This window comes from Gopherus flavomarginatus, chromosome 1, assembly GCF_025201925.1.
Source record: "Gopherus flavomarginatus isolate rGopFla2 chromosome 1, rGopFla2.mat.asm, whole genome shotgun sequence".
NCBI lineage: Eukaryota > Metazoa > Chordata > Testudines > Testudinidae > Gopherus > Gopherus flavomarginatus.
In genome coordinates, this window is record NC_066617.1 from 243,908,140 (window position 1) to 243,968,248 (window position 60,109).

Below are 60,109 nucleotides of genomic sequence, written 5' to 3' on the forward strand. Positions count from 1 at the left end.
GTGTGCAGAGGTGAAAGTAAGCTGGTATGCGCCGCTATGGAGGACCGGTAAGAAAAGGAGACTGACTGAGGGAGGAAAAGAGAAGCCTGCTCCCTGCATTAGAATAGTTTAAACTCAGCTATTCCCTGATGGTTCAGCCCCCAGGGCTAAGTTTCTGGCCTTCTTGTTAATTTCACTCTCAGTAGCTGGGGGGAGGGGGTCGAGGGGAGGGTGTGTTTGACCATGGCAGGGTCAGTCCCTGTCTGCCCTTGGGGATAAGGAGATCTCTCCTACTAATATACACAACAAATACAAGCATTTGGCTGCACAGCTTAAATCCTGAGCTAATAAAAGCAGGTGGAAGGGGAAAACTCACTGTCACATTGGTTTCTCGTCTCCTCCAGCCAGGCTGCAGACAAGGCTCTGAATTCCTCCCCATTCCCCCCAGCAGGAGTTTTCCTCTAGGCTCTAGCTTGCAGTAGACTGGCTGAGATGCCTGCTATTGCTGCCTGCAAAAGAACAGTTTAAACTCAGCTGTTCCCTGTGCAGTTCAGTGCCCAGAGTTAGGAGCCATTTCTGGCATCCTTGTTAATTTCACTCCCAGTTGTTGTTGGGTGTGTGTGACCATGACAGGGGCAGTTCTTTTCTGCCCCCAGGATGAGGGAATCTCCTAAACACAATCAAAATCAGGAACCATTTCCAATTTCAAATCTATCCCATTCCCTCCCCAGCAGAGAATCATGATTGTGATGTCCAAACTGCTTGCAGATCCTCTTTGAAATGTTACTGTTTAAAAAAAAAAACACCAAAAACATGGAGAACATGGTGGAAAGATGTGTCAGGATGATTAGGGTTTATTTTAGGCAAAGCAATTTTGCTAAAGCAACTAAAGATTTACAGGGAAAGCAAATAGCCCCCATAGACAAAACCACAAAGGGATTGGAGGGGAAAACTGAATATTCAATGAAATTATTGTGCCTCTTTTGAAAGAAATAGTAGTTTTCATTCCAATCCACCCTCTTTCTATATTGATTTAAACACTTGAAATGTCCTTAGGACAGCGGGTGCAATCTCAGATCTCTTTTTGTTTTGTGCTGCCTGCAGAGTGCAGAGGCTGAAATTGATAAAACTTTCTTTAAATATCTTGTATATTTCATGAAGGCTATTCCAGTTGTCCTTCATTCACCCCTGACTTTCCCTTCCTCTCCTCCACCCCACCCCCCGCCCCCCAGCTCCCTTCCTGGCTGGCTGTGGTTTTTGCCTTGGTTACTTACTCACTGGCAGACCCAGCCCAGCGGCACCTGCTAGCTCTCTGCAGGCAGCAGCCCACAGGGGCCGGTTGCTGGGGTCGCTGCTGGTCAGTGGCAGGCTGCAGCTGCATTGTTTGTGACACATTCATACACATACACATACATACAGTATGTATGGGTACATATGAATGTGTGTGTCACAAACAATGCAGCTGCAGCCTGCCGCCGACTGCCCTGGCCCCAGCAACCAGCCCCTACTATTGTATTTTAGTAGCATTGGAGATCCCCTCATCCAGGGATCAGAAAAGAACTGCCCCTGCCATGGTCACACACAGCTTCCCCCCCACCAACAACTGGGAGTGAAATTAACAAAGATGCCAGAAACCTCTCTTAACCCTGGGGGCTGAACCATCAGGGAACAACTGAGTTTAAACTGTTCTTATGCATCAGAGGGGTAGCCGTGTTAGTCTGGATCTGTAAAAGCAGCAAAGAATCCTGTGGCACCTTATAGACTAACAGACGTTTTGGAGCATGAGCTTTCGTGGGTGAATACCCACTTCCTCAGATGCATGTAATGGAAATTTCCAGGGGCAGGTATATATATGCTAGCAAGCAAGCTAGAGATAACGAGGTCAGTTCAATCAGGGAGGATGAGGCCCTGTTCTAGCAGTTGAGGTGTGAAAACCAAGAGAGGAGAAACTGGTTCTATAATTGGCAAGCCATTCACAGTCTTTGTTCAATCCTGAGCTGATGATGTCAAATTTGCAGATGAACTGAAGCTCAGCAATTTCTCTTTGAAGTCTGGTCCTGAAGTTTTTTTGCTGCAGGATGGCCACCTTAAGGTCTGCTATAGTGTGGCCAGGGAGGTTGAAGTGCTCTCCTACAGGTTTTTGTATATTGCCATTCCTAATGTCTGATTTGTGTCCATTTATCCTTTTCCGTAGAGACTGTCCAGTCTGGCCGATGTACATAGCAGAGGGGCATTGCTGGCATATGATGGCGTATATTACATTGGTGGATGTGCAGGTGAATGAACCGGTGATGGTGTGGCTGATCTGGTTAGGTCCTGTGATGGTGTCGCTGGTGTAGATATGTGGGCAGAGTTGGCATCGAGGTTTGTTGCATGGATTGGTTCCTGAGCTAGAGTTATTATGGTGCGGTGTGCAGTTACTGGTGAGAATATGTTTCAGGTTGGCAGGTTGTCTGTGGGCAAGGACTGGCCTGCCACCCAAGGCCTGTGAAAGTGTGGGATCATTGTCCAGGATGGGTTGTAGATCCTTGATGATGCGTTGGAGGGGTTTTAGCTGGGGGCTGTATGTGATGGCCAGTGGAGTCCTGTTGATTTCTTTCTTGGGTTTGTCTTGCAGTAGGAGGCTTCTGGGTACACGTCTGGCTCTGTTGATCTGTTTCCTTATTTCCTCGTGCGGGTATTGTAGTTTTGAGAATGCTTGGTGGAGATTTTGTAGGTGTTGGTCTCTGTCTGAGGGGTTAGAGCAGATGCGGTTGTACCTCAGTGCTTGGCTGTAGACAATGGATCGTGTGATGTGCCCGGGATGGAAGCTGGAGGCATGAAGGTAGGCGTAGCGGTCGGTAGGTTTTCGATATAGGGTGGTGTTAATGTGACCATCACTTATTTGCACCGTGGTGTCAAGAAAGTGGACCTCCCGTGGAGATTGGTCCAGGCTGAGGTTGGTGGTGAGGTGGAAGCTGTTGAAATCGTGGTGGAATTTTTCCAGAGTCTCCTTCCCATGGGTCCAGATGATGAAGATGTCATCAATGTAGCGTAGGTAGAGAAGGGGCGTGAGTGGACGAGAGCTGAGGAAGCGTTGTTCCAGGTCGGCCATAAAGATATTGGCATATTGTGGGGCCATGCGGGTGCCCATAGCAGTGCCACTGATCTGGAGATATATATTGTCATCAAATTTGAAATAGTTGTATGTAAGTATAAAGGCACAGAGCTCAGCAGCCAGTTGTGCTGTGGCATCATCAGGGATAGTGTTCCTGACAGCTTGTATTCCATCTGTGTGTGGGATGTTCATGTAGAGAGCCTCTACATCCGTGGTGGCTAGGATGGTGTTTTCTGGGAGGTCACCAACGTATTGTAGTTTCCTCAGGAAATCAGTGGTGTCACGGAGATAGCTGGGAGTACTGGTGGCATAGGGTCTGAGTAGAGAGTACATATATCCAGACAGTCCTTCTTATGCAGGAGACAGTCCCCCTGCTGCAAGCTAGAGGGAAGCCTGAGTGCCAGGCAGGGAAGAAGCACAGACCCTAGCATCGGCAGCCTGGCTGGAGGAGGAGGGAAGACACAGAGAAAAATGTGACAGCGAGTTTTCACTTTTTCAGGCTTATTCCAATAGTAAAGTTTTATTACAGACAGTACTGGTAGTGGTAATAGTAGCTTTATTTTGTCTATGTCATGCAATGTGAGGGATCCATGAAGTACGTAAAAGAGGTGAGTGGGTTGCTTGCGATTGGACCATATGGGTAAGAAATGTAAATTACTTTCACCCCTGCCCAAACCCCAGGGCTCCCAGTCGCCTCTGCAGCTGGTAGCTCCGGGGTTAATTTAAAAGGCCTGGCTCCTAGCTTCAGCCGAATCTCTGAGCCCTTTAAATCCTGAATTAAAAGCCTCAGGATTTAAAGGCCCCACCTCTTCCGATAGAGGCCACGCCTCTTCCAGTTGAGGCCCCTTCCTGTCCGCAGAACTCTGGGGTACCGGTAAGTCCTTTAAATTACTTTCACCCCTGACTGTGTGGCACTTGAGATTAGCTGTATGTGCCAAACAATGGAAATTTCCTTAAAACTGTGGTGCTGATAGCTGAGTTTGATGCTGTACTCCAGGAGCATCTAAGAAGAGTCACCACCCAAGAAATGTAGACACACCACTACCTTGGAAAAACAATTCAAAATGAGATCATACAGTTACTGGCAACAAAAGTCAAACAGAAGATTGTGGCAGATCTGAAGACAACAAGATATTACTCTGTTATTCTGGACTGCTCACCTGACATCAGCCATATGGAACAAATGACTTTAATGGTGCATTTTGTAACAACAACAGAACCTAGTGAAAATGTTGCTGCAATGGTGACTGTTAGAGAGCATTTTCTAGAATTTATTGACATTGATGATACGACAAGAGCTGGTAGGACAAATGTGCTTCTTAAAAAGCTGGAAGATATGGGAATTGTGATAGCTGACATGAGAGGTCAGGGCTACAATAATGGTACCAACATGAGAGGAAAGAATAGAGGAGTGCAGACACGGATCCGAGAGTTAAACCTTTGAGCTTTTTTTGTCCCATGCAGTTCTCATTCATTGAACTTGGTGGTCAGTGATGCAGCATTAGCTTCTAGTGAGGCTACTAATTTTTTAATGTAACTCCAAGCATCTATGTATTTTTCTCTGCATCAACTCATCAATGGCAAATTTTGAAGCAACATCTGGGAACATCCTCTCTGACACTGAAACCACTTAGTGCCACATGATAGGAAAGTTGAGTGGAGGCAGTAAAGCCTATCAAACACCAAACACCAAATGCTATAGTTGCCATTATGAAGGATAATGCTATGACAGGAACTATTTGTGAGAGAACAGTGGCAGAGGGAAATGGAATCACCAGAAACACACATAACTTCAAATTTCCATGTGGCTTAGTGTTGTGGCATGACATTCTGTTTGAAATAAATGTTGTAAGCAAGAGACGTCAAGGTGTTAACCTTGATATATCTGGAGCAATGGAACAACTGGATAAAGCAAAGTCATACCTACAGTCTTACCAGTCAGCTGAGGGATTTCAAAATGTTCTGAAGAGTGCACAGAAGTTGGCAGAGGAACTTCACACTGAAGCCATTTTCCCACCCATTCAAAAATACAAGAGTCACCGAAGAAGAAGATATTTTGATTACGAGGCATGAGATAATCCCATAAGAGACCCCAAAAAACAATTCAAAGTTGAAATCTTCAATCAGGTGCTAGATTGTGCAATACAGTCAGTTGAAGAATGTTTCATGCAGCTCAAGGAACACAGCAGTATATTTGGGATGTTGTATATTATTCCAAAACTCCTCACTATACCGGAAGAAGACCTACACCAGCAATGCAGGGCACTAGCAACAGTGTTGACACATGATGACATGTGTGCTATTGATGCGATTTATTTGCTGAACTGAAAGCCCTTTCAAGATACATTTCAGCAGGATCAACTCCAAAGGCTGTTCTGGAATATATGTGCACAAATACGATGACCAGCCTTTTTCCAAATGCTTTTGTTGCTCTGCGCATACCTCTAACATTTCCTGTAACAGTTGCCAGTGGAGAACGCAGCTTCTCCAAGCTGAAGTTAATAAAAACACATCTACACTCCACAATGACATAGGAGAGGCTGGTCGGCCTTGCAACCATCTCAACAGAGCATGAGCTGGCCCAGACTGTGGACCTTCAGGAAGCAGTTTAAATCTTTGCAGCCAAGAAAGCACCACTTTGATTATTCAAACAGATAAAAATGCCAGTGTTTTCTATGCAGAGAAGAAAAGTTACATTTGCTGTTCAGGTATTTGAAAGCTGAGTGTTACTTAAAATTTTTGAACAAGGCATTTTAAGTTGTTAATTCTCCTTTTTTGGGGTATGTAGCAGAGCAGTACCATGAAAGGAGTAGAACAGGAAGAAGGCAGAATTGAGACCTTTCAGTGTTTTGGCCCAAGCGAGGGGGCATGGTGGCGTCTTTTGAGCGCCCCACCTCAGGTGACAAAATGTTGTGGGCCAGACCTGTTGCTATTGTCTGCAAACTTTGTAAGTTTGCTCTCTATACCAGTCATTATCCCAGGGGTCGGCAACCTCTGGCCCGTGGCTCGCCAGGGTAAGCACTCTGGTGGGCTGGGCCAGTTTATTTACTTGCCGCCTCCGCAGATTCAGCTGACTGCAGCTCCCACTGACCACGGTTTGCCACTCCAGGCCAATGGGGGTGGCGGGAAGTGGCGCGGGCTGAGGGATGTGCTGGCCGCTGCTTCCCGACACCCCCATTGGCCTGGAGCAGTGAACCGTGGCCAGTGGGAGCCACGATCAGCCCAACCTGTGGAGGCGGCAGGCAAACAAACTGGTCTGGCCCGCCAGGGTCTTACTCTGGTGAGCCACATGCCAGAGGTTGCCGACCCCTGCATTATCCAGTCATTTATGAAGATATTGACTACAACCAGACCCCGATACAACATTTGCTGCCCCCAATTCTCCAGTATAGTAGCTGATTTCAGTGAGACTTTTTTTCCCTATTTCCAGTTCATTTAGTTCTTCCACACACACCGAGAAAAGAAACTGATTGACAAAATAATTTGCCATGCCAGTCTATTTTATGTGGAAGGTGCTCAGATACTAAAGAAGTATTCAACAGTACAAAATTCTAAAATACATAGATTTCACTACAACAGAAATTTGAGTTGCAAATTGGTTTTCACCTAGCTCCACAGATGGTTTCTGCTAACGAACTGAAACCAGAGTTCTAAAGTAGGCATCTGTAGGTAGGAATATGCAAAGTGGAATACAGTTTATTTCCTATGGGCTATTTTGCTTTTTGGCAACGAGAAGTTTTATTTGTTTTCATCAGGCCTTTTATTAACATTCTGATAGATAAATATATCTAATTGCACATTCTGTGTCAGTGAATAGAGCAGGTACAATGGGAAATTATGGATATGCAGGAAGATCTATTGGCAGGAGTAAGGGCATGGCCAGTGTAAGTGCAAATTTCACTTTATTGGCTGCACTCTGTGAGGCAGATCCCTAGCGAGTGTAAATTGTTGTAACTCTGTGGAGTAAATGGAATTATGACAGTTTAGACAAGCTGCGGATCTCCCCCTGTCTGTAATCCATTCTTAAATCTGTGGGTTCAGCTTGTTAGCACAACCTGCTATGTGTCCTTGGGTATGCCCCAGGCACAAAGGGCCATTACTAATAAAGGTATCATACTCCACACACCATGCTTTTTGCCACCTGCAATACATTGTCCATTAGTTACCCACTTCTGCTTTCTGCTTGTTGGGACGAATATATCTTTCTTACCACTTGCAGCTGAATATAGTTATGAACTGTCTGGCTGAAGTATATAGTACGCTTCATCCTATAAAACATTAGAATTAAGTACAAGCAGTCACTGTGTTAGTCTCTTTAGCAAAATTTGTCTTTTCAAAAATTCTACTATTAGGGAGTCAAACAGATCATAGAGTAATTATCTTAATTCTTACACAAAGAGTGAATTAAAATATTTCAACATACTATTACTTCAGACTTCTGTGGCTGTAGCTTCAATTATATGGCTCTATTCATTTAGTGGAATATAGTCAGTTATGGATCACAGCAAGTGTTTTCTTTTCTACTAAATATTACATATTCTTTCAGTTAATAAAAAATGTTATATTTATGTAGCACTTTTTATCCCAGAGGGTTTTTTTTTAAGCATTTTATAAACTAATATGCAGGAATCATTTATACATCCTGAAATGCAGCCACTTCTGGAGTGGAATATGACAATTTAACAGCTCATTGTAACACTGCACAACAATTCAGAAAAGGAAGAGGATAATATAATAATAATAATTAATATATTCAGTAATACCACAACCAGCTGAAATGATGAATGTGTTATGCAGGAGGTCAGAATAGATTATCATAATAGTCCCTTCTGAACTTAAAAATCTTTGAATCTGCAAGAGAGTTTTAGGTAGGCAAAATTCCCACTAGAAATTTGGCCAGGACACTAAGGTAAATATCCCTTCTCTTTTATGTAATCTATAATAATCACAAACAGTTCAGTGGATCTAAATGGCCAGGACATCAGTTTCATGTTGCAGCAAAAACACACACCCTCCAGCAGCACAGTTTCCTAACACTGTGCAAGAACATTGGTTCAATACAGACTTTCAGGAAAGAGGACTACCAAGTGAATCAACAATACTTCCTGTAGAATGCTATTTTCCTTCCGATGGTCCCTGTCCTTCCACATTTCCCAGAGGTCCACATCAGCTTAGCTTGTGAAATCTGGTAAGATAGTGAAACTATCCCTCTGAAGTCTATGTGACACTTTATTTACGAACATAGGTGAGGCTTTTAAGGAAACTTTATAGCTTTAGCATTGTGAAGAGCAGCAGCTAACGAGTTTCAGAGGGCATTGTTGCAGAGTCTGCAGACTCTGTGCTTGGAGATAGCTGGACTTGGTGAGTGGTGCATTTGATCTGTCTGTGGGTTGCTTGTTTAAATGTTTGTTCTCTATGTATGGGCAGAAGATGGGCAGTGGTTCCCAGAGTAAGCAGCTGAGACAGGTCTATTTGTTGGTGCCTTGGTAGGGGCCTCAAGACTCTGACCCTTGGAACTTTGATCTGCTCTGCCATTTGAAGCCTCTGAACGGTTAATTGCTCTCTGGTGGTGAGGTTTGAACCAGACAAAGGGTATGGGTGTCAAAGCCCAGACTCCAGTCTAAATGGGAACGTCTATACTGCCTGGTTTTAGCCTCCTAGTGTGAGCCCTGCAATCTTGAGTCAGTTGACCCAGGCTCTGAGACTTGCTGCTATGGGGGTTTTATTGCAGTGTAGATATTCCCTCAGAAAACTTTCCACCAGTTATGTCTATGAAAAGGAAATGCTTTTCTGTCTGATCATTGCCAGCTTTCCATTGCCTTTATTCTGAACTACCCATTTCAGCTAATATTGAGCTGGAGGAATATTATATAAGAGAGGATACAATAATGGAGAAAGCAACAGCAGACAGTAGGGGAACGGATATCAAGAAGAAAGATAGTGCCAATATCAATTACATTAACAGGTAGGCAACACTGTCACTAGAATGACTGTACCCAATCGGGTGAGGAATCTGGGTGTAGACAAGCAGAAACAGCTAAGATGTTTGTATACCAATGCAAGAAGCCTGGGTAACAAAATGGAGGTATTAGAACTAGTGGTGCAGGAAGTGAAACCAGATATAGGGATAATAGAAACATGGCTGAATTGTTGTCATGACGGGAGTACAGGGACTGAAGGGAATGTGCTGTTTAGCAGAGACAGAAATAAAGAAGGGTGGTGAAGTAGCATTGTATATTATGAATGAGATAAACTGAAAAGAAATTAGAAGTGATGGAATGGATAAGACAGAGTCTGTGGCATAATCACTTCGGGGAAGAAAGCTACCAGACACTCCCTTGGGATAGCACTAGGGATATGTTACACATTCCCAGGATCTGATGTGGATGAATAGAGACCTCTAACATTTTTAATGAAATAAATATTACTGAGAATTCTGTGATTATGGGAGACTTTAATTTAATGGAGAATAAATGCTACTAATAATGATAGGGCCCAGATTTTCCTGGATGTGATAGCTGACAGATTGCTTCACCAAAGAGTCACCAAACAAACAAGAGGTGATATCATTTTAGTTTTAGTGTTGGCAAGAAGCAAGGACCTCACAGAAGAACTGGTTGTAGGGGACTACCTTGGTTCGAGTGATCGTGAGCTAATTCAATTTAAACTAAATGGATGGATTAACAAAAATGGGTCCGCAGCTAGGGTCCTTGATTTCAAAAGGGCAGACTTCAAAAAAAATTAAGTGAATTAGTTAGGGAAATGCACTGGACAGAACTCAAGGATCTGAATGTGGAGGAGGCTTGGAAATACTTTAAATCAGAATTGCAGAAGCTACCTGAAGCCTGCATCCCAAGCAAGGGGGTGGGAAATTGTAGGGAAGAGTTGCAGCCCAAACTGGATGAGCAAGCATCTCCAAGGGGTTATTAAGTAAAAGCAGGAAGACTACAAGGAATAGAAGATGAGATGGTTCAGGAAGGAAAGCTACTTCCTGAAGGTCAGAAAATGTAGGCGGAAAGTGAGAACTGCCAAAATTCAAGCAGAGTTGGACATTGCAAAGGAAATTAAAACCCATAGTAAAATGTTCTACAGCCATATACATAAAAACAAGGGAAAAAGAAGTGGGACCACTAAGCACTGAGGGTGGGGGAGATTAAAGATAATCTAGGCATTTCCCAACACCTAATGGTTTTTAATAAGGCTAATGAAGAGCTTAGTGGCAGTGAATGTGTGGTTCATGGAAATGAGGACCTGGAAGTAGAACTTACCACAGTCGAGATGGAAGTCAAACTCAACAGATTAATGGGACCAAACTGAGGGGTCCAGAAAATCTCTGTCCAAGAATATTAAAGGAACTGGCACATGAAATTGCAAGACCAATAGCAAGGATTTTTAATGAATCCATAAATTCAGAGGTCCTACCCTATGACTGGAGCATTGTCAGGAAACTACAGGCCTGTTAGTTTGACCTCAATTGTATGAAAGATCTTGGAACAAATTTTGAAAGAGAAAGTAGTTGAAGACATAGAGGTGAACGGTAACTGGGATAAAAAACATGATTTTACAGGCCAACTTAATTTCTTTCTTAACTGATTTTTTAGACAAAGGAAACAATGTCGATCTAATTTACCTGGATTTCAGTAATCCGTTTGATAGAGTTCCACATGGGAAATTATTAGTTAAACTGGATAAGATGGAGATTAATAAAATGACTGAAATATGGATAAGAAACTGGTTAAATAGGAGACTACAAAGGGTCATAATGAAAAGCAAACTATCAGACTGGAGGGAGGTTACTAATGGAGTTCCTCAGGGATCGGTCTTGGGGCTACCTTATTTAACATTTTTATTACTGACCTTGGCACAAAAAGTAGGAGTGGGAGTGTGCTAATAACATTTGTAGCTGACACAAAGTTGGGAGGTATTGCCAATAGAGAGGGGACCAGAATATCATATAAGAAGATCTGGATGACCTTGTAAACTGGAGTAATGGAAATGGGATGAAATTAAATAGTGTAAAGTGCAAGGTCATGTATTTAGGGACTAAGAATAAATTTTTTTACCATTACCTGGGGATTTATCAGTTGGAAGCTACAGAGCAGGAGAAAGACCTGGGTGTATTAGTTGATCCCAGGATGATTATGAGCTGCCAATGTGATGCAGCTGTGAAAAAAGGCTAATGCAATCCTAAGATGCATCAGGCGAGGTATTTCCAGTAGAGATAGAGAAGTGTTAGTACCATTATACAAAGCACTGGTGAGACCTGATCTGGAATGCTGTGTGTAATTCTGGTCTCCCGTGTTTAAGAAAGATGAATTCAAACTGGAACAAGGGCAAAGAAGGGCTACTAAATGATCAGAGGAACAGAAAACCTACCTTATGAGAAGAGACTCAAAGAGCTTGGCTTGTTTAGCCTAACCAAATGAAAGCTGAAGGGAGATATGATTGTTCTCTATAAATACATCAGAGGGATAAATACCAGAGAGGGAGCGGAGTTATTTAAGTTAAGCACCAATGTTAACACAAGAACAAATGGATATAAACTGGCCATCAACAAGTTTAGGTTTGAAATTAGGTGAAGATTTCTAACCATTAGAGGAGTGAAGTTCTGAAATAGCCTTCCAAGGGAACCAGTGTGGGGGGGGAATCTAACTGTCTTTAAGACTGATCTTGATAAGTTTACACTGGAGATGGTATGACTAGACTGCGTACAATGGCATGTAACCAATCTGCAACTGCTAGCAGCAAATATGTCCAACAATTAGAGATGGGACACTAGGTGAGGAGGGCTCTGACTTACTACAGAGAATTCTTTCCCAGGTATCTGGGTGGTGGGTCTTGCCTATATGTTCAGGGTTCACCTGGATCGCCATATTTGGGTCAGGAAGGAATTGCTCCCCAGGTCAGACTGACAAAGATGCTGGGGGTTTTCAACTTCCTCTGCAGCATAAGGCATAGGTCACTTGAATATTTAAACCAGTGTAAATGGTGGATTATGTTGAAGTCTTTAAATCATGATTTGACGACTTCAGTAACTCAGCCAGAGGTTAGGAGTTTATTACAGGAGTGCAATGTGCAGGAGGTCAAACTAGATGATCATGATGGTCCCTTCTGGCTTAAAAGTCTATAAGTCAGTGAGCTAAAAAATTTCAGTCTTTCCCTCATCCCTGTACAAGTGCAACTGGCTGTTATTTTGACTTCTCGCTCACCAGGCAGGACTCTGTGTTCTCTCATCCTATAGAAATGAGATATTGAAAAGGCCTAATTCACATTTTCCCCTGCTCAGAAGCCTTTCTTAAATATGTCAAATTATTAGAATCACTACCTGAATTGTTTTCTGAATGCTTTTTGCACCATCTCTCATTGAAGGCTGCATTCCTAGTGTTGATCACATCAACTCAGATATGTTATAATGTTCCATAGTGTAGTGAGACGATGACTCACTGGCATGGTGCCTCCTGCTGGTCGTCCTGGGAATTAACTCTTCCAGCCCAGAGCACCCTCTGCAGGCCAGTGTCTTGCCTGCAGCTGGCCCCCAGGTCACTCCCGGACCCCAGTGCTCCTTTACCTTGAGTGCTGCCCCCTGGCAGTACCCTCACTCTCTGGGTCTCCCCACCCAGGGGAACCCTCAGCCCTCTACCACCATCTCGCCTCAGTGGCTAATGCCAGTCACCATCTAGCCCCAACTCACTGGGGCAGACTGCAGTCTATACCACTCGTCATCAGCAAGGGGAGTTTGGATCTGCTGCCTTTGCATACCCTGGGCTGCACCTCTGCAATCCCAAGGCCTGCAGCCCTGGGGGTTTTCCAGCCTGGAGCTCCCCAGCTCCTCTGGCCTTTCCTCAACCCTGCTTCACTCTAGGTACCCTGCTGATCTCCCACGCAGCCAGGCCCATCTCTCTCCACAGCTAGAGAAAGACTGCCTGAGCTCCTAGCCCACAGCCTTTTATAGGGCAAGCTGTGGCCTGATTGGAGCATGGCCTCACCTGTGGCTGCTTCCCCAATCAGCTTGCTTCTGGCTCCCTGGGGCAGCCCTTTCCCAGGGCCGTTTTAACCCCTTCAGGGCTGGAGAGAGTGACAACCCCGCTACACATAGCAATAAGATGATTCTCACTGTGATGGATTGTATCCACTGGGATGCAGTCTGGGAGCCGCTGGAACCACTGTGCTGCCTAACAATTCTGCTAGGTTAGCTGGGTTGGCCTGTCTCATACTGCTTTGATGATGACTTACAGCTAGGCTTTCCATGCCCTATTATCACCCAACACGATAGCAGGTAGCACCACACACCCAACTGAGTTACCTGAATGCTTTACCTAAGCCACTCAAGGATCAACTATGCAAGCACCAGTCAGTTTCCCAGCTCCCCAGCCTTGCACTCCTACTGGAATATAAGCCCAGAACTGTTATACCATCTTGTACTGCACAGGGATCTGTATGGTGCAAGCCCATTAATTAATTCACTCCCCTCTCGATGTGGGAAAACTATGCAACAAGCCTATGTTAACCAAGCTGAGATTTTCCCAAACACTTCATTAAAAAACACAATGGTTAAGATAAAACATAAAATGAGTTTATTAACTACAGAAAGATAGATTTTAAGTGATTATAAGTGATAGCAAACAGCTCAAACCAGATTACCTAGCAAATAAACAAAACCACAAACTAAGCTTAATATACTAGATAGATAAGATCTGAATTAGCAATATCTCACCCATACACAAGCTAGAAATAATTCCCTTTAGCCCGGGACCAGTACTTCCCCCAGTTCAGTCTTTGTTCCTCAGGTGTTTCCAGGTTTTCTCTTGTGTGGGGAATAAGGCCAAGAGTTTATGTCACTCCCCACATAATATAGTTTCTCCAGATGTCGGAAACCCTTTGTTCTAAGCTAAGTTCGTAGCCCAGTTTGTGGAAAAATACAGGTATCAAAATGGAGTTCAGTGTCATGTGGTCTGGTCACATGCCCTTGCATGCCTTGCTGAGTCATAGCAGCCATTATTCATAGTCTGGCTGAAGCATTCCCAGGTGGGGGGATAAGCTTCTCCTAAGGCCTATTATTTCCCTTAATGGCCCTTTACCTTGAATAAGTCCTTCAAAATAAGCTGTCTAGACTGGAAGCATCTTGCCTAGTGGGTGTCACCCAGGTGCAACCACAAATACAGATACATAGTCAATATTCATAACTCCAGATACAAATATGATACATGCATACAAACAGGATAATCGTATCCAGCAAATCATAACTTTTCCGATGACACCTCAGATGACACATTCTGTACAAAGTGCATCATAATTATGTCATAATTACATTATAATAATACTACTATGGTGAATATGGGGTACAGAGTATCAGAGGGGTAGCCGTGTTAGTCTGGATCTGTAAAAAGCAACAAAGAGTCCTGTGGCACCTGATAGACTAACAGATATATTGGAGCATAAGCTTTTGTGGGTGAATACCTACTTCATCGGATGCATGCAGAGTGTCACACTTACCCCAGATTCTTATTAAAGGTGATCTCTGGTTTACATCTAAATCAACCAATCCACTTACCAATGTTTCCCCTGCTGTCTCCCAAGAGCTATTCACTGCTTGACAGACTAGCCTGCATCATTTAGATGTGAAAAAGGCACTTAGTTGCTATCTAAGCAAAATTAAGATGTTTTCTAACTCATCTAGGTTGTTCATTGCACATGGGGATAATATTAGGGGGATAGTCAATTTCCATCCAGAGCTTATCCAGATGAATTAGACTCTCATACTAGGCATCATTGAAGATTTCAATACCATCACTGGAGCACATTCCACAAGATACAAAGCAACCTTTACTGCCTGTCTCAGAAATAGCAGCAGAGAATCCTGTGGCACCTTGTAGACTAACAGACGTTTTGGAGCATGAGCTTTCGTGGGTGAATACCCACTTCTTCAGATGCATGTGGTGGAAATTTCCAGGGGCAGGTATATATATGCTAGCAAGCAAGCTAGAGATAACGAGGTCAGTTTAATCAGGGAGGATGAGGCCCTGTTCTAGCAGTTGAGGTGTGAAAAACCCCCCTGCAGTCACTGTCCTTTGTTCCAGTTTCTTTCAGGTATCTTTGGAGGTGGAGAGGCTCCCTCTTTATCCATTTGATCTTTATCCATTTATCCCTCTTTATCCATTTGGTCTTCAGCTGGATAAAGAGGGAGCCTCTCCACCTCCAAAGATACCTGAAAGAAACTGGACTGCAGGGGGGGTGAGTGATTGCTGGACCCAGGACAGCAGGAGACTAGTCTGTATAAGGGAGCATTCTGGAACTGACAACCTGCCAACCTGAAACATATTCTCACCAGTAACTGCACACCGCACCATAATAACTCTAGCTCAGGAACCAATCCATGCAACAAACCTCGATGCCAACTCTGCCCACATATCTACACCAGCGACACCATCACAGGACCTAACCAGATCAGCCACACCATCACTGGTTCATTCACCTGCACATCCACCAATGTAATATACGCCATCATATGCCAGCAATGCCCCTCTGCTATGTACATCGGCCAAACTGGACAGTCTCTACGGAAAAGGATAAATGGACACAAATCAGACATTAGGAATGGCAATATACAAAAACCTGTAGGAGAGTACTTCAACCTCCCTGGCCACACTATAGCAGACCTTAAGGTGGCCATCCTGCAGCAAAAAAACTTCAGGACCAGACTTCAAAGAGAAACTGCTGAGCTTCAGTTCATCTGCAAATTTGACACCATCAGCTCAGGATTGAACAAAGACTGTGAATGGCTTGCCAACTACAGAACCAGTTTCTCCTCTCTTGGTTTTCACACCTCAACTGCTAGAACAGGGCCTCATCCTCCCTGATTGAACTGACCTCGTTATCTCTAGCTTGCTTGCTAGCATATATATACCTGCCCCTGGAAATTTCCACCACATGCATCTGAAGAAGTGGGTATTCACCCACGAAAGCTCATGCTCCAAAACGTCTGTTAGTCTATAAGGTGCCACAGGATTCTCTGCTGCTTTTACAGATCCAGACTAACACGGCTACCCCTCTGATACTTGTCTCAGAAATGTTTCCATCACAGCAATACGTGCAGGGTGCAAGCTAGAGTTCTCGCTATACTTCATCATGCAGCATTATTCCCTGGATTTAGCTTCTTGAACAGTCACTCAGTTCAGGAGAGCAATCCAGCAATGACTGTTCAATTCAGACTCCTAGAGCCTACCTCCTTTGGTTTCAGAGACTGCCGTCACATGCTGGCCAATTTGACCCTAGGAGTGTGGGTCTATGAAGGCAATATGCAAAGAAGTAAGGATAATAAATCTGCTACTAGGCAGTGATTGCCTTCCCAAATATTTTTGAGTTTTTATGTTAGATTAGTGGAAGGAACTGAGTGGCCTCTGGGGCCTTGTGCCCATATATATTTTCAGAGTAGGGCACAGAGAGATAACTAGAGCGTGCATATCCTCCCATTTGACATCACTAGCAAGAAAATTCCAAGCTCATGTGCTGAGAGTGTGCATGTCACCTAAACTTTAATCATGTAACATTGACATCAATGGCAACACTCCCCCTGGCTTCACTGATAAAGGATCAGGCCCCTAAAGCATGGGTCCAATGCAGGGAATTATCCATTAGTATGGTAAGTAAGATTTTTTTTCCCTTTATTAAGAGTATCTTTTAATACAGGTCACAACAGTCAGTGTAAACTGACTCTCTGCTGATAAGGAAAGTGACTAATGCTATGCCCCGGAAGTCTTCTTGCATATTTTTTATGTTTATAGTGGGTGTATTTCTTCACGTGAACTTGTCAGCATTTCCCTTTGTCAATTAAAAATATGGCCAATGTTGCGATGAAGGCTTTGAATAAAAGTGTTGCAACTTTGGTCTTCAAGCTCTTACACAAGAACTCAGCAAATTATGAAAATAATTCATAGCATGGCCATAACCAGCTCTTTCTGAAATTTCTCAATATTGGCCCATATTTCTTCTTATTCGGAAACAAAAGCAATAAATTATTGTTTCACTAAAAAGAGTGGAATAATGCAAAACTAACAGCAGACTATTATATTGGAACATCATATCAGCCACTGGAAAGTGGCGCAGGCCAAGGGATGTGCTGGTCGCGCTTCCTGCAGTCCCTATTGACCTGGAGTGGCAAACTGCGGCCAGTGGGAGCCATGATCGGCTGAACCTGCGGAAGCAGCAGGTAAACAAACTGGCCTGGCCCGTCAGGGGCTTTTCCTGAACAAGTGGCAGCCCTAGTTTGAGAACCACTGATCTAACCAGTCTGTTCCTCCGTTGTCCTGTTTGCAAACAAGTCAGGTAATGCTTGGTTTTTTCTCAGGAATGTGGCAAAGTATTATTTTTTAAAGTAGTTAGAGAGCCTCAGAAAAAAGGCACTATATATAATGCAAAGAATTGATTTTATAAAAAGTCCTAAAAATGAAGTTAATGTTATATTTGGGTCATACAATCTGAATATTCACCTAACATCTCAAGAGCTCAGTGTACAGAGTTTTCTTTTCACTTATGATCTTTAGCTTGCTGTAGAGTCAAATTCTGTTTCCAGCCATTCTTTGTCTCCTTGCAAAACCTAATAAAACAACAAAGGAGCAAAAATTAATTTAGTTCTTCTCCATACTCAAACAAACATGTGCTTTATTATCTTGCATTACATTCCGTTGATATAACTAAAATTCCTTTGATGGTAAAGTCATTGCAAGTACTTCACCTGGATTCTGGGTTTATACCTTGTGTAAATCATTTCAGTCAGCAATAACTAAGATTAATTCAGCTTCACCAGCAAAGACTCATTGGGCCAATATCTACTGCTTTTCTATGAACCAAAGGCATTTAATGGTACAGCTGGAAACTAAGGCAAAGAACTAAGTACGTTAGTATTTGTGTAGCGTGAGATGGGAGATACTTGCAGGTTAGTGGAGGCTACTCTCTGCAGATAAAGCAATTTGCTCCCCAGCCTCATTTGTGTGGAGGCACTGCAAAGTAGTAGTAGGCATAGGTGTATGGTTTATTTAAAAACAAATAAAATTTATTGTCCATATCCTGAGGAGAAAGCAAAGCAAATCCAGATGGCAGAGTGAGATCTAGCCTGTTCAGCGCAGAATCACACTCGATGAAGTATAAAGGAAAGCAATGGCTGTGCATAACAATACTTATTTCTGCAGCAGAGAGGAACCTTCTGAAAACCACAGAAGCAGTGACTTTATTAGATCTGATATGAGCCAGGAAGAGAGACAAGATTGTGCTGTGAGAATGAGCCTGAATGAAGAATAACACATTGCTGTGGGCATGTGACGGAAAAGACAGAGCCATGGGAAAACAAGGGTAATAATTAACTTGCACCAGGGGAAAAAGCTGACCTTTTGCTGAATTCAGATCTCCCCTCTGAGCCAATCCCAGGGCACATTTTCCCTGCTACCACATGGAGGCCCACATAAGCCCTGGCCCTTAGTGATATTCATGCTGAAAAACCTGTAGCATCACTGGAAAATCTGATTTTTCCTAGTCAAAGGTTTCAATTGTCTGAAGTTGCATGTTTGGAATGGAACTTATCCACAGTTTTTATTTTAAAACTATGCTGACCTATTTCTATCATGACAATGCCCTGAACATGTAATACATCCCTTATGCCAAGGAATGAAAATAATAATTTAAGTTGGTACAAGGGAGCATAACTATGAGCAATGGACATAATTCAGAAAGGGAGAAAACTGGGATGAGTATCAGAAAAAAACTTCACGTCAGCAGGATCCTTTCGACTGGAACAATCTCTTTCCAGGGAAGTAATGGATACCACATTGCTTGAACCAGTTAAAGCTAGATTGGATGAAACAATAACCAAAATGTATTGTGGGGACCAAAGCTGAACTGGCAGGGGAATCCTAAGTAAAGCTGGTTTGGAATGTCTTGACAAAATGCTTTCTCATCAGAAGAGTTTCTCAGTTCCAGGTTAGAACTTCTGGTGAGGTGAAAGAGAAGAGAGATACCAGAATAGCCAATGCTCCAAAGATTAAGGCATTCTGCCTGAGTCAGAACAGAAACCCTACAGCCTATGTAAGCACCTTAACTACCAGGCTATTGGCTACTCTAGAGCAGGTCACTCACTCACTCTGCCTCGTGGCTTTTTTTTCCCCACAAAATATTTCTAGAACCTCAAAATGTTTCCAAACATAATTCTTGGTTTCTGGCCAGCCCTGCTTATTAGGTCTATTCTGTCTGTGATTTCTATTGTTCCATGAGAGCTTATGCAGATAAATTGAGATGGTATGTAACATGTTGAAAAGTTAGCCCTTAATATCTCTGTAAGCTTTTGGTGAGCTCCCCTTGGCTTCACATACACAGTAGGCTTTATATCTCTTTTTTTTAAAAGGTGCTTGTGCGCTAAGAAGATTCATTTTTTTGTATTTACTTCATTGTGATAATTTATTGAAGTCTTCAGGAGTATAGCTCCAGAGTAGCTCCAGATACTTTTGTCTGTATAGTGGAACTGCTGCATAGTTTGAGGCAAGACAACTGAGGTGATACAACTCTTCACATATAGTTATAATTGCGCTCTCTGACTCACCTCCTGAAGGTTCTATGGTCTGCTAGTTCTTTTCTGGAAGACTGACATTATTCCAATGGATTCACTAAAATATTGGAGAGCATGTTGTCTGGCTTGCAGGCAATCATTGTAGTGCCCCTGAACATCAGTCAGATCATTGAATACCAGGGCTGGAAGGGACCTCAGGAGGTCATGTAGCCCAACCCCCTGCTCAAAGCAAGGCTAATACCCTGACAGATTTTTACCCAGTTCCCTAAATAGCCCCTCAAGGATTGAACTCACAACCCTGGGTTTAGCAGGCTAATGCTCAAAACACTGAGCTATCCCCAGCATGAAGGTTGCCCCAGTAGTGACTCTCAGGAGCCATTCCGGTAACTGGGGATTCCTATGTCATTGGGCTGCCCTGGCCATACCTGTTTTCCCCTAGATATACTTGGAGGCCAGGAGGGGAGAGGGTGCAGGAGCTACTACAATGGTTCATTGCTACCAAAGAACTCCTCTGTGTCGAGAAAATGCTCCACTGACTGCAACTGCAGTCTTTGGGGATGCTTTGTTTGGGAGACCAGCACAAAGCTGCCTTAACAGCTCAGAAAATCTGATCCCTGATATATTGTAGATAGCGGACATTGCAAAATAATTTGCTTATGGTGAAAAAAGAGATGGTAGGTTTCTTCTCAATCCTTACTTTAAAATCCTATGTACTGAAGCTTTCAACTTTTTTGACTCAATCAATGGGTTTTACCCTGTAATACACTCAGAGAAACCACCACTAAACTTTTCTATTCATTTAGTGACCACCTCCAGTTACAAGTCAATCCATGCATATGTGTCATTACCATGCCTAGTGAATACGCCCACTCATCACATAAAGATCAATGGAGTTCAGCCTAAAACAGAAGTTACAGTATGGCCCATTGTATCCACTGCCTCGGTTTTGCATAGCAAAGACTGGAACATATGCACAGAGATCCTTTCATCAATGTAAATCAGCTACACTAGATCGTTTATCCAGGCACTAGATATATTCATTGATAAAATAATTATGGATAAAGAAAGTAATATATCTCTCCCTAAAGGATACATTTAAATAGGCACTCAAATACCAACATGATAAGTGCCATAGAATAACCTAGATCGATAGAAAGAAAATTGAACTTGTGTGAGCTCAGAGTTGTTATACATGCAGCATTCAAAGTTCAGATGAGCAAAAACAGCATGTGTTAGGGGCCTCTTTAACACCTCCTGTCTGTGTGAATTATTTTCTTATTAAATTTAGCTTGTGGTGTACCTTGTAGCCAAAAGTTACTTAGATAAACAGGTGATGAACACAGTATATATGAGCCAGACAACTTTATTTTGGTAACGTTAGTTTGTAACTGGAAAGTGTGGCCTTTTATGCTATTGCAGGCAAAGTGAGAAAAAGGAAAAAAAACACATAAAAACTTATTAAACTAAATGAACTGCTTATATTCTTGGCTCACCTATAAAAAATCCTTCACAGCTGTTGGACCACCTAAGCTCTGTAGTCTTCCTAAGCTCTATCATTATTAAATTGAGGCCGGTGCAAGGGGGCATAATTGCATAATAGGATAATTTCAGAGAATCACCTCATTCTTCAGCACTCCTGGAACATTTAATAAGGCAACATGTGCTGCAACCTCTTTGAAAATGGACTTCTTGATTCCTACCTTTGTGAATATCTCAGAGGGAAAACTCATCTGTAACAACTTTGCAAGATTGTGTGAGCATGTCAGAAAATAAATCACACTGCATTAAGAAGTCATTACCCTGAAACACAAGTTCATAGTGTTTGAGTCATTCCTGGATCCAGGAATCTCCTGTTAGCATTGGTTGGGTAATGAAAGATCACATTATTGCAAGAAAATCCAGGATGGCAGGCAACATTAAAGCCTTGAGATTAATATGGAGATGTCTCTGAGTTGTCTCACTGACTGCCTGAGAGCAAGGTTGGGCCCTTGTAGGAATAAGCTGTGCAGGTATTTCCAATTCGTTACACTCCGAGACACCTCAGAACAGCCATCACAAAACACAAGGACATTGAAGCAAGACACACAGATAGGTGGAATCAACACACATAACAACCATGAACCAGTTAAATTAGCAACAGTCTGAACAAAACATCATCACAGTCCAAATGGCAGGTGTCCTGATAACTGCACACACCCAGCGCTGTGTGCACATACACACAGGAACTGGAACTCTGAGTTCACAGAGCAGAGCCCAGGAAATGAACAGGGAGCAGGAAGGCAACACACACACACACACACCCATCATCACAACTTCCTTCTCTTTTCCCCAAAAGTTCAGTGGTAGTTTATTGGTGGCACCTGGTGATCCTGGGACTGTCGGTTATGCCTCTGATTCAGCTCAGGGGGTGGATGATGTTGCAGTGGCGCAAAGTTCCCAATTAGCCACATGACATCACCATATGCAGAAAGAGAGTCCTCTTCCCTCCTTGTTCCCCTCCCAGTAGGCATATCTCGCTGGCTAACAAAACATTCTCCGCATACTACTCGCACTCGCCACACTCCAGACCCTAACATATCACTAGCAGAATTTGAAGATAGGAAACTGCAGCCCAACGCAATTGCAGCTTTTTCAGAATCAGCAGCCCTTGTCTCACTGGTTACTTTTTTGTACTGTGGTAAGAAGCAACAACCTCTGGATAAATGTGTGCTATGAGTTGTTTGCTAAGAAGAACAAAACAAGTGAGAAACTGCCACCAACAATGGCCTCCTTCAGGCAGCTCCTGAAATATGCAAATTATCAGTCACCCATATGGACTCATGCAACAGGACAGTATCGTCAAGTACCCTCTGCCAGTAATGGATGGGTGATAGGACAGCTTGTTTCTAAACAATGTTGCTGTCACCTGTTCCAGAAGCCATCCTCACATTTGTGCAGCATGGCCTGCCTGTGTAACCTGTGCAACAAAGAGATTCAAATGCCACAGGAAAGATTTGGCATGTTGTGATGCATGCAACTGTGACAGTCAGGAGCATAGCAACAGCATATTGAACACATCAGACACATATTCTGAGGGGAAGTAGAAATGTTTCAACCATCTGCTGATTACTGTGACTGTTTTTCTGCAATATAGCTCAAAGGAGAGCTGCATTAGAAATTCAGTAATTCATAGTTATATGTAGGAGTTACATGAGAGTACATGTCTGTACTTTATTATTCACATGATATATTCATACAAGACATTCTACGGCCCTCCTACTAAGAGTCACTACTATTTTAAATACCTTACATGTATTGTCACTGTATTCAGTGATAGTAAGAAGATATTTCCAGCTGTGTGAGATGTGCTATGACTTACATCTTCCACTGAGCAGATAACATAAATAATGGTTTATAATTAGAGGTAGGTGGCCTTGTTATCTGCATGACTTCATACAAATAGCAGATAGGACAACTTTTCTCAAATCAGTCCATTCTACAAATACACCAATGTATTACATAGTACTAACAAGCTCATACTGTCGTGTGACAACAGACTTTTGCTTTAACTGAAGACAACACACACCAATCATCACACAATTAAAGGGCGAAAAAGCCCTCTACACCACTGCATTCCACACAGTAGAAGGGTCAGCCACATGCAGCAATTAGGGTGTTAGTCTGAGACCCATGTTTGAGTCCCAACTCTGCCAAAGACTTCCCATGTGACCTTAAGCAAGATACTAAGTCTCTCTGTGCCTCAGTTCCCTATCTGCAAAATGGGAATTGTAATACTTCTCTGTCTTAGGAGCGTGTTGTGAGGATGAAAATATTAAAGATTGTAAGGTACTCAGCTACATTTTTAATGGGGAGAGTGCCTTAGTTAGATATTTGTTTTATGCTGTTCACTTCTTATTGTTTTGTCTTTTTACCAAGTACATTATAAAGTACCTTGATGCCTCAGTTTCCCCATCTGTAAAACGAGAATAGTGATGCTTACCTCTTTGTAAAAGGCTTTGAGATCTGCTGATGAAACGTACTGTGTAAGAGTGAGGAATTATTATTACTATTGATTAAGTGCTTCAAATGTATAGTTATTGTGAATGCATATGTGCTCTCAATATATATTTTTATAGTATACAACAAAAAAATCTCAGTTGCACACTATTTTGGGGCACTCCAAAATGGAGGCCCCTAACTGGAGATATACAGCATCTGATTTTCATGGCGCTGAGTACCACAGCTTCTAGCGATTTTGATTGGAATTGTGTGTTTTCAGTTCCTTTAAAAAATCAAGCCCCAGGTGTCTTGACTTAGGCATCCAAAATTAGAGGCAACATTAAAAAAAATGACTTTTATGTCTGTAACATCAGGTGCAAAGCTCTATAAAGACTAATGACGTACTTCTCTGTAGTAGCCGTCAGATGTGACCATTATAGAAAACATTCTGGACCAGGCTGTGCCTAATTCTACATGGTTGCACAGGGCAGGACAGGACACAAGAAGGCTCTTCTCCCTCCTCAGATCCTTGCTTAGAAGGAGAGCGCACACTAGGTATGTGTACAGTGCAATTAGACACCTGTGACTGCCCTGCCCCAGCTGACTCGGGCTCCTGGGATTCAGACTCAGGGGCTGTTTAATTGTGGTGTAGATGTTAGGGCTTGGGTTGAAGCCTGGGCTCTAGGACCCTGTGAGATAGGAAGGTTCCAGAGCATGGGCTCCAGTCTGTGCCCGAATGTCTACACTGCAATTAACAGCCCAACAGCCTGAGCCCTGCAAGCCTGATTCAAGTGGCACATGCCATACGTAGGTGTCTAATTGCAGTGTAGACATACCCCCTAGAGTCCTTGTTCTCAGAATGCAAAGCCCCAGCCAGATTAGGGCTTCTGCTGTTAGCCTCTTCAGAGGGAGCAGCTAAAGGTGGGGCTATGCTCCACAATGAGCTGTCTGGGTGCAGACTATATGCTCTCTGAGAGAGGCTCAGCAGCCACACTCCCAGGAGCGTTTGAAGGTATTATGTTTACTTGAGGTACAATGCATCCTGGAGACCTAGTTGACAGCGTGCATTTTCACACACACACACCCAATGTGGTCTGATGGCAATAGGCCACAATCAGTTCCTCTCTGTTTTCTTTGTGCTGATTGCACCTTTCATCCAGAGGTCTCTTAGCACCCATTTCTTTTAGAAGGTTGTTGTTTCTTTTTAGAACACTAATGTATCCTCCTCATCTCATCAAGACAGTGTATTGTTATGGGGCAAATATATGGATCAGAATTTTTGTTTTGCATACTCTTAAAAATAATAACCTGGCTGGGCTACAGCTATCAATAGGCAAAATTTTGCTTTTAGATCCCCCCATCAGATCTCATTGCTCATCCTCTGCTCTTCCAAGGGGACAGCAATATATGTAGTAAGGGAACATTTTGAAGCCCATTATCCACTATACTTACATGACATACAAATTCCACTTGTATTGCAAACAATGAATCCTAAGAGTGTGACTCCCCATAAATGGCTTCCAGTGTGTATTCTGAGTACAGGTGAGTTTTCCTTATATACTGACATTGGGACCAAAACTAATTAATTCTTCCCCTTAAGTATCTCAGATCGGTGGTTTATCTCGTGCTGTCTCTTGTAGCAATGCTGACTTTTCTCCTGAGTTTCCGTTTATGGAATTATATAACCATTTTAAACAAGCCACTACAGACTCAGGGCCCTCTTTCTTCTGCTTCTACAAATTTATTTCCTTCTATTTCTTGAGAGGAAGAGTCTTTAATGAGCTAGAACAAACACAATTTAAAAAACCAATAAAGCCAGATACTTACGTAGGAAGAAACATGCTTACTATTCAAATAAGCACACACAGAGGTATGTGACAAGCTGTCAAAAAGTTAAGGGTAGCCCTCTGTTTTCGAGAAGAGTGAATATGATCAAATTAAAACTGAAGACGTATTTGGAGCTTCAACCGAAGGTAGGAAATAGAGGCTACTCAGTTTCACCCACCAGTGAAAATTATCCAAAACTAGAATGATGATTCACAGAATGGTTGTATCAGTACTGGCTTTCTCTCATATATGACCACCGCAGGGGCAGTACAAATGCTGTTCGATCTCTAGGGCCCACCAGTACACAGATTTTAAACAACCAAAGATGATCCCTGGCTTTTTTTTTTTTACTGACCAAAACGCTCAGGTCTGAGGCATGTGCAACAAAAAATAAATGACATGGAGTAATTTTCATGAAAAGCATCCTCCACGTACCGTACTTACTCATAGAAAGCGTGAGAATGGAACTGAGTACAAAGAATACAATCATAAACAGAGAAACAGGTCACACTTTCACAAGTGACACAGTGAGATCCCAGTGGTGCAATGAACTCTGGGGGGAAAGGGGCTTCTGCACCCAGGGGGTGCTCATTGCAGGACTTGCCTATACAAAAACTTGACAACCGTTAGGCTGTTCGTGTGCTGAGACCATCACCTGACCAATATGGTTTCATTGTTTCCTGGTCCTCCCTGATCTATCTGTTATCTCTTGTTTTATAGTCAGATTTTAAAGTCTTGGGGGCAGTGGCTGTCTTTTTTGTTCAGCGTTTGTACAGTGTCTAGCACAACAGAGTCCTGGTCCATGACTAGAGTTCCTAGATGCTACCATAATAAAAATAATAACTAATGAGTCAGATTCATTTGTTGCTAGCTGCAAAAATCTATCATTTGGACTAATGTCCTTGTGACTAGTTCTGCTTCTTAGAGACATTAATTGGGTTCTGCGTAGCAGACATGTTGTGGTATTTACTGCTGTTCAAACTAACAAGTATGATGGGCAAAGGAAAGAGGCTCTTGCATCTGTTTGGCCCATTCTACTGCAAGCTGACTGCTGCATGGAACCTTTCCTAGCCAGTTCTACAGAGACTCCATGCTGAAGACAATAGAGCGAGAAGAGCCATTACTAATGTCTTTCTAAAAGATGTGCTCTAGCTCATCCAGAAGTTATGGGCTCAAAGCAGGAGTTGCTGTTTGAAATTCTGTGGGCTGTGTTATACAGGAGGTCAAGCTAGATCATAAAGGTTCCTTCTGGCCTTCAACTATGAATCTATAATGCTCTGATCTCTCCCTACACATCGCTAAATCCTGTTTTTGTTATTAAAATGCTGTTTTTACAAGACAGCAGGAAGTACTTGATCTTTTACAGGAGGAATTGCTATCAGCATAGCTCAGTTTAATATGTTATTTTGACACTTGGTCACTCTGGCAAAGGTGTGTGGTATAGGTAGGCTAAGAAACAAACAACTTACATAGCTCTTCCGTGAAGTTAAAGTTAACAACTGCTGGAACAGAACTTCCTGCAAAGATGAATAATGAAATGGGGTGGAGGGGAAGTCTGATAAACGGTCTCTCTTTTGATGTTTTTCTGGGGTTTCTCTGGCATAGTCTACTTTTTTAAAAGTGCACCAGTTTAACTAAATGGATTTTATGTTGACCAGCAATGCAAGCCCCTAATACAGACACACTTATGTAAAGTTAAACATGCACTTCAGCCAACTTAAACCAGTGTAGCTTGCATTGGTAAATTACCAGCTTAACCAAATTGATTTAAGCAAGGTTTAAATGGTTTAAGTGCATCTACATTAGAGGATTCCATCAGTTTAACTAGATCCATTTAGTTAGTCTGTTACAATTTTTCTAATATCGGCAAAGCCTCTGGCTTAACGAGACAGAGAAATGGGTAAATATTAGCTTCCCATGTCACCCCTCACTTCATTGAAATCCCTCCTGAAACCCATCTCTTCTGCAACCATTAACCCATATAACTCTAGCACCACTCCATACTATAGTCTTAAAAAGTTATCCTTAGAGCTGGTCGAAAGCCAACATTTTCTTCCACAACAAATTCCAAAATTCTGAAGAAAAAAAAAAGTTGTTAAAAAAAAAAAGTAGAATTATCAAAACTTCCAAGGAAGGGAAAAATTGGAGGGGTGGGGAGAGGAAGAGGAGGAAGGATTCGTGTTAGAAATAGTAGAAATGTTTTGTTTCTGGCAGTCCAAGCACTGAGGCCTCCCGGCTCAGCTGTGTCTCCCAGGGTTCTCAGGCTCCCAGCTCTGTGGTAGGGAAGGCCCCAGAGATTTTAGTTTGAGCTGGGATTCTCAAGGATTCTGTTTCCTGCTGCAGAACCAGGAGTGAGCTGCTCTGCTCCCCCTTTAGGCTTCTCCTCCAGCTTCTGCATGCCTGGCATTTGGGTGGAGTGGAGAGGCATGGGCCCAGAGCAGCTGCTTAATCCTTCTCTGCTGTGTGGGGTTTGTACACTCTATGACAGAAGGCAAAAGGCACATCTCTGACACAAAGGCCGCCCCTGGCCAAATTTCAAGTCCATACTCCACAGCATGGGGGTGCTAGAGTTTCTCAAAGAATAAGTTGCCAGAGCGTATTTAACATGAGGAAAACAATGTATTTTTCCCTGGCCTTGTTCTCAGAAATTTCTGAATTGTTTTGACTGAAATGAAAACACACACACAGTACAAACCCAAACAAATTAATCAACCTGAGGCAGACACCCAATATGGAAAACTTCACTCCAAACAGTTGAAATTTGGCAAAGTTATACCCTACAGACAATAGGGTCTCATAATGGGAAGTGTCAAGCAATCTGAATAATATGTGGTATATATTAATTCACACATACAGATAATCTCTTGTTCATGCAGACTTCCTGTGTGACCTTGGGCAAATCACATAATCTCCCGGTGCCTCCGTTCATCTGTTCAACAGAGAAAATACTTTCCCAATTAACAGAGGAGTTGTTAAGATAAAGTTCAATAATGATTGTGACAGGCTCAGAAGTTATCATAAAGAAGGGTATAGAAGTGCCTATAAAGATATTCAAATCACCAACAGGAAGATAACACATTATGGCACAGTGTTCCTGGGGATACCAATCTCTCTGCACCAACCCCTGCTGTGTAGGAGTTAGTGAAAATGTTATAGGCTATCTATAGCTTCCATCAACTTGCTCATGACTATTGGAATTACTATTCTGTGACAATCAATACCTCTGCCTTTTACAGTAACAGCATCTAGAAAAAGAAAAGATTTATGTGTTGGCAGTAAGAGGGTTGAGTGAATCTAGAAACATTACACACAGTTTGGAGATCTGAAGTGGAACATGCATTCTTTCTTGCATGCTCAATTTGATGTTATAGAGTGCCAGGATCTTTTGGGACAGCTGTATTAGTGTTGCAGTTTGTTTACCATGTCAGCTGATTGCACCTCACAATGTATGGCAGACTTGAACATGACTGGTTTAAATGAGATTGAATTTCTTCCCCAGTTGTACCTGCTAGCTCCAGCTGTTTGAGTCTGGACAGATTCTTTATCCTGCCCTTGTTGTCAGTAAGATTATTTAGGCTGGTTTGCGGAAAGGTAAAGAGGATATAGGAAAAACAAAACAGACAAATGTGAAAAGAGTTTCAGACAAAATTAAAATTTTTGACATTTATGGATCCTTTCACTATAGAGGTTCAAAGCACTTTACAAAGCATATACATACACTCTAAGGAGAGATTTCCAAAGGTGCAAATAACAGGTGCCTAACTTCCACTGACTCTAAAGTAAAAGTAATACCTAGCTCTCATATAGCACTTTTTCATCTGCAGATCTCAAAATGCTCTACCAAGGAGGTCAAGATCATTATCCCTATTTTACAGATGGGGGAATTTAGGCATGGGAGATGAAATGACAGATCTAAGGTCTGCCAGCAGGCTAGTGATTAAAGTGGGATTAGAACCCAGATCTCCTGAGTTAAAACCAGTGGGCTAGCCACCAAGACACAATACAGAAGGGCAGAGAGCAGCAGACAACTCATACACAGACTACCACACAGCAATGGGACATTTTTAGCTAAAGACATAAAAGAAACTCCTTATCTCATAAAACAATGGCATCGTTAGGGCAAGATTATGATTTATGGGCACTGTCCTGCATTAGGGACAGAGTGATGGCTCCAATGCCTCAGCATTAGCTCCTGGAGAAATTGTACCTCACAACAATCCCCAGATCAATGTGCCACACAAAGGGAGCACATGTTGCCCCATCCTTTAAGAGAAAACAGTGAAGCAAACCAGCATCATAATTGGAGCTTGTCAAAAATATTCCACTGGAACGTTTTTCCAGGAGAAACACTGTTTGATTGAAATCAAAATTTTCTGAGGGAGTGGGTCAATTTTGGCAAAGTTTTCTTTTTAAAAAATCAAAACCAGATGTCCCACTTTGAGGTTTTTGGAGCAGCAGATTTCAGTTTTTCATTTTGAAATGACTTTTTGGTAATTTGAAAAATATGTATATTATAAAGTAAAAATTAGAACAAAATCTTTCAGTGTTATCAAAATAAAATATTCTGATTGAAACAAAACCACTTTTTAAAAAATTCTGTTTTGTAGAAAAATTGATTTTTTTTGTTTTGTTCTGATTTGAATTAAAAAAAATCAAAATCTTGGCATATTTTGAAGAATAGAAATTCCATTTTCCAACCAGCTCTACATATAACAAGCACAATACTTACTGTTCCACTTGCCTAGTTGATGTCAGTCACTGTTGCTTTGTATGTGCTGTAGTAAAAATGAGTCTTGAGGAACAATTTGAAGGAGAAGATGGTAGCAACTTTGCAGATTTTTTCATGGAGTTTTTCACTGCACAAAAAGGCCAGTTTAGGAGAATAATAGAAACATATCTGAACTCTGAAAGATTTTTCAAAAGCAGAAGTATCGGGTTCCTTTTCTGATTTGACTACACCCAGTACACTAAAACCTCTCCACAGTTCACAGGTTTCATACAAGATAAAAAAGAATGGGGAGCACCTCGGTATTACAAAATCCACAGAGGAGAAAGATATTTTTCATAATGAATCAAGTATTTGTCATACGCCAGGGCTAGTATTGGCATTCCAATGCACCATAAAGTAATGAATATATTTACTTTAGAAAGAGGAGTTTTCATTTTATTTCTGGGGAGAAAACAATTTTTATCGTTTTAGACATATTACTGAGTTGTGATCTATGTGTCAAAAAGTCAAAAATATGAAGAAGGAAGTAGGTGTTGCAATACAGTGTGCACGTTTACTATTGAACCACTTGCAGAAAATTTGTGGTCAGTCAGACGGCTCAGCTTCAGATTATCGGATGTGGACGAGGAATCAGGTAAGATATATAAATCTTTTGGACATAAATCACTTGAAGAAGCAGTTCCTACTAGAGTCAAACAACATATCCTGAGAACAGCTGAGTTGCAGAGATATAGTGTAACAGTTCAGATTACTGCTATGTTATGTGCTTTATTTTTAATTATGCAAAGCTAAATCCTGGGGTTTGTGCTCAGTTTTTACTCAGTCCTTGATCAGGCAAACCGCCCTCAAAGTCAATGGAAGTTTCTTTGAGTAAACACTTAGTAAGGATGTTGGGCCTTCGCATTTGGTCCATTGAATTTAAGGGAGTTGTTTTTACTTCTCTAATATAATTCTTGTAAATGCATACGCTTGATTTTACATTGAGTATTGTAACATGGGCATAAGTACTCACAGTATTTTAAGTGATAGATGGCACATTATGATTCTGTTGTATGTCTAAGGTTTTTTTTGTTAACTTTACAGATCAGAGGGTCTATTTTGCTGTATAGGTCTGCAAGTAATTCCCATTTGTTCTGAGTTATGTGCGTGCATGAAAGGTGGGACTTATGCTCCAAAAAGCACAACCTTTGATTCTTTTCTATTTCTAACCGAACAAATCATTGTGGAAACAACATGATTTCACTCACCCAGTTAATTACAAAATACATGTTATTTCTGAGAAATGTACATAGCTCTGCTGCAATATTACTCCGTTATGCATTTCCATGCTTTGATTGGTCAGTATTAATTTATTAATAATTATTTTACAGTGCCCAAAAGTGACATAAGTCCTTTACATATGTATATATTTAAATACATATTGTTTTAAAAGACATGAGGTAGAATTAACAAGAAACCTTATATTACTTAGTTACTAAAGTCACTTAAACACTTAAAAAAATTACCCTTAGTCCCTTTCCAAATGGCTTCTGACCTAAAATTTAGATGAGATACAAGTGATAGGAACAAACAATAGAGTGAGGACAAGGACCTACAAAGGAAGGTCAAACAATTACATAGATTTGTTATGTGTTATGTTGTTGTGGATTTGCTCTATATACCCACAGATTTATACTTTTGCTTTAACTGTTTACACACTAAGGTATTTTAAAATATTTTTATTTTGGGTGAGGTAGACCTGTGGGAACTCTTACAATGAGGAATTGAGCTGGTAGGAGGAAGCGGAGATGGGGGTAAAGCTGTGCAAATAACAGATTTTTCAATTCTCTGGCAATTTTGAAAAATCCAAAAAAGATTGTTTTTTAATGTTTTAAAATGTGCATTTTTTTCATGTTTTAAAATACTTTAAATACAATTAAAGAAAACTTTGAAATGAAAATTCATTATATTTCTTTTCAAAAACATCAAAACAAAACATTTTAGATGGCCTTTTTGTATTTGATTTTTTTTCAAAACAAATGGATTAAATTGATACTAAGTCATGAAAATGTTCAGTGCAATTTTTTTTTGTTGCCAAAAAAAAGTTTTGGTTAAAAATTATGTCCAGCTCTAGATGGGAGTATTAGAAGTAGGAGGAAGTGGGAGGTGATGAGAGGGAGAGTAGTGGCATAGGGACATAACAGGAGGGAAAGAGGAAAGACTAGGCATTAACTCCACGTTATGGGTTATACTCCACCTCCCGTCCTGCGGCATTAATCCTGCCTTGAGCACAATGGGCCTAGGTTGCAGATGAATGTGAATTTGGCTCAGTATAGTTCCACTTAAAGTTATTGCAAGAATAATGCTGCTATTATCTCAAACATTGTGGAGTTTCTCTTGGCTTTCCAGCCTCCTTGGAGCTTTGTCAGGGAGTTTGATCAGCACTGCGTGTTGGCCTACTTCAGAAAACCTAGTGACACAAAGCTTATTAGAACCTTAGAAAGTGTAACACTAGGGCCTGATCCTGTTCTCAGTGACACTGATTGATGGGAAACAATCCTATTGACTGGATCGGGAGCAGGATCAGACAGCTCATTTCTGATTGGCACTGGGTCACTTCTCCCTGTTCCTTTAGAAGGTGATGTCTTTTCCTGTTACATTTAAAGACAAATTAGTTTTAGGGCATATTGTATGACTTTGAATTTAATCATTTTTAAAGATACAGGGGAAAAGACTTTATTTTCTTTTGGCCTACTGTGGTTTACTCTAAATTAGGACATAATTCCCCATACAGGGAAAACAGAGCAAGAAGGCCAGAAAACAGATTCACACACTATCTGGTCTGGTCATTTATAACAGTTTCTCACCCTACAGAATCATGTATTCTGCTTAAGGATAATTGATGAACTCTATCTGATGTATGCAGTGTAGCTGTAGCTGTAGCTGTGCGGGTCACAGGATATGAAAGAGACAAGGTGGATAAGATCATATCTATTGGACCAACTTCTGCTGGTGAGAGAGAGAGAGAGAGACAAGCTTTCTACCACACAGAGCTCTTCTTCTTGTCTGGGAAAGAAACTCCCAGCCTAACCGCAAAATGCAAGATGGAACAGATTGTTTAGCATAAGTAGTTAGCATATATTGTAAGGGACCATTCAAGGTAGAGTGGGTTGTTAACACTTCTGCAGTCTTAGGACAAAAAGAGAGGGTTTGTGGGTTACAGATTGTTGCAATGATAAGCCATAGATCCAGTGTCTCAGTTCAATCCATGATTTGTAGCTATGTTACAACAATTTGTATCCCACTAACCTTGAATTGTCCCTTTCAATACGTGCTAACTACTTACTCTAAACAATCTGTTCCATCTTGCATTTTGCTGTGGTGCTGGGAGTTCCTTTTCCAGACCCGATGGAGAGCTCCATGTGGCTTGAAAGCTTCTCTCTCTCACCAACAGAAGTTGGTCTAATAAAAATTTTATTAAAGTTAATGTTTAAAAAAAGATATAATACGTAGGTTGGGGAAAGAGTGTCTGTTCATCTGGGTACAGTGCTTAGATTATCCATAAATACAAAGTTAGTTTTTTAAAAGTCATATCACACATAGAGTATACAATCAGCGATAACCCAAATTAGACGAATAGATTTAACAATACGGTTTAGATATTAGAATCCGAATACTCGGGTACATCACTCATGAAAATTTGTACAGAGATTTGGTTGTGGAAAGCAAAATATATCAATGAGTGGAGATTGTCCATCAGGGCACGTCTTCACTGGCAACACTAAAGGCAGGGGTGGCTCTATGTTTTTTGCTGCCACAAGTACAGCAGGCAAGTGGCCTTTGGCAGCACACCTAAGAGAGGTCCACTGGTCACGCAGATTCGGCAGCATGCCTGTGGGAGGTCCACCGGTGCTGTGCCATCAGCATCCCCGCCACCGAATTGCTGCCGAAGCCGCGAGACAGGCAGACATCCAGCAGGCGCTCCCCCGAAAGCCGCCTGCCTGCCGCCCTCACAGTGACTGGTAGGCTGCCCCCTGCGGCTTGCCACCTCAGGCATGTGCTTGCTGCGCTGGTGCCTGGAGTTTACCCTGGTTAAAGCCCCTGGCTTGTGTAGTCACAGCAACAGCGCTGGGAGAGAGCAATTCTTTCACTCAGATGTAAATGACTATTCAGGGCAATGGAGAATCTAGCCCCCAGTCTTTCAGGAAATGCTGAAGTTTGCAGTAGCTTTCTCCACATGGTACATTAGGTTGTGCAGAGTTCCTTGGTTCCTACCGAATCTCCGGAAACCTCTTCCTTGCTAAACAAGGGAGAAAAGTGTGTTTAAGTGTAGAGTTCGTGTGTGACGTTGAGCAGAACAGAAATAATGTGCACGCAGACTCCAAAATGGGTTGTTATGTAGCTCACTTGGAGTCTAGAATTCACTTTAACCCCAACCCCAGTTGTGTTATTATTGATGGGTGACTGAAGTCAGGGGATGAAACATACTAGTCTACATGTCCGAGGTCAAAGGGCAGGACTGAGGCCCCAGAGTGGGTGACCGGAATCTATCTGAAGCATGCTGTTTTGTTTTTAAAATGAAAATAAAAAGGTTTCACTTCAGTTAAGAAGTCACTTTGAGATACAGGCTGTTCTCCTGGGGTTTTTGGAAATGTCTTTTCAGTGGCTGAACTTGGCAGGACAGGCACATTAACATCATCAAAACCATAGAAGCAGGGCTGGCCTTACGATTTATGGTGCCCTAGGCGAGATTATTAAACTGGTGCCCCTGTGCCTGATCTGCTCTTAGCAACACAAACATAAGCTTACAGTATTGGAAAACTTGCCACATTCACGTTATTAAAACCAGTTTAACTTAATTAAGCACACTGTAATGCTGATGGACTAGCACTAAAGAAGCAGCACTATAGAAAAAATTCTGATGACAGAATGATGCAAATTTTTTTTTAATTTATCAAAATTTTATTGGAAATTTATATGAAGAGGTATTGAAACAAAGATTTGTTTTTAATTAAAAGCAATCTTTCTGGCTTTTTTGGCTGCAAAATCAGTAATAATGTCATCGTATGACAAAGACAAAGTCGTGTCTTGTTTGATTGCAAGAATAGCAAGACCAGTTAAGCGTTCCTGACTCATTGTAGAGCGGAGATAGTTTTTAATGAGCTTTAGTTTTGAGAAACTCCGTTCTCCTGATGCTACTGTTACAGGAATTGTCAGTAGAATACGAGTGGCAATGTACACATTAGGATATATGTCAACAAGTTTGCGGGCATGAATAAACTGTACAATGTCCATCACCGATTTTGCATGTGGCAACATTGATGACAGTGTACTCAATTCTTCGTACAGTTCAAGTCCATTTAAATCAAAACTATCACCGTGCTTCAGGAGGCTCTCTAGGTTCTTGCACTTTGTCATTAGTTGCTCTTGTTTTCCTATTTCATTGAATTTAGTTATGTCATACAAAAATCCAAACTGTTCATGGTGTACTTGCAAGGTATTAAACCTTTCATCAACAGCAGATACTGCTTTATCCATCACAACATTAAAAAATTCAACCTTAAATTTCTTTTCTGGATCGTCTATGGGCATGATCTGCTGTACAGATTCTTCACAAAGAAGTGTCCCTGGCCTTTTTAACTCATATTAACTATGTATTTACTTTATGAAAGTTGGAGAAAACATTGTGAAAACATAAAACATTGGCTGCCCAACTTCTGGGCTGGCAAAAGTTATACTGACTCACAGGGAAAAAAAAAAGCAGGAGAATCTTAGTACAACATATGGTCACTCTATACCAGGGGTCAGGTCGGCAACCTTTCAGAAGTGGTGTGCCAAGTTCACTGTAATTTAAGGTTTCTCGTGGCAGTAATACATTTTAATGTTTGTAGAAGGTTTCTCTCTATGTCTATATTATATAAATAAACTATTGTTATTATCTGAGGTCTTGGCCACCGGTCCTGCTCAGGCCACTGCCAGCTGAGTAAATGAAACCCCAAACCGGCAGTGGGCTGGTGGCTGGAACCCTAGACAAGGATCCCAGGCCCTGCTCAGCCTGCTGCTGGTCTGGGGTTCTGACCACCAACTCCTGCCAGCCAGGATCCCAGCCGCCAACCCCCCCTCAGCCCGCTACCAGCCTGGGATTCTGCTCACCCAGGCTGGCAGGAGGCAGAGTGGGGCTGGCGGCTGAGCTCCTGACTGGCAAGGGGCCGGCAGCCGGAACCCTGGAGTAGCAGTAGGCTGAGTGCTGCTGGCACCCCAGACTGGCAGCAGACTGAGCCACTCAACCCCCCATTGGCCCTGCTCAGCCCGCCACCAGCCCACTCAGCCTGCTGCCGGCTGAGTGAATGGAACCCCAGGCTGACAGCAGGTTGAGTGGTTCAGCTGGCCTGCTCAGCCCACTGCCAGCCTGGGGTTCCAGGCCAGCAGCAGGTGCTGAGTGGGGCCGATGGCTGGTATCCCAGCTGGCCATAGGGCAGCAGCCGGAACCCCAGAGCAGTGATGGGCTGAGCCGCTCAGCCTGCTGCTGCATACCATCAAAAATCAGCTCACCTGCCACCTTTGACACGTGTGCTGTAGGTTGCCGACCCCTGCTTTATACACTAGTAAGGAGATGAGCATATTACAGTTGTTGGAGGGCTCTTATCAGGAGAAACAGGCTATAGGAAAGTCAGTCAACATTTTTTGTTTCTCTGATGAAAACTGGCCCACTCCCTGCCTCAAACCAAACCTGTCACTAATAATTGTCAACAACTTAATTTTCTGTTTTTGGCTAAGATATTGATTTTTTAAAAAAAATATATTGAAATTGGATTCAGGATTGTTAGCAAGAATTTTTGGCAAAGTAAGTTGTTAAATGACAATCTAAATGGCAACACAGTACTGCTTTCATGCTTGGCTCACTCCCCAGCCCGCTGGTCCAACAGCTGCAGTAGAGGAGGAGATAGGTGGAAAACTGCAGGACCCCAAAATCCACCTCTTGGGGTGCAGAGTGGCAACAGCAGCAGCAAACCCTCAGGTCCAATCACACGCCAATGGGCACCACCACCAGCCTTATGGACCATGGTGAAGTTAGCACAGCATCTGATCTCAGGGACAGGGCACCCATGGAGCCACAGCAGCTCATCCTGCCCTGTGCAACTCCCCCCGGATGAGATGGATCACTGGCAGCTGCCAGCCTGGGGGAGAGGCGCTCCCCAGCTAGGGTGGCCAGATCCAGATGTCCTGATTTTATAGGGCCAGCCCCGATATTTGGGGCTTTGTCTTATATAGGTACCAATTACCCCCACCTAGAGTGACCAGACAGAAAGTGTGTAAAATCAGGACAGGGATGGGTGGGGGTAGGGTGGTAAAAGGAGCCTATATAAGAAAAAGACCCCAAAATTGGGACTGTCCCTATAAAATAGGAATATCTGATCACCCTACCCCAATCCCCTATCCGGATTTTTCACACATCTGGCTAACCCCAGCCAAGCCCTGTGTGACATTCCAATCCTGGCTGCCTGCCCAGGAAGTGAGTTACTTTCACTTTCATTCCTCAGCAGGCAGCCAGCCTCCCCTCCCCCGCAGCACCTCACCCAACCCAGCCCTGACGGAGGGGAGGGAGGAGAGAGAGAGGGGTGCTCCTGGGGAGGAGCGAGAAAGGAGGGGGTGCTCCATGGGGCAGGGTGGAGAAGAATGGATGTTATGGGAGACAACAAAGGATACTGGTTCCAGAGCCACAGCCTCACCTGACCTCAGCCGAGGGGAAAGAGTCACACTCACAGGTGAGCTCCTTCCCCAACCCCTACCTCCTCCCCTTCCCAGAGACCCCAGCAGCCAATCCCATTCCTCAGACTGTGCTGCATTCGGCTCTTTCTAGGACCCAGCAGCCCTGCTTCTACACTGTCTGGGCTGCCTGGAGAGTGGTGCCCTCAGGCAGTGTGAGGTCCTACACGGCTGCCTATTCTGCCTATGCCTAAGGACAGCCCTGCATAGAATTGGAGATTTTCATAAGAGAAAGAAGAGGAACAGCAGCTGAAATGAATTTAGAAATGGACAGGTTGTAATGACATATATTAATGATATTACCTATTTTCGTTTATTTCAGAGACTCTCATACACTCTGAAGATATTGCTATCCATATTGAATGCATTCTGGGTTCCGATAAAAGGAGTTTATTGTGAAGTTTGTCCCTATAAGGGCACAGTTAGATCAACACAAATGTTATTTAATAGTTTTATGATTACATCTGTAGTTAGGCTTGGCATCCTAATAACCTGTACACTTTGTTCAGTGTGCTGGGTACCTTTATAACCCATTACAGATACTGCATTGTGCTGATAAACTTTGTGTAGCTTATTAAAAGATAAAAATGTCTCTGCAGATAACTTTAGGGGAAGAATTCTAGACATTCAGGCTATGTCATCAGTGCAAAAAAGGTAGTTAACTCCTAGCTATCTAGCCCGCCCAGTTCCCAGAAACCCAATAGGTACGTTCCCTTCTAGGTCATGTTTTCTAGACCTTTAATCCTTTTTGTTGCTGTTCTCTGGACTTTCTCCAATTTGTCCACATCCTTCCTGAAATGTGGTGTCCAGAACTGGACACAATACTCCAGCTGAGGCCTAATCAGCGCGGAGTCGTGCAGAATGACTTCTCGTGTCTTGCTTACAACATCTCGATGTAAAATCCCAGTGGATACAAGGCACTATAGTTTTTATCTCAGTGTAACAAGTCGAAGTCAACCCCTAGTGGGAGATACAGGGTTGACCTCAACTAGCTACATCCAAATAAAAACTATCAGTGCTTTATGCCACACAGCCCTAGCTGGATATTCACCAGGCTGCTATGTTTGAGTCCCAATACACAAGACCCATGTGCTCTTAAGCTTCCCTTGCTCTAAATAGGCTATAGCCCTGTCTCTCTCCCCTTGGCCTGCCTGGCACAGTTTCTAGGCATAGGCTCCCTGTCTGTTACTCCTTCGGGGAAATGGGACCCCAGGACCAGTGCTGACATCCAGACTCCCCAGTAGCTTAATCACATCCTTTCCCAGAGCTCTAACCTTATGGGTGCTCTGGGTTTACAGTTCACCTCTTCAGGGACACTTGATAGCGGAAGCACATAACAGACACATCGGTTTTGTAAGGGCTCCTCCAAACCAGCCACTTTTTACATGGGCTAGCATAAGAAATACACAGATCCAGATAAAACAATAACACCAGTAGGCATTTCCTTGCCTCATTTTCCTTACTGCTCTTGAGCATTCTTGAGGCTTAAGTCAGAATCCTCTAAGGGTTCCAGGATCCCACCTCCTGCACATGATTTCTGCACATGAAAATAGACCCCTCTGTTCCTCTCTTCTGCCTTCTTGCACATGGCTTCTCCACTGGAACAGCCAGTCTTTCTGGTCACATCTTCCTGTACTTCTGTCTCTAAAATAGCTGGTGATAAAGCCTTTCTTTTATAACCACCAGACCTTTTTGTCAGGTGACTCACAGATCAGTCCCAGCAGGTGATCAGAGTCCCACACCAAATGCCCTCTTGCTTAATTGCCATCCCTCAATAGTTCAGACTTGAAAAACTGGTTTGACCTGGGCAATAGCCATCTCTTTATCCAGAGGGACTCCATTTGAATGGACATTCATCAAAATTTAACAACCCTATACTGTTAATTCTGTGCCAGGTGAAAGAATTTATCTTGGCCGCTCCTATGGGTTTTATCTCAATATGGAGACAAAAGACAGCAGAGAAGGTAACCAAGTCTCATATTCAAAATGAAATTTGTAGTCGGACACAGACACATTTCCAGAGTATCTAGGATCACCCTGAATTCCTAAATTGTACATAAATTCCCTTAATCATCACACCTTGTCTCCACTCAGATTTTATGTTGAGAAACCACACCTCTTTGTCAGTGAAGACAAAGCCTCAAGTGTGGGTTGAAGAAGAGGGGTTTGACTCATACCACGGTATGGAAGTGAATGGACTTAATTTTCCATCACCTCACATCTTCTCCAGTTATTTACATCTGGACACAGGGGGCGTAAATGCTACCATTGTGCTGTAGTGATATGTGACATCCTGGTGTGAGAGACTTGTCTATACTAGAAAAGTAGAACTGATTTAACAAAATTGATTTCTAATTGATCTAGTCAAAACTGTTGCAAACCTCTAATGTGAGACATCCTTAACTTTTTAATCGTTATTGAAATGGTTCAACACAAGCAAACTAGTTTAGGAGTGGCTGTGTTAGGGCCTGGCACCAGTTTAAATTGTTCCATTTTAAATATTTTAGATGACTAGTTGAAGTCCATCTACAGCTGGCCTGATTATGACCAAGATAGGACTAAAGCTTATTTAGTTGACCCAGGCATACAGACCAGGCTCTGTGCTGGTGTAATAGCTGTCCTATAATCTGTTTTTAGCCTTCTCTTCCCTTATTTCTTCCTCCCTGGTCTATCTGATGAGCAATAATTGAGAGATCTGTTTGCTTTATGTGATGGTTGCTATTAGTTAAGACGTAGGGACATTTTTCCTGAGCTCCGTTGTGACTGTTTTTGCCTGACTGCTAATTACTGAAGAAATTTTGTTGCAGTATTAAAACTTAATATCTGTAAACATCCTAAAATTAAATGTATAAAATGCACCTGTCATAAGAGGTGTCTAGGCTCATGAACATACCTTTAAAATGACACACAAACCTTTGCCGATATTCTTGCCTGATTGTATTACAAAGCTTTTCGCACATCTGATCAGGTGAAGGAGAAAAGAAACCTCTGTAGCCTAGAAGAACTGACATCCTCCCTCTGGCTAGTGCTACCCACAGCAGACGGGAAACTGCTTTGTGCAACAGGTCCTACATAGAGCACACTGCATTCATTCATTCATCCATTCATTCAAAGAGTCACAAAGGCATAGGTAGTAGGGTCAGTATCCCAGGAAAACAGTCACAGTCATTTTTCAGAGACAACAAAAACCAGAGCATGTGGTCATTAGTACCAGCGGGGAATCCAGAAGCAGCTGGGGATGAAAATCACTCACACTTTGAGACCTTCATCTATAAAGAGTGAAAGACTGAAGAATGGGAGAGACAGCACCCGCAATGGAACTTCAGGATGTTTCCACCAACCTTTCTGCAGCCCCTCTCTCATCAGGATTGAGAAGCATGTTATTAAAATGTAGTGTTAATCTCGGCTAGCTCCACATTTACATGGTGAGAAGTTTTGAATAATGGGGGGCTTTTATTTTAAGAAAAAACATTGCTTTTTAAAATTTTTATTTCCTGCTAGTTGTCCCTACTTCCACACTTCAAACCACTCATGCTGTCAATGTAGGAGTGGGATCCTTTCAGGACAAGAAATGGGAGGGAACAGCCCTGCTGTTGGGGATACCAAGATGATTTCCCACCTCCTTTTAGGAGGGGATTCCAGGCCCTGGAAGTAGCTGACAGGGTGGTGGAGAGGAGGGGATGAATCTGTTTTGGTGGGGCAGGTAGTGCAATGAAGAGATGGGGGGAGGATGTTCTTGTAGTAAAGGATATTTTGCAATAAACTTGTTCCCCCTTTTCACTATCTTACGCAGGCAATGTACACAGAGAAAAGAAATTTCCTAACTCCTTGATGTCAGAATCAGGTGGTACAAAGCAGAACCACCACTCTCTGCTCTTGCCAACAAGGAACACGTGCAAAGGGAGACCGATTACACTCTTTGCCCTGCACTTCCCCACATGCAGTGAGCAATGTTCTCCCTAATTTTTCCCATGCATGTGCGGAATAAATTTCGTTACGTGCACCAATATGGAAGTGATATGTGGCAGGGGTGGAGCCGAGGGGTTCAGAATGTGGGAGGGGGCTCAGGGCTGGGGCAGAGGGTTGGGGTGGAGCTGGAGATGAGGGGTTTGGGGTGCACGCTGCCCCTGGGCTCCCCCTGCACTCTCTCCCCGCAGCAGCTCTGGGCCAGGCTGGCACCGCGGGAGAGGCACCTCTCCCCACCACAGTCCTGAGCTCTTGTGCAGCCCTAGATAGGCTGCTGCACTTAAAGGGAACTGAGGCAGTGAGTTAAGGTTCAAACACAGGATCAGCATAAAATCATGGACATTAAATACCAAAAGCCCTATCACATGTGGGTCCCATCTAGCCCATTTCCTAGGGTTATTCCATGGCTATTCCTTACAGTGTATTTTCTAGTGCTTTGTTATTGACCCATTTTAGTAAACCCATGGGTAGGGCTATGACTATTTTTCCATTAAAAGCCCAATTTTGACCAGAGGGTTGCACCCAGCAAGCTCTCCACTGTCCAGCCGTTGGCACAGTTCACACAGCAAAGGCATAACCACAGTTATAGTAATTAAACAGGATTCCCTTCCCAGCCCCTGCAGAGGTTAACTACAAACAAATGCCTGGGGATTTCCAGCAGGCATCACTCCATTAGTCCTGTGAGTCCAAAGCAGATTCAGCCCAGTCTCTCATTCATGACACTACCAGCCCTAGGCAGAAGTCTTCTCAATTCAAGCTAGGGTGTTTCTCCCTGGAACGTTTCCTTTGGTCTCTTTCTACAGGAGACTGACTTGTCAGCACCAACCTGTAGACCTGACAGATTGTACACTTCCTGCATTGCAGGGCAGGTTTTTTTCCTCGTGTATAAGGAAACCAGTAATCCTTTATTGATCTTTCTAGAGGCAGGGTACATACACCTCCTCACAGGCACTTCCTATCCTTGATCTACCCCTGACTTCTAAAAAACAAACCCTGTTTTCTGTCTAACCTTCCTCTAACCAGAGATTAGGTACACAAGTTGTTTTGGAAGATCTAAGAGTTACTCAGTCTGAGTTTTTAACATAACACTTCAAAAATGGTGTGATCTGGAAACTCTGCATTTGTTTCATTCCATTGTCCATTGTTCATTGATTTCATTTAGCCCAGGGGTTCTCAAACTTTATTGCACCGCAACCCCCTTCTGACAACAAAAATTATGACACGGCCACAAGACAGGGGACTGAAGCCTGACCCTGCCTGAGTCCCTGCACCCCAGGCAGGGGGCCTGTAACCTGAGCCCTTCACTCAGGGCTGAAGCCCTGGGGATTCTGCTTCAGCCTCGGGCAGTTGGGCCCCAGCAAGTCTAAGTCAGCCCTAGTGAACCCATTAAAATGGGGTTGCGATCCACTTTGGTGTCTCAAACCACAGTTTGAGAACCACTTATTTAGCCCTTTTCATTGCCCAGATATCCTTGAAAGTCATCCCTAGGACAGAAAGTTCCTCACAAATATTTACCCCCACAAAAAAGATGCCTAGGTGTTGAGAATCCTCCCCAACATTCTGCTGCTTACCTTTGTCCTGCTCCCAAAAGCTGCTGGGCTCCCTAGCCACTGGCAAGTTTTCATAAACACACCTCTCATCTGGACAGAAATGCAGATGGGCTCTAACTGCCCAGGGCGGAGAGTCATTGGGCATCAGACAGCTTCTGAAGGGCGAGCAAGAGCAAAAATGAAGGAAGGAAGGCTGAGTGCTCAGGATAAACTGGTAGAGTGACCAGATGAGGGGAAAGACCGGAAGGAAAAGGAGCAGAGTTGAGCTTCTTTTCAATTAATCATGGCCCAAAAAGGAACTAGCAGTGGAGGTGCAGGGATATTACAAAATGGCAGAGTTCATGTCCCATCTCACTCTCCTTCCCATTCATGACCCAGCTGGTGTAAACTTTTCTGTCCTACAGTACATGCAACTGTCCCCTCATGCTCTAGCCCAGGTGTCAGCAACTTCTGGCACGCGGCTCGCCAGGATAAGCCCCCTGGTGGGCTGGACCAGTTTGTTTACTTGGCACCTCTGCAGGTTCGGCCGATCACGGCTCTCACTGGCCAATGGAGGTGGAAGGAAGCTGTGAACAGCACATCCCTCAGCCCAGGCCGCTTACCCTGGCGAGCCGCGTGCCAGAGGTTGCCGACCCCTGGGCTAGCCAAAACTTGTAATCCTTTCATTGCCAAAACACATCCACCTACTGTTCCAATAGGTGTGACCCATTCAGTACTGGAGTGCAAACAATAATTCCATCTCAGCACTGAGGGCGAGAAAGCAAGTGCAAGAGCTATTCAAGGGCTTATAAAGCTATTAAATGGTTAACACAGAAAGACATATTAATCATCTCAAAAGCCTTTCTTGAAAAATAGTACAATGCTCTAAAGGGAAATGCAGCAAAGGAGAAACTGGACGATGCACTCTGCAGAGTTGGTTTTCTCCTTCCTTCTGCCTTTACTACAAAAAGAACAGAACTAGGTTTATATCAGGAGACGTTTTGGCTTATTATGGGTTTTCTTTGCAACCAGGAGAAGTGAATAGTATTTGCCGGGTATGCTATACTTACATTCATAGCACCACCTGGTATTAGAAATGCAGCATTGCAGCTACCCATTGATAAGAATGGAAAAATCACCAAACACTAATTTGGTTGTTCCAATTTTTGCATGATGGCATTTCCTAAATTTGAGTGTTTGACCTTGCAAACATATTGTTCTTTTAGCACGGTTTAATGTAATTTTATATATAATGGACTCCTGACCTCTTTCTTTTCTCTTCCTTCTGATTTTAAACAAGTTAGTTGGTGGCCCACAATTCTGTGCTACCTCTGTAGAGTGACATTCTCCTAAGGTTTCATACACAACATGCACCACCTCAGTGCACCCACTCTGCAGCCAGTGTAACTGTTAGAGGATCTGCCATCTTATTACTTATTATGTTTTAAATGTCTGATTCTGCTGCATAAAGTTTCTCCTCCATGATAAATAGAATTGGTTTCATATCCCAGCGCTTTTCTCCATGGATTTAAGTCCAACAGCACCACATAAAGAGAAAGTATTGCTTATGCTCATAATTAATTTATGGCAAGTTTAGTGATATTTGGTGTTTTTCTTAAAGATACAGCTCCGGGAGTCAAATGATTTTTAGAGCATTCCAGTTCTCATTTTTTAAAGTTTCTAGCTCCCATAGTTGTGGAGGAATAGTTGAAACTAAAGGCTGAAAACCGACAAGGCCAGTAAAAACACAAAATGTATTATTTAAAAAAAATCTCATGACTTTTAAGCTAATGATTTTTACATCTACCTCTTAATTTCTGAATGCTGAGATTAGCTATCTTCAGCTAACCGTGCTCTGTAAAAATGCTGCAGAATGGTTCTACCTTGTCACCATCTTATTGCCCCCATACCCTAGTCTTCCTGGAATACAAGCTGCTATAGGCAACAGTACTTCAGAGCCATATTGTAAATCTGCTCTAACATATGCACTGTGTAGCTCAAATGCTGTTTCACCATGTGACCACTCTCATTCGAGCTCAGCAAACTGACCTGGGGTAACCCTGAGTGCAGATCCCTTGAGATAAATGTTGCGGTGAAGACAAGCCCATGAAAACACACCTCTGAACATTCCAAGTAAATTTCCCCTTGTCCCTCAGAGCAGTAGTAAATCTGCTGCTTTGATATACCTAGACTCTGGCCAATGGTGGAGACACATATCACCCATTATCACACGTCTCCATCCCCTTGTTCAGGTGGGTAACATCATTTACTCAAAGTCCGGGTAGGCCAGGTAGGGGCTTAAGGAGCAGTATCTCTTGCTTCCCACATGAGCATGTAGTCCAAGTCACAGTCTCGCCACTCTTAGCCCCTGTGTGCATCATTTTTCTCATCTGCAGAATGGGATAATATTATCACAGCAGTGTTATGAGGATCTATTTGTTAGGGCTGCATTCGTCATTGTGCAGAGCTTGAATGCAGTGAGGGGGTGAGGGAAGGGAATGATAGGGAGCCAGTTGCAGTTCCCTGAGTCAGTTTACTGATTTTGCTCTAAAGAAAAGCTGCAAGAGGGCAGCTGTAATTTATGCAGGCTCGGAAGGATAAGATTTGTATTGGTAAATGTCGGTAAACATCCATTTCACTGTACACACACAAACCAAAGAAAAGTATTTCCTTCAATAATAATCAACATTTACAAACAGACAGAGTAAGGAAAACATCACATGAGAACTTAATAGAGTCAAACCCCAGTGATTTACACTTCTGAATTAGGCTGGTTACAAATGGACTAGCAAATGAATAGTAAAAACAGGTGTGATTTATTGACTGAGGTATATTAGTTTGTCTATTTTGACACATGTAAACAATTTGTGTTTTAATGGTTTAGACAACTTTAATGTTTTGAATCTGAAAGTCTACTGCCGTTCAATAAATGTCTGACACCCCTTCCCTCCATAATTTCATGCAACTGTGAACATTTAAATCAATAAAAACAGAAAAAAAAATGCTTAAAAATAAACATTAGTATTAGCCATCAAAATTATTTTAAAAATCAAATTCTGCCAGGTATAAATTGATGCCAGCAGAGAATGCAACAAAGTGAACTAATTAGGCTGAGGATCCACCCCATTAATGTTTGTGAGGTGCTCAGACACTGTGGTTATTGGAACCACACAAGTAACTAGATACAGCTACTATGTATTTACCATTAATATACTAGAAATGTAGCAATTCTCACTGCTAATCCAGAAACATCCTGTGGTCTCACTTTATTTCTCAACAAATAATAAAGAGCATAGCACTATAAAGAGGGGGCATATTATTAAATCTTCCCTACTTGTACACTTATCCACAGAACCTTTGCTAATATATTACAAAGAATTAAAACTGAACTACACTTGTCAACATAAGAACATAAGAATGGCTATACTGGGTCAGACCAAAGGTTCATCCAGTCCAGTATCCTGTCTTCCGATAGTGGCCAATTGGCAGGTGCCCCAGAGGGAATGAACAGAACAGGTAATCATCAAGGTGATCCATCCCCTGTAGCCCATTCCTAGCCTCTGGCAAACAGAGGCTGGGGGCACCATATAAGTGAACAAGGTGCATTTGGTGATGTATTAGTCTTCATTTTTTAAAATTTATGTTTGTTTAAATGCTTGTTCGCAAACCCTTAATGAGTCTCCACTCGTGCCAAGGAGTGAGGGTTTAACTTTTTGTTATTAGTGGGAAGGGAAAATTGCTGCTTTAGAAAAAATGATACATCTTAAACAAATGTGATTTTTGGTATGTCATTGTATCTATATATTGATTCATATGCTATCGATTTAATTTAGTAGAAACCATCACAGTGAGTTAAAAACTACAGCACATACATCTTACCATTTCCATTTCCTTCCAAAGTGGGATTAATTAAAAAGTCTGCTTTTAACTTTCAATTTATTTTTCTAAAATCAGAAGTTCCTGCCCAGCTTCTTGCATTACAATAAGGGTGAAACTGTCACACCCCCTTCACATTCTGTGTGAGCTTAGGGTTGCCACCTGTCTGGACTTTACCCAGACAGTCCAATTTTTGGCTTCTGTGTCTAGGTGCCATTTAGGGTTGCCAGGTGTCCAGTTTTCAACTGAAAAGTCTGGGCAAAAATGGCACCCAAAACAAAATGGCACCTAAAATGGCACCCAAACCAAAAGTCTGGTTACCATGGGGCCAGGGGAGGCATGAGGTCATTAACCCACACCAGTCTCTGCTCAGCCAGGGCCTCATACCTGCAGGCAAGCTCCTTGAGACACCAGTGAGTAATGGGGGATGGGAGGGAGAGCAGCGAGCAATGGGGGCAAAGCCTTGGGGAGAGAGAGACGGAGCAGGGGCAGGGCCTTGGGGGAAGAGGCAGAAAAAGGGGCAAGGCCTGTGGAAGAGCCAGAGAAGGGGTGGGGCCTCGAGGGAAGAGGTGGAGCAGGGATGGAGAAGAGGCAAGGCCGGGGGCAGAGCCTTGGGGGACTAGTTACCAGCAATTAAAAAGGTGGCAACCCTATGTGGGCTACCTATATCACACCTATACACAATACCCCCTCCTGTGCTGGTGCACGGGGAACTGGCAGACAGGGGTAGGAACTCTGCCCTGCCAATGTTCTAGCCAGCACAGCGAGCTGGCATGAAGGGGAAAGGAATCTGTGCCAGGTACACAGTTGGTGCAAATGGTTCCCCACCCTGGGAAGAGAGGAAACCATGAACCAGCTTGTTCCTCTCTTAGTCACAATATAGTCTCTGGTCTGTTCCTGGGTAATACAACTATTCAGAGAACACAGGAACTTCCAAACTGGATCAGACCTAAGATCCATCTAGTCCAGCAACTTGTCTAAGAAAGTGATTACTACTATATGCCTCAGAGGAAGGTGTGGGAATCCCACAGAAGACAGATGTGGAGTAATCTGCTCCCCACATAGGTCTTATGCTGGTATCTAATACACCTCTGCCTCGATATAATGTGACCTGATATAACATGAATTCGGATATAACGTGGTAAAGCAGTGCTCGGGGGGGGGGGGGCTGTGCACTCCAGTGGATCAAAGCAAGTTCAATATAACGTGGTTTCACCTACAACATGGTAAGATTTTTTGGCTCCCAAGGACAGCGTTATATCGAGGTAGAGGTGTAGTTATTGACTGGTTTAAGACCTAAAGCACAAGGCTTAATATCCCTTTCAAAATTTGTGTTGACATTAAGTGTGATAACTGAATAATTTTATACTATATAAATGTTCAAACCCTTTTGGAATCTTGTGCGGAAAAGGATTCCTTGTATTGGTTCACAGTTTCCCACCTTTTAATTTCATTGAGTGTCTCCTGAGGGCTTGTGGCCCACAGTGCTTTGAGCTTCTTCAAACAACGGTAGTAGTCAGGGCCGCCCAGAGGGGGGCAAGTGGGGCAATTTGCCCCAGGCCCCGGGCCCTGCAGGGGCCCCCACGAGAATATAGTATTTTATAGTATTGCAACTTTTTTTATGGAAGCGGCCCCCAAAATTGCTTTGCCCCAGGCCCGCTGAATCCTCTGGGCAGTCCTGGTAGTAGTTAACACTAGGAAAGAAGACAGAATTGAACACTGCCTAATCAGAGTAGCATTGAGAAAGATACAATGCTATACAAATCTGTGGTTAATTCAGAAGACATTTCAGCAATGGGGTAAACATAACAAGGAAAAATACAAAATAAATTTTATGGGGTGTACTTACAAAAATACTCTAGGTTAGGTATAAAATACTTAAGAATAGGAGGAAATTCAGAAGCCTCCCCACCTACATACAAACATATGAACATCATGATTGCTGAGGTTATCACTTTTAGAAATACCATTCCAAAATTACCTCCTGGTAACGACAGGGTGATTAACTGAAACACTGATAGGCTGACTTCAGTGGCATCAATTTAGGAAGCAGTACTTACTAGACTAAATCAAAAGTACAGAATCCTCTCTTCACTTGAGGTCCTGTGAAGAAATCTACTTACTATTCATGATTATTAATAATGTTTGGCTACCAGTATTTTTTCATTCCATCCCACTTTCATTCAATATTGTCTTACTCACTTTTATTCAATAAGCACTAAGATCCTTCATTTGATGCATTGCACATAATTTGGTTAGTGTCAATCAACAAAACAGATTTGTATTATTGAGCCTTGTTGTTCCTCTATCAATGTGCTCTTTTCTGTTCTAATTCAATCCATGGCATTTGGAAGAAGAACAGGACCCAAAAAGAACCAAGGGAAAATCCTCATCTGATGTAAACTGTCAAAGCTTCAATGATTTTGCCGGAGCTATAATAATATACACTCGCAGAGGATCTTTTCCCAAATCTTTTGACATTCATTTGCTCACTCATTCTTGCATTTTATTAAGGATATATTAAGCACTATACCTTTCAGTCAGTCTGTTCCCAGATTCCAAAATATCAAGAGTTCTATATACAATACCTGTTCATGCTTCCACTAACTTTAGTAGCAGCAAAATTATTAATTAATCATATTGTCATTTGAACGCTGAAGCCTGGCCTACAACATTTGAGGATAATTGCATAGAAGTCACATGACAATGGCAACAGCCTTTAGAAGCTGTTAATTGCTCAATACTCTATATTTACTAAAAAGATATCTGAGAGCCACTTTAGTATTGTTATTGCAAAAATCACCAGGTGGTGCTGTTACACAATCTCACAAATTCTTTTATATAACATTGGAGCATTCAGTCTTTGAAGAAATGTTTTTATTGTGTTACTTTAGTGATGTAGTTTCTTCATGTGGGATCTGTGGTGAATGGCAGGGAAATTTACTTTCTCTCTTAATCTCTCTAATCAGGGTCAATTCTTGAGGCACAGTTGCTCCCTGGAAACAAGGAATTGGTTTTTGTCCTGAGATTCCTAAAAGAGGGGATTACCTACATGCTGTTTGTCCACCTCCATTCCAAGACAAGAGTAGCTAGTGTTAAATAAATAACCTGAACTAAGAGTATATCCAGCCTCTATGTCACTGACTTGTTTTCCAACAGGAAGTTGACCTACAAGGCTCTAGAATATGTTACCACTAAGCAGAGGGGCTACAGAGGGGCCTGACCCTGCAAGGTGCTGAGCAGTTTCAAATCCAGTGACTTCAATATGAGTTGAGGATATATACCTTCTCTCTGGATCATGTCTGCATTCATGTTTCTACAAGAACAGGGCAAAAAAAATTGGCTGAAATACTTTTGGTGAAAAAATGCATATCTGGTGACACCAAAACATTTCCTGAATTTATGTTGGTTTCAACAAATTGTTTTGGTTGAAGATAATCTCCTTCTAAAAAAAAATTCCCCAAAACATCAAAACATTTTGTTCTGACATTTTCAAAACAAAATGTTTTGATTTTTTGGTTTGAAATGAATTGGATTTCAAAATTTCCTTTAATTTTATTTTTAAGACAATGCAAAAGTTTTTAAATGGTCAAAATCAAAATGAAATATTTCAGTTTTGTCAGAACAAAACAATTAGCTTGCCCTTAAACAAACTCTTTTTGACTTTTTGATTCACTGAAAAAAAATGTTTAAATATAATTTTGGGTTCAACCCAAAACAATTGTTTTTCAATTTTTCAGAATTGCCAGCAAACCAAAAAATATCCATTATCTGCACAGCTTTAGCTACTGCATCGCATAATGTCAATGATGACATCAACATGGGATTTATAAGTACTCAGCCCCTCAGGATTCAACCTTCTGGGTTTGAATCACCACAGACTTAGACCCCAGTTCAGGATTGTATCCAATGTTCAAGATGGAAGTTAAGGCCGCGTTATATGCACATTCCCGCTATATAGATGCGCATTCTAGTGAGGGTCTGATGTATTTAACTTTGAGCACAAGTCTGTTGAAGTTAATCCCCCAAAATGTATAAAGCACCCACTATCAAACATCCTATAATATGAAAAATAACATAAAAATATATATAAATACAATAAATTAAGAAACCACTTGTCACAATGTCTGGAGCGGCTCACAACCATGAGTGCCGACCTCAAGGCAGATTGTGAAATGGCAAGACAGACACCCCAAACAGACGGTATGGTCTATAATTAGATTTCACCAACTCAGTAACAAGCATGCCCTCCAAAAGCACAACAGTAGTCTTACTATGTATCAGAGGGGTAGCTGTGTTAGTCTGGATCTGTAAAAAGCAACAAAGAGTCTTGTGGTACCTTACAGACTAACAGATGTATTGGAGCATAAGCTTTCATGAGTGAATGTGTCTGACGAAGCGGGTATTCACTCAGAAAAGCTTATGCTCCAATTCATCTGTTAGTCTATAAGGTGCCATATGACTCTTTGAGTCCTTACTATGGAGTCACAGACAGTCCCCTTGGGGACTCCAGTCTATCTTGCCACCCAGGCAAGCTGGACTATGTCATAGATGGTCACTTTACACCAAACATCACAACAATATTCAGGTTACTCCCAGTCCCAAAGGACCAGTCACTTACCCAACAATCGTACTCAAAGACAACACCTGTAGCCAGTCCTGTAATAAACTAACTCAAAAGTTACTAACTAAGAAATGAGAGTTATGTACAAGATTACAACAGGTAAGCATACACACACAATGAGTTACAGACTTAGATTAAAAAAGGTAATACAAGTTTCTATAATAAGCAGCTGTGTATGTCTTTTAGGGCTGATCCATGCTAAGCAGCATGGGGATTTCTTGCTTATGTTTAGGAATCTTTGTCCCTCAGAATCCAGACAGCATACAGAGACCCAATTCCTCCTTGTCAGGGATTTTTATTCCCTTCACCCCAGAATCCAAGTTGATGGGATGAGTTCATGCACAGATCTCACCTTCCTGGAGGGAGTAATGAATGAAACCAACAAGGTCTCTGTCCTTTGATGCTACACAATACCTCCTTTGCCTTCAATGGGCCATAGGACAAACACTTTACCCTAATTAATGCTTCTTTTCCTGTTTAGTGAGTTACAAATGACAGAGGTTTACAATGCGATCACTCAATATTACTTTATTACCATGGAATACAGATATTATAAGTAGGATTAATACACGCAGCATCCTAGAAGCATTCCATAACTCTAAACCAGGGATCGGCAACCTTTGGCATGCGGCCCATCAGGGAAATCTGCTGGCAGCCTGGGACGGTTTGCTTACCTGCAGCGTCCGCAGCTCCCACTGGCCACGGTTTGCTGTTCCAGGCCAATGGGAGCTGCTGGAAGCGGCATGAGCCAAGGGATGTGCTGGCCATTGCTTCCCGCAGCCCCTATTGGCCTGGAACAGTGAACTGCCAGTGGGAGCTGCAATTGGCCGAACCTGCAGACGCCGCAAGTAAACAAACCATCACAGCCTGCCAGCAGATTTCCCTGATGGGCCGCGTGCCAAAGATTGCCCATCCCTGCTCTAAACACATGCTTATAATTCTAATATCTACTTTAACTAACCCACACGTGAGCCAGACTGGTTTCCAGCTATTCATTTGTCAGTGTTCAGCGAGGCTCTGGGCCTTGGCATGAGCTAGCACAGGGATCGGCAACCTCTGGCACACGGCTCGCCAGGGTAAGCACCCTGATGGGCCAGGCCACTTTGTTTACCTGCCACGCTGGCAGGTTAGGCCGATTGCGGCTCCCACTGGCCACGGTTTGCCGTCCCAGGCCAATGGGGGTGGCGGGAAGGGCAGCCAGCACATCCCTCGGCCTGTGTCACTTCCAGCAGCCCCTATTGGCCTGGGATGGCAAACCGCAGCCAGTGGGAGCTGCGATTGGCCGAACCTGTGGGTGCGGCAGGTAAACAAACTGGCCTGGCCCGCCAGGGTGCTTACCCTGGCAAGCTGCGTGCCAGAGGTTGCCGACTCCTGAGCTAGCACCTTGTCTGCCACTGGCACACCTCTCTCTAAAAATGTTAACTATTAAAGCCAATTGAAAGGGCTTGAATAAAGGGAAGGGGGGAGGTGGAGAAGATAATAAATGGATCAAGAATGGGCATGCTAAAACATCTTTGGAGGAAAAAGCTTTAAGCCTATTTAAGATACAGCATCCATTCTTGGTGATATATGCTCAGGTGGTTGGATCTTGCATCTTGCTATTGCAACTATAAACAAAACTCATTAAGCACTTTAGAAAATAGCTAAAAATTACTCTTTGGTCCAAAGGGCAGCGTGAATATGATTTAATGTGATGGGAATGAACAAACTAAGAATTTTATCATGTGTTAGATTAATTTGCTCTTAAAAAAAATTCACCAAAACATACATTTTTTAACCAGGTCTAATCTCTACCATCTCAAGATTCTTCTTTTGTGGGAAAAGGTACCTGAAGCTTTTCCAGTTGTCCCAATCCAGAAGAAACCACTGAATCTATCTCACTATCATGGGAAAACTGCCAAACAGCACCATAGAGATGCTTAAGAACCAAATGCTGCAGACCACTTTGCCTGCCCTCTACTTGTTCATCTTCACCATCAGCATTCCCCTCAACTCTATCTCTTTGTGGTTCCTTTGCCGCCACTCAAGGCCTTGGACACCCACCATCGTGTTTTCCATTAACCTGACAATCACGGACTTGCTGTACAGCATGCTCCTCCCTTTTCAGGTTGTCTACCACTTACGGGGAAATGACTGGCCCTTTGGACAGATTCTGTGCCGCATTGTATCTGTGCTATTCTATGCAAACATGCACTGTTCCATATTAACCATGATGAGCATCAGCATAGAGCGCTACCTGGGAATTGTTCACCCGCTGAAGCACAGGGCCATGAGACCCATCAGAACAGCTCTCCTGACATGCATCATCATTTGGATATTTATTTTACTGCTGCACTTTCCACTCATGAAGACAGAGCTAACCTTCTGGGTAGAGGAGCTGCAGATAACCACTTGTTTTGATATACTGCCCAAAGCTATGTTTCCTTCAAGAAATCATTTCATTGCTTATTTTGGCTCTCAAGTTCTTCTGTGCTTTCTCCTACCTTTGCTAATAATGGCATTCTGCTACACCTTAGTCATTCGAACTCTTCTTAATTCCCCTCCCACACAACTAAGGGAAATTAAGAAGCAGACAATTTACTTGATAATAGTGTTGCTTACAGTCTTTGTAGTGTGTTACGTGCCCAATATTGTGATATCAATCATCCATTTCATCTATAGTACCCAAAATAAGACTGCTTATGTGGAATATAAGCTGTCTCTGGCTTTGAATAGCCTTAATTGTTGCTTGGATCCACTTGTTTATTTTTTTGGTTCCAAAGAGTTTCGACGAAAGATACAGAAGAAGCTCTGCAAATGCATACCTGATATATTCAATGAACCTCCCACCATGCTTTCAGAGCAAGATGTGCCAATAACATCCAGAGAACATGCACAAAATAATTAAAAACTGGATTTGATCTGGAACAGATTATATTAGTCATTGCACCAAATCATCATCCAGAGAGTTTAGAGGTTGTTCTATTTTAGAACACAGAACATCAAGAGATGCAGAAAAGCACACCAGGCAATATATTACCACAACTTATTCTGGAAACAAACCAGGCATTCAGGAAGGCTCAACGTGCATGGAAAAAGGCATATCTCATAGCTTGCTAAGGACAATGGATTATGGGACGTAAATTACTATAAATTAGGAACTCAAGAAATGTGTCAGTGCCAGGTACCTGCACTCCCTTGGAATGCGTTTCTGGAACATTTTCTAAAACCTGTTTTGCAGTTCAGCATTTCTAAAATAAATAATTGACAGCAATAAAATAAACTCCACGTTTGTGAGGGGCAGAGGAATAGCTGAGCCTAAAATGATTCACATCCCTTGATTTAGGAGTAAGCAAAGACTGGTGATTAGCATCTGTAATAGAGGAAAAGCCAAAAGACATGCAGACGAGGTTTAATCTGGTCATGCAAATTTTATTTCCTCTTTATCAGTATTTACTTGACTGGCATATTCAGTCTTAAAGCATAAAACTTATGCTCCTTTTTCACTGACACTGCTTTGACAGGCTGTTTATAGACAAGGCCCATTTTACTATGCAATGCATTATACCTCATTTATATGGCAAGACCCAGCAAAGAAGAGAACCCACCACCAGCAGCCTACTGCACCAAACCTTTCTAGTTTCACAGACTGGTCTAGTATAGCCTAACCCAAACCCAAACCCAAACCCAAACCCATGCTGCTGTCATGCATTGGCTCTAAGGGTATGGCTACACTGCAGTTAGACCCCTCTGACTGGCCTCCGCTAGCTCATTCAGGTGCACTGGGCTCAGGCTAAGGGCTATTTAATTGTCATCAGGGCCGGCTCCAGCATTTTTGCCGCCCAAGTGGCGAAAAAAGAAAAAAAAAGCCGCGATGGGCTCTATCGCTACTGCTTCCTTCTTCTGCGGCAGGTCTTTCCCCCCGGAGAGGGACTGAGGGACCTGCCACCGAATTGCTGCCGAAGAGCTGGACGTGCCACCCCTTTCTATTGGCTGCCCCAAGCAGCTGCTTGCTGCTCTGGTGCTTGGAGCTGGCCCTGATTGTGGTGTAGACATTCCTGCTCAGGTTGCTGCCCAGACTCCAGGACCCTGTGAGATTGGATGGTCCCAGAGCATGGGCTGCAGCCTGAGCCTGAACATCACCACCACATTTAAACTGCCTCTTAGCCTGAGCCCCGTAGCCTGAGTAACAGGCCAGCTGTGGATTTTTAATTGCAGTGGAGTCATATCCTAGGTTCCCCCCGCCAACCCCTTCGTGTTATGCTGCAGAAACAACAGCAGCTCAGGGTCGGTGTGGGGAAGATCTCTTGTCAGGCAGAGCTTGGTCTCAGGGGAGTTCTGAGCACTGGTCTGCAGCTGAAGTGCTGTTAAAATTGAAAGGAAGCAGATTTGCAAGTGAGACTTTTCTCCTTAGAAGCTCTGCAGCTGAGGAATGCACCTGAACTCTTCCTATGCAGCATCTCTGCCCTGCCTCCTGCTCCTACCACTTCTCCATATATTTTATTTTATCTCCTCAGCTATTTTCTGCTCCCTCCCCCCCCCACATTATTCCATCAGGCTCACTGGCTGTCCATATAAATAGTACAAAAAGGAAATTATGCAGCAGTGTAGCCCTGTAGGCTAATGCGCTGTCCCACGCACCAAAGAATACTTTCCATTCACAGGATTTTGGTCCTTTTTCTCCTGGGCTTTGGTTTTATTTCTTCAAAAATAAAGCTGTTTTAACATACGTTCAGCATATCAGTTGTGCCTTTTCCCTGATCCAGTGTCCTCTGCAGAAACCTATCTGTTCCCCTCAGCTCTGATGCTCATTCCTAGCCTGATTCCTGCAGAATTACACTCCACGGGTCATTGACTTGGAAGCTGCATATGAACTAGGTTCTCACTGATTAGACATCTGATTGGTAAGTGCAAATTTAGAATTTTGCATGTACGCTTGCGCACACAAACTTATGGATCCATAAACATTTGGAGACCAAAAGCCAAGTGTTGCTCTCATTTACATGGAATAATTCCACAAACTTCAATAGTATTATTCTAGTTTTACACCAGCATAACCAAGAGCAGAATTCAGCCACAGGTTGAGACCCCTTTGACATCAAATCCAGTTGTTACTTTATGATCTCAGGGAATAGTTATAAGAAAAGGAACTGTAGCCTAGCGTTTAGAGTATGGAACTGGGAACATGGGTTCTAATCCAAAAGCACTGATATTATCAGGCAAATCACCTAACCCCTCTGTCTCAATTTCTCAATCAGTAAAATGAGGATAATAAATTTTCGGTACCTATGAAGGGTGTTGAGCAGGTTAATCAGTAAATGTGTTTTACAGTACTTTGAAAAAAATCAAAAGCTTTATTGTGTGGATGTTCTAAAACATGTATTAAGATTCTATACATTTTTTTAAATAAAACCACTTGCAATTTAACTGTGATGTTGACACCTTTAAGAGATAGAGCACGACAGACTGAGACTGGGTGGGGTACTTCCTTCCTGACACTTTCTCAATAAATGAGTAGTAAGAAACAAGTAGGCCATTTATACAATAGGGGGAGGGGAAAACCTTTTGAAAAGAAATGTATAATATCTGACACCTAAGCTATGTCCTCAAGTCACAACGTTTGATCAGTCTGTGGATGATCAGAACTACGCAGATACTACAAGGAGCATCACAGATTTAAAAATAGTTAGGGCTACGTATGATTGAATGCTTATGGTCAGATATACCAGGAGCGGGCATCACATGAAAGTGTGAAAGCTGTGGATCCAAACACCATGGCCTTTGCTGAGCTCAGGTGCTTGTCAGAGACAAGGCAGCCAGTTTGAGTCGCAAGACATTGAGCCTGGGGAGCCTGCCTGGTTTTCATGGAAAGTTCTGACAGAATTGACACATTCCCATGAAATATTTCAATTCCCTCAAATCGTCATTTTCCAGTAGAAAGCTTTCATTGGAAAAATGTTAACCAGCTGTACTTCACATTAGATAGCACTTCACATTGACTTCATTTGCTGCTGTGAGCACTCAGATGTTCAGCAAATCGGATCCCAGGGGTCTCAAGAAAATGAGGAATATGATTAGTGGCCATCTGTGAAAAGTTTGGTTTAAGTGACTTGCCCAGAAAATATAAACATGCAAAGCCCTTAAGACACAACGTTTCTCAAACTGGGGGTCCCAACCCAAAACAATGGTCATGGTATTGCCACCCTTACTTCTACACTGCCTTCAGAGCTCGGTGGCTGGCGGATAGTGTTTGCTGGCAGGGTGCCCGACTCTGAAGGCAGCGCTGCTGCCAGCAACAGGACAGAAGTGAGGGTGGCAATACTGTAAACCCCCCTACAATAGTCTTGCAAGCCCCTTTTGGGGCAGGACCCCCAGTCTGAGAAACACTGTGTACTTTTGTATACTTTTACCCTATAGTATAGGGACTTTTACAGTATAGGGTAAAAGTACATAAAAGACCAGATTTCATGGGGGAGATCAGATTCTATGATGGGTTTTTCACGGTCGTGAAATCAGTAGGGCCCTACCTATGAAATTCCCTTTCCCTTACTGCAACCCCCTGCACCATTCCTCTGTGGGTGGGGTTGCTATTGATCTTGCTGAGAGTGGGGCTGCAAGTGGGAATAGGGGCAGCCATGTGGAGCACCCCCCCTCATCCATTCCTGCTACTGACCATCTGCTAGCTGAACTGACTCCACTCACCAGTCCTTGGATTACTGCTACAGAGACACCTTATCACAAGCGCTCGTGAGAGCACGTGCTCCCTCGGACTCTTCCTGTCACGGAGTCACCGGGCGATGCTCTGGAACTGGTCCCCACCAAGCCAGTCAGGACTTTGGGGAGCCTCCTCTCCCTTGGAGCAGACTTGTTCAGGGCAAGAAGCTCACACGTCTTCACCTCCTGGGTCTCTCCTTGGAGTATTCAGCATCCTCTGCCCCTCCGTGCGCTTCCCACAGCGAGCCACCCAGGCGGGGTCCTGGGGAAGCCACAGGGTCCTGCACCCCCACTTCGTAGTCAGACGTGACTCTCAGCCAGCCAGTAAAACAGAGGTTTATTCGATGACAGGAACAGGGTCTAAAACAGAGCTTATAGGTACAGAGAACCGGACCCCTTGGCCTGGTCCATTCTGGGGGGCAGTGAGCCAGACCCCCCACATCTGCACTTCACTCCTCGACCCCAGCCAGCTCCAGACTAACAACCCCCCCAGCCCCTCCTCTCTGCCCAGCTCCTTTCCCAGGCCAGGAGGCCACCTGATCCCTTTGTCTCCAACACCTTCAGCTGGCACCTTTGCAGAGGAAGGGCCCAGGCCATCAGTTGCTAGGAGACAGAGTGCCAGGCATTTAGGTGCACTGGCCCTTTGCTCTTCCAGATACTTAAGAACTGCCATGGGGACACTGAGGCACCAACACAGTATTCAGAGAAAACATTAAGAACATTCCCAGTTCGTCACATCTCTCCCCCCTTTGAGACCGAACTGAGTGAGGTCACTTCAGCCAGTGACCTGGGGAAGTTCGAACCCACCAACGTTCCCATGGATGCCCCAGCATCTCTCCCATTCCTTGGTGTGAGTTACATCAGGACAGTCCAGTCTCACGCCCTCCCTTAGGTCGGGTGTGCTTGATGGCACTCGCAGGCCGCATGTGGGAAGGTTTATGCGGCTTAAACCCTTTTGCTACCCCAATACCCCTGGGGTTCAAACTGGGATGGGGTCTTCTCCCAGCCCTCTGGTCTGTGATTCGGGCTTTCTTGGTTAAGAGCTCCCATCTTGGCCTTGGCCAGCTCTGGGCTTGGGCAGCCGCTCCCCACCTTGTGGCCCAGATACAACACCTCTGCCATCCCCACCTTACACTTTCCAGCTTTTACCATCAGTCCCACCTCCTTGAGGCAGCCCAGTCCCCTTTACACCTGGGACACCTGTTCCTCCCAGGTCTGGCTAAAGATGCACAAGTTATCAGTGTCTGCCAGGGCCAAGTTCTCCATCATCCTTTGCTTTTCTAGAATCTCCCCAGGCCTAGGCATGGGGTCGGCATTGGACACTGTGATGGCTTTAAGCTTCTGATAGCCCCCATTAAACCAGATCATCCTGTCTCCCTTGTGGATCAGCCCCGTGGGTGAGGCCCATGGGCTGTAAAATGGCTGGATCCGATCTAAAGCCAGCATGTCTTTGACCTCTCTCTCCAGGATCTGGGTTGCTTTCCCAGTGACTCTGAACGGGGAACACCTGACG

General features: G+C 43.0%; 1 protein-coding gene across 3 annotated transcripts; it reads left to right on the plus strand.

Moving 5' to 3' along the window:
• Nucleotides 1-8,376: 8,376 nt before the first annotated feature.
• LOC127039363 (P2Y purinoceptor 8-like) lies at nucleotides 8,377-57,241 on the plus strand. 3 transcript variants are annotated; one of them, XM_050932952.1, is made up of 2 exons: nucleotides 8,377-8,437; nucleotides 53,685-57,241. In XM_050932952.1, the coding sequence occupies exon 2, from the start codon at nucleotides 53,789-53,791 to the stop codon at nucleotides 54,788-54,790; it is 1,002 nt and encodes a 333-aa protein (XP_050788909.1). In that variant the 5' UTR covers nucleotides 8,377-8,437; nucleotides 53,685-53,788; the 3' UTR covers nucleotides 54,791-57,241. The 3 variants fall into 3 exon arrangements, with proteins under 3 accessions (XP_050788909.1, XP_050788892.1, XP_050788902.1); XM_050932935.1 differs by lacking the exon at nucleotides 8,377-8,437 and adding an exon at nucleotides 30,668-30,796; XM_050932945.1 differs by lacking the exon at nucleotides 8,377-8,437 and adding an exon at nucleotides 46,855-46,919.
• The last annotated feature ends 2,868 nt before the right edge of the window (nucleotides 57,242-60,109 follow it).

Excerpts from the sequence above, each read along its gene's own strand:
- LOC127039363 (XM_050932952.1), top strand. The coding sequence starts at position 53,789 with ATGGGAAAACTGCCAAACAGCACCATAGAGATGCTTAAGAACCAAATG.